Below are 71,236 nucleotides of genomic sequence, written 5' to 3' on the forward strand. Positions count from 1 at the left end.
AAGAATCTGACCCCTAGTAATTTATTTTAGTCATATTTAAGCACAGCACAATTTGGTAAAAACTTATTCTGCTGATAATCAACTCAATCCCATGTTCACAACAAAACATACATAAAGCTCTTTGAGGAACAAATTAAACTAAATACAATTGTAGCGACTACATTGAAACCCTTTGTAAAGTCCATAAAGGAAGGTTTATAGATTGACTTGGAAAAACAAATGTATGAGAAGGGTCTTGGAGAGGATCTGGTGTTGGCCAAGTCTCTAGCCACACAGTAGAACGAAGGTCACCAGGCCACATGCCAACCCCCAGCCTTCTGGGTGGGTAACAGGTATTGCATTCCTTCCCTTGAAGAAACAACCCTGTGTGATTAACATTATAGGTTCCCCTAGGGCACTGTACCTTTTCCAGATTGTGAAGGCCACTTCAGGGATGGTGCCATATTGTCCTGGCCTCAGAAGATGCCGTCTGATAAAGCCATAACCACACTTGTTTTGGCAGGAATCGGTAGTCCTTTGTTTCGTGTTCTGTCTGTCCATTTTGTCCTGTTGATACGAGGATACTTTGTTGTCCAGTGGCTAACTTTTGCCACAATGAAAGTTAACTCCATATGCAGTTTCTTCAATGCCCATATTTTCTCTGAAGTAGATTGGTACTGCCAGGAGCCGACATGTCTCAAAAAAGAAAAATTTCTAAGTTATTAAAACATTTTAAATGCCATATTCTGTAGATCTCTGAAGGGTTTGAAGATGACCTGTCTAAAATATATCTGCTCAATTTTTTAAAACATATCTAATATGACTACAATTTCTATTGTAATGTCTAAGTACTAACTTTCATTTCTTTATATCCTAATAGTTGGTAATAATGTAAAGTATTTAAAACTAGTAATTGTCTTTTTCTTTTCTTTTCTTTCTTTCTTTTTTTTTTTTTTAAAACAAGAACCTTAAATCTAATCTCCTTTGCTTAGCCTTTTTCCTAACCCTTGACAACTTGTAACCTACCCCCCTAAATAATGAAAATTATCCCAGACCCAAAACCCATTAAAAAGAACCAAAAAAAAAACCACCCGCCCCACACCACCTCTTTGGGAATGTGGGCGTCATTCTTAAAATTGCTTCCTGCTGGGTATGGGCGAAGTTATCTTTATCCTGAAAGAAAATTTTAAGTTAATTGTCAAATTCTAGGAAAGGTAACTATATCCTTCATTATTATCCAGTCTGTGTATAATGCCAAAGTTCAGGGTTTATCTCAAGTCCTTATTCAAGTAGTCTTTGAGACTGGATCATCTCAGCTAGTCATCTCAAAATTGCTCTGAGCACCTTGTAGTTCAAAGCTGATCTATAGATGATGTTTGTCAGTTCAGTGATATTATTATTGTCCACGTGGAATTGTTGTTGTTGTTGTTGTGGGGCCCCATTTTCTTCCTGGAGACTTCAGTTGATGTTAGGCCTGGCCATGATTTCCTGCAGAAAACTGATAAGAGACTCGAACACAAAGACATATATGTGTAGCTAATTGAAGCCTTTTCTAGAATTAGTTAGTACTCTATATGACCATTCATATCTTAACAAAGTTTAAAATGTATATATATATATATATATATATATCAATCTTGTAAATTTTGATATAAAATTTATACTTTAAGAAAAGTTTAAAGAATCAGAATAGAATCAAAGAGTTGAGATTAGTAATAGAATAGTCCCTTAATTAATTTTGCTTTTGTCCTGTCCCATAGCAGAAAATGGCTCTTTCTGGCATGATACAGGGAGTTTGCATTTTCCTTTTAACAACATGCTTGAGTTTAAAGAAGGAGAGAGCCATTCTCCAACTCCAAAGTCAGCTTTAAATTTTAATTGAACTGGGACTATTAGAAAACCAATAGTGTTAAATCTTTAGAGAAAAGCAGAAACAAACATTTAAGAAGACATAAATTTTTTTTTTTTTTTAGATTATATACACCCATACGCCGTTTCACTTTGTTTCCTGGGATAGATGATTTGTCCCTTTTCTTCAGTTGTCTCATTTGTCTTGTGTCCTTCAGATTCCTTAACCATCATTCTCCTAAAAGACAAAAACAAAAACCTTCCCCCAAGACTAATTTTGGGGATGTTCCTTTTTGGCAAGTTATTATCTGATTAAATGAAAAGACATGTGTTATAGGTACAAGTTAATTTAAATTGGATGTTCATGCTGGTTGATGAACTATCACCTCCTCTAATTAAGAGGTTTCTCTTGTTCAAATCGAACCTTTATCAATTTTGATGGTACCCACAGCTTATCTTCTCCTGTAGAAACAAAAGCAAAACCTCGTCCCCAACGTAATACATACCCTGGCTTCCATTCTGAGGTCAGCACATCCTTAAAGTATATAGGTTGATTTAATTCTGTAGTTTTTTCTATTACCCAATGTCTCTCTGCAGCTGTTGTTCTTTTCTCATTGGCATTCAGAAAATTCAAAGTTAATAGAGCATTATGCAGTCTATTTCTGGGGGTTTTTGTTACTCCTTTCTGTTTATTTAGCATATCCTTTAGAGTTATGTTTGACCTTTCTATAACTGCTTGACCTGTAGGATTATGTGGTATACCTGTAATATGCTTTATATTGTAATAAGCAAAAAACTGTTTCATTTTAACAGAGACATATGATGGAGCATTGTCAGTTTTAATTTGTGCAGGTATACCCATGATGGCCATAACTTCTAGCAAATGAGTGATTACAGAATCAGCTTTTTCAGAACTCAAAGCAGTTGCCCATTGAAATCCTGAATAAGTATCAATGGTGTGGTGTACATATTTCAATTTTCCAAATTCTGCAAAGTGAAACACATCCATCTGCCAAATTTCATTCCTCTGAGTACCCTTTGGGTTACATCCTGCTGGTAATGGCGTTTGATTATAGAAAGAACAAGTAGGACATTTCTTTACTATTTCTTTGGCTTGTTGCCAGGTTATGGAAAAATCCTTTTTTAAACCTTTACTATTGACGTGATGTTTTTTATGAAATTCTGAGGCCTCCAGCACATTTCCTATCAATAATTTATCAATCTCATCATTGCCTTGTGCTAGAGGGCCTGGCAGACCAGTATGAGATCGGATGTGAGTTATGTATAAAGGATGACTCCTTTTCCTGATTGTATCTTGTAATTGAATAAATAGTGAAGTTAATTCTGAAGCATCAGGGATAAATTCTGCAGTCTCAATATGTAACACCACTCTTTCAGCATACTGAGAGTCAGTTACTATGTTGAGAGGTTCTGAAAAATCCATTAATACCAACAGAATAGCATACAATTCTGATTTTTGCACTGAATTATAAGGACTTTGTACCACTTTACTTAAATTTTCTGATTTGTAACCTGCCTTTCCTTGTTTATTGGCATCTGTATAAAATGTACAAACTCCAGATATGGGTTTTTGCCGTACAATTCGAGGCAAGATCCAATCAGCTCTCTTTATAAAATCAATTCTGTTGCTTTTGGGATATTTGCTGTTAATTTCTCCCAAAAAATTACTGCAAGCTCTTTGCCAAGGTTCACTTTCTGTCCATAATTTTTCAATGTCCTCCTTAGTTAAAGGTACGACAATTTCTGCTGGGTCTATTCCTGCTAATTGACGAAGTCTCAATTTTCCTTTCCAAATCAAGTCAGAGATTTTTTCCCCATAAGTTTTTAATTTTTTATTTGGTTTATTTGGTAAAAATATCCATTCCAATATAATATCTTCCCTCTGCATTAATATTCCAGTAGGGGAATGCCTAGAAGGTAAAATAACCAAAATGCAATCCAGCTTTGGATCAATACGATCCACGTGCCCTTCATGTACTTTCTTTTCTACCAAGGCCAATTCTTTCTCAGCTTCAGGTGATAATTCTCTTGGACTATTTAAGTCCTTGTCACCTTCTAAGGTTTTGAACAAATTAGTCAGTTCATCATTTTTTACCCCAACAATAGTTCGTAGATGAGAAATATCTCCAAATAATCTTTGAAAGTCATTAAGAGTCTGTAGTCTATCTCTCCGAATTTGCACCTTTTGGGGTCTAATTTTTTGTAGCTCTATTTTATATCCTAAATAATTAATAGAATCTCCTCTTTGTATTTTTTCAGGAGCAATTTGTAATCCCCAGCAAGGCAAAATTTTCTTTACTTCTTCAAACATTCTTTCTAAAGTATCTGCATTTGAGTCAGCTAGTAAAATATCATCCATATAATGATAAATTATAGATTTAGGAAATTTTTTACGTATCACTTCCAATGGCTGTTGTACAAAATATTGGCACAGAGTTGGGCTATTTAACATTCCCTGTGGGAGGACCCTCCATTGAAATCTTTTAACCGGTTGAGAATTATTATAAGTAGGCACTGTGAAAGCAAATCTTTCTTTGTCTTTTTCTTGTAAGGGTATTGAAAAGAAACAGTCTTTTAAATCAATAACTATGAGAGGCCATCCTTTTGGTAACAGAGTAGGCAAAGGAATTCCAGATTGTAGAGAGCCCATCGGCTGAATTACTTTGTTAATTGCTCTAAGGTCTGTTACCATTCTCCATTTACCAGATTTCTTTTTAATAACAAATACAGGAGAATTCCAAGGGCTGGTTGACTGTTCAATATGCTGAGCATTTAACTGTTCTTCTACCAGCTCTTCTAAAGCCTGGAGTTTCTCTGTTGTTAAAGGCCATTGCTGAACCCATACAGGCTTGTCTGTTAACCATTTTAAAGGTAGAGCTGTTGGTATTTTTGGAGGATTATCAGTTGTTGTGCCCTGTTCTTGTATAATATGGATGGCTGGTGACCACTCAAAATAATGCCTTCTAATATTTCTCTCAGAAACATGTGCTAGTTTATGATTTGTTTCTGAGATTGGAGGGATTTTAATCTGAGTATTCCATTGTTGCAACAAGTCTCGACCCCACAGGTTCATAGCTATGTTAGCGACATATGGTTTTAATTTTCCTCTCTGTCCTTCTGGACCTATACATTCCAGCCATCTTGCACTCTGTTTCACTCCAGATAATGTCCCAATTCCTAACAGTTGAACGTTTACCTCTTGAAGAGGCCAAGCTGGATGCCAAAATTCTGGTGCAATTATGGTAATGTCCGCACCTGTGTCTACCAGACCAGACAACAAAACACCATTTATTTTTATCGTTAATTTTGGTCTCTGTTCATTAATAGAAGTTTGCCAAAAAATTTTCTTTATGTTTTCTCCTGAATTTTCTATTCTCTCTTTTTCATCATCCTGACCAGCATGATTTATTCCAATAGTCATTTGGTTATTTAATCGCTCAGAGCAGGGATTTCCTCTACAGCTGCAGGAAAGGTTTGAACTGGTTTTGCTATGGGGGCCTGCATGAGGCCCCTCCGGGAGTTTCCCGAAAACTGAGGCAAAGGATTACCCTGTCTGTCCTTTGTTGATCTACATTCATTGGTCCAGTGTTTTCCCTTACCACACCTTCTGCATACTCCAGAAGGAAGGGGCATTCTGTTGCCATTGTTCCTTGAAGAAACATTGCTTCTAGGAATGACCTGTTTACAGTCCCTTTTAAAATGTCCTTGCTTTCCACACCCAAAACATCTAACACTCCTCAAACCTTTTGAAATTACTTCTCCTACCCACGTATCATGCTCATCAACCTCAACATTAATTGTTTCTCTAATCCAATCTTCCAAAGGTGCAGATCTTGCCCTTAACGGCCTGATTATTCTTTTGCATGCTGCATTCGCATTCTCAAATGCCAAAGCTTCAATTATTGCCTTACTAGCTTCTGATCCTGAGACCATTCTGTTTACTGCTGAAGCCAGTCTTTCTAAAAAATCTGTGAAAGATTCTTTTGGGCCTTGCATAACCTTTGTGAATGACTCAGGTTTTTTTCCTGGTTCCTCAACTCTGTCCCATGCATTCAAGGCTGCCATTCGACATAAAATTACGGTTTGAACATCATATAAACATTGTGTTTGTATTGAAGCATATTGGCCTTCTCCAATAAGCTGATCCTGACAAACTTGTATTCCTTTATCCCTCCATTGTGTTTCTACGTTTCTAGCTTCCTCCTTAAACCACGTTAGAAATTGAATTCTCTGGCTGGGTTCCAGAACAGCTTGTGCAAGGTCCCGCCAGTCCTGTGGTATAATCCTATTATATGTTGACCAAGAGTTTAACATTTGCTTTACATATGGGGAATGCATGCCATAAGATACTATTGCCTCCTTAAACCTTTTAAAATCCATCAGTTCAATTGGAGCCCAGATATTTTGTGTAGCCATTTGATCAGGCATCTGCTGTACGGTTACAGGATAAATTAAGGATGACTGTGTGAAAACAGGCTTTCTTTCTGTAACCTTATGATCCAAACTTGAACCAACTTCACTGTTAAAATTAACAGGTTTTTCTAAAGCTGTTATTCTGGCACTTAAATCGACTATCTTTTTAAATACTAAAATGAGAATAAGCATGGTGATAAACTGCATAATTCCCATAATACTAATCTTTTCATATAGTTGTTCCATTGTCAGACTGCCTAAAATTTCAAACAAAACCCAATTTTCTTCCAATGTACACAGAAAACCCATTTTTTTTTAAATGTGGAAAAAATTTGTCGTTTAAATAGTTTCCTTTATGACTTACCAAATCTGCGTAGAACAGTAGAAATCCGAGCGAATTTCAAAAGAGCCACCTAGTGTCCTAGGTGTGAATCCAGAGAGAGAGAGAGAGAGAGACAGAAACAGAGAGACAGAGAGAAAGCAAAAGCGAAAGCGAAAGCGAAAGCGAAAGCGAAAGTGAAAGTGAAAGTGAAAGCGAAGGGGTAGCTGGCTAAAGCTTAAAGCCAGCCACTTGTTCCTTCTTGAGCCGAGTCAAGGCTTGGCTTTACAGGCAGGGGCCCTGTTTAGCAGGGCAGGCCTGAGCTGTTTGTAGCACTGGCTTTAAGCAAGCAGCTCACAGTCCAGCCTGAGCCCAAGCAGACCTGGGCCAGGGCTAGGGAGCCGGCTGTTCCGGCTCGGGAGCCGGCCCCAAGCAGTTTTTAATGGATTCTTGTCACGTTGGGCGCCAGATGTAGATGTAACCAATCGTCTTTTTAAAATAAGAAACACAGAGCCAATGTAAAAGAGAAAGCCGAGAGGTCAGAGCTCAGAGATAAAATCTTACCTCCTGCAGTGCTCCTAGCTTCCCCGAGAGAGGGAGGTACTTCCTGTGTCTCTGTTTAAATAATCTTTCTGTTCTGCCTTCTCATTGGTTGTAAACCCAACCACATGACTGCCTCATCACTGCCTGTAAGTACCGCCCTCCAGGTCTTAAAGGCGTATGTCTCCAATACTGGCTGTATCCCTGAACACACAGAAATCTACCTAGCTCTTCTAACCACCACGCTCTTACTATGGCTCTAATAGCTCTGACCCCAGGGCAACTTTATTTATTAACATAAAATTAAAATAACATTTCAGTACAAATAAAACATCACCACACCCCTGTGTCCCCTACAGGAAATGAAGCAGGAGCCATGCAGGAATGCTGCTTCCTGGCTTGCTCCTCCTGGCTTGCTCAGTCCACTTTCTTAACCACCCAGAACCACCTGCCCAGGAGTGGCACTGCCCACAGTGGGTTGAGACCTCCCTCCTACATCAACCATTAATCAGAAAATGCCCTATACTTTGTCCAGGCAATCGGATGGAGACATTTTCTCAATGAAGGTTCCCCCTCTTCCCAGATACGTCTAGGTTTGTTGTCAGTTGACAAAGGCCAACCAGCAAGTGTCCTTGCAAGAATAACCACCAGCCTCCTGTTTTTCTCTCATGTTGAGAACTCCCCGGGGAAAGGCTAGGACACAGAGAGAAGATAAATCTACAAGCGAGGGAAAGAGCAATCACAGAAACCAGATTTATGAGCATCTTGATTATGGACTTCTGGTCTTCAAAAGTATGAGAACCCAACCTGACCCAGGCTTTTCTGGATGTGTGCCTGTCCTTTCCTCATCCCCTCCCCGCTCCTAGCCAGGGTTCCAGGATCTAAGCCACATGGGATTCTGGCAAGCAGCATAAGCAGAAACAAGACAAGTGTCTGAAAGCTTTATAGGGTACACAGTTTCTAAAGGGTCTGTGGGTAGAACTGTGTTTCAGTAAAACCGTGTTAAGCGTAAACATATGGATGTAGGCATTTAAAAACAGTATTCTTAGAATGACTTCAAAGACATCACCAGACTGCCAACAAGGTCCATGATGCAAACCCAAACAAAAAACCAGACAAAAACAAAACAAACCCCTGCCTCTGACCTCTTTCTGTAGTGCTGGTATGTCTCTCAACTTGTTTTAAACCAAAAACTTAACTAGGGCCCAATATAACCCGTCTATAACTTTAAACTATATTAGAATCTATTGTTTGATACAGTCATATGCAGAAGAACATTATACAGAATCCTCTAAGGCATTGTGATTTTTACCAGGCATTTGTATTGAGTATGAGCCACTAAATACCACCATGTAATCTTATGTATAGACACCATGTTTAGTTTACATGTGCATGTACCATGTGCTGCATTATACCCCGTAAGTCTTTCAAATGAGAGCTAACAGCACAGCAAATTTGACAAGGAAATAAAATATCATTACTGATTGGTCAGGGTCCCTCCTGGGGAGCAGAGCTGCTGATGTCTGAAATGGAAACAACCCACACACTTAGTGACAACGTGTAGAGAAGATGGCCAGTGAGATTCACTAAACTGTTAGTGAAATGGAGAAGTTGGTGTTTCTCCTGTACCAGGCACTGTAAAGGGCAAGCGGTTTCTAAAGCATCCTAAGGAAACCAAGCAGCCTTTCTTGGAGAAAGAATAATTGACAGGCTCCACAGCTGGACCAGCTCACAAGGCCATGGACATCAAACACAAGGCAAGTGTCAGTGAGGATGTGGAGAAACCGGAATCCCAGTCTTGGGGTGAGAATGCAAAAATGATGTAGCCACTTGGGAAGCTGGAGATTCCACAAAAACTTAAATATAGAAACAGCATGTGGTCAAAGGATCTGACTTCTGGGCATTTATCCAAAATAACTGATGTAATATAGAGCTCAGGGAGAGATAACACTCTTTATAATAGTTAGGATGTAACCTAGCCTAAAAGTCACTACTTGCAATAGTTACAATAGTTAGGATGTGGCCTAGCCTAAGCGTTCATTGACAGATGAACACGGTATGTACATATATATCAAAATACTACTTAGTCTTGAAAAGGCAGGACATTCTACAATCTGTGAATCTACACAGTTGAATCTTGAGTGCGAACTATGTGAAATAAAGTCACAATCACAAAAAAAGACAAGTCACAATTCCATTCATAGGAGGTTTTTAAAATAATCAAATTCATAGAGCCAGAGGTTAGCAGGGACCGGGTGAAGGAGAAATGGGCAGTTAGTAATCACAGTTTCAGTCCAGCACGCTGAATAGACTCTGGAGGTCTGCTGCGCACTGTTGTGCACACACTTAAAAACTTTGTTAGTAAGAGTTGATTTCATGTTGTGTTCTAACAAAACAAAAACAACCGCTAAACCCAACCCCGAACAAAACGGGGCTGTACAAAATGCCGAACACTGAGAAATAAGCAGAGGCCAAGTTTGTATGAATGTGTGAGTAAAACAGCTACAGAAATCAGGCCGTGAAATGGTTCGGTGGGTAAAAGTGCTTGGCACCAAGCCTGATCACTCGAGTTCAGCTGCTGGAACGTACACCGTAGGAGGGCAGAACTGAGTCCCGCATGCTGTCCTTTGATCTCACACATGGGCGGTGGCCCTCAAATCCCTACACATATACACATGTAAATAAATAAATCAATAAAAATAACTGTAAACTTTGGTGGGAATTTCCCTTTGTACTGTATTGGCCTATGGAAATAAACTGCAGGAAATAGGCAATATGTAAGAGTAGTATTACCTGCCTCCAATAGGACACACCCACACTAATGAAAGGGGATGAGCGGCAGCAGCAGGTGCATGGCAGACGCCATTTAATGCACCTGAAGAAAAGTGGGCAGCCCAACCAACTCTGCAAGCACATGAAAGGCCGGTGGGTTTAAATTGGGACTTACTTTTGATTATCGGTAGGATTGTTTTAAATTTTGAAAGGCACTTGACCATAGAAACAGGACATTCATAAATATTCTCATCCTTTGGACCCATGATTCTTTTATGGGATTCTGTCCTAAGTCGTAATTCCAAATGAGGAGACTCTGCATAAAGATGCTTCTCACAGCATTGCTTCTAATACAGAAAAAAATAGTTTAATAATCAGGAAACAAGTCATTGCATACACCTTGTGTTATTACCAGGCTGCAGAGACGGCTCAGGGGTCAAGAGCACTTGTTGCTCTTCCAGAGGACCAGAGCACTGCCCTAGCACCCAGTTCCAGATCCCTCCTCTGGCCTCAGGGGGGAACTCGCACCTACGTGGGACACACGCTCACGCTCACAAAGACATGCACATAAAAATAAAATCTTCTTCTTTTTTTTTTTTTTTTTTGGTTTTTCGAGACAGAGTTTCTCTGTGTAGCTTTGCGCCTTTCCTGGAACTCACTCTGTAGCCCAGGCTGGCCTCGAACTCACAGAGATCCGCCTGCCTCTGCCTCCCGAGTGCTGGGATTGAAGGCGTGCGCCACCACCGCCCGGCAAAAATAAAATCTTAAAAAATATGCTGTCACTAAAAGTTAAGGCAAAGTAATAGCGTGGTCTATATAGAGAGTTCTAGTACAGCCAGGAATACACAGAGAGACCCTGTCTCAAGAAAACAAAAGGCAAAAAATAATACAAGAATTTACAGTAGATTTTAAAAAGTTGAAAAATGAACATAGCTATGGTTTTCGTGTATCTGATGTGTGTGTGTATTCTTGTGTGAATTTGAGCATGCACAGGGAGGTCAGAGATCAAGCTAGAGTGTGTGGGTCCTTCCACTTGACCTTGATTTGGAAAAAGGCTGTCTTTGCATTTTCCCTCTGTAGGCCAGGCCAGCCGGCCACTGAGATTCCAGGGGTACCCCTGTCCCCGCCTCTCACCCCCCGCTAGGAGCTTTGGGTTTCCTGTTTGGGCATTGCTTTTCATTTGGGCAGCACATGTTGGACGTCCAGGACTGGAACCACAGAGAGCCTGCCTTCGGGGAACTTAGCGTCTGCGTGGCGGGTGGCAGAAAACGAGATCCACCAACTAAACCCTGCAATAGGTGCCGGGCGCTCGGCAGAAGGAGAAAACGAGGACGGGAGGATCCACCGGGCAGTGCACGCACTCCGCGACGGGAGCGCTGGCTTCGGGAAGGAAGGCGTGGGAATCCCGCGCCGACCTGTCCGTCGGGGCGGGGTCTGGCGGCCAAGGCCGCGCTCGGGACGGGGACGGAGACGCCGCGGGCGGACGGGCGGGTGCAGGTCGGGCACGCGCCTACGAGGGGAAGCGGGTCACGTGACCCGAGGAGGCGGGGTAAGTCAGCGAACGGAGTCTGGACCCGGTGCTCGCCCGACACTGCAAGACGGGCGGGGCCGAGAACCAAACAAACGCAGCGTCTCCCCCGAGCGGCAGGGGGCGGGGCCGACCAGCCGAGCCGAGCCGAGCCGGCCGAGTCCCGAGCGCAGGCCTTCCGCCGCCGGGTTGATCTTACGGTTGCTGGTCGCTGTGGCCGCGCGGTCTGCGGTCGGGCGAGAGAGCCGCGCGCTGCAATGGCGACCTTTGTGAGCGAGCTGGAGGCGGCCAAGAAGAACTTGAGCGAGGCGCTGGGGGACAACGTGAAACAGTAAGAGCCTCTGGGGCCGGCCTCGGGGCCTGTGCGTGGGGCGTGCTCCTGGCCCGGGGCTGCCGTAGTCCCTGGACTCCCTCACCTCCCGGAGGCCTGAGGCGCCTTGCGGCTGCCGCGGCACCCGGCCGGGACTCGAGGCGCTGGAGGACCGCCTCCCGGGTGCCCCGGAGACCGGGGGATGCCCGCGTGGGGCGGGAGCTGCGCCCTGGACCCCGGGGAGCCGGCGGGGCTGGGGTGCGCCGGGGCGCGCCGGGCCGGGGGAGTCGGGAGGGCTTCCTGGAGGCGGAAGCCTGCGGTGCTCCGGGGCCAGCGGGGCGCGTTGAGAAGCGCTTTGAAAGCGGGTTCGGGACAGACCCCAGTTGCAGTCGGTCACCCAGCACCTCAGCATCCCCAGGGACGGCAGCCTAGCCGGCTGTAGGACGCCTTTCCCAGCTCTCGAAACGTAGTATCTAGTCCTGCAAACCGGTGTGCGATCTGCACGGTTACGACTCCCATCTGATAGACAGGACACCGACCCCAGAGAGGTTAGTTGTTCCCCAAAAGCCAGCGGCCAAGGATGGGACCAAAGCTGTGTGTGATGCTGCGCACGGGTTGTAAAGGACCCCCGGGCGCCCAGCCAGACTGTCAGCGGTGACTGGAACCGAGTGACAGCTCCGTAAGCTGCAGCCTGCCGCAGCCCGAGGAAGTGCCTCCGTCCTTTGGGGAACCTCAACTCCGGCAAACCGGGCGTTGATGCAGAAAATTGTCTAGAGCAGGCGTGAAGCAGAGCTGGCGTCTGTTAATAGAAAGGCTCTTAAGGAAGCGCACTCAAGAGCGTGGGCGCGGGCTTCTCACCAGAGCCCCGCTTTAGTAGAAGGCTTTAAAAAAATCATTATTATTACTTGTAGATTGTAAGCACCAGAGTTAAAGGAGATGCTCAGGGAAAGGATATGGTGTGGGTGTAGGCTTCTCAAGGGAGAGTCACAGCTAAGTGTCTTAGCATATGCATTTTGGCGGTTGTCTTTTTCTTTTTTTGTTACAATTTTCTTTCTCTTGGCTGGTGAGTTGGACAGGCTTATATCTGATAAAGTAAAAAACCAGGAGCCATTAAAGTTGCACAAGGGGAAGCCGGGCGGTGGTGGCGCACGCCTTTAATCCCAGCACTCGGGAGGCAGAGCCAGGCGGATCTCTGTGAGTCCGAGGCCAGCCTGGGCTACCAAGTGAGTTCCAGGAAAAGGCGCAAAGCTACACAGAGAAACCCTGTCTCGAAAAACAAAAAAACAAAACAAAAAAAAACAAAGTTGCACAAGGGGTTTCTGTTGGGATGCCTAGAGAATTGCAGGTTTTCAGCCTGGAAGGGAGAAAGAGGTCTTAAGGCAGATATTGTTGTGTTGGAATTTTTGATTTCAGCTGGCTGGGGTGAGGGGCTCTTTTTCCTTTTCATGTTTTCAGTCTGCTCATCCTGCCTCAAAACCTTCACACCAAGCTCCATGGGCAGCCAAATTGTATCACAGAAGGACTCTCTGAGATGCAAGGAGGAAATTAAATTAAAAAAATATTTTAATAGGTAAAAATGACAGGTTTTTTTGGCCTTCATTAGAACGGCTTTATGCTTTTGTAATGCTGAGTGGTAAAACTCACATTTAAAAAGCACACCAGGGGGATTGTCTCTTAGCCATACACAGTGCTCACAGGATTTTGCAAGTGAATGGTCTTACATGGTGCTTAATTTGAAGGACATGGCTTGTGTATATGATTGCCTTTCACTCTGGCTAGCTACTGTACCTTCCAGAATCACACATGCATCAGTCACACGGTAAATTCAGGGCCGACAGAAATAGTTTTGAAGTTAGCAGCTTTCCCCTGTTCCATTTGTAAAGACCAGCTCTCCACGTGCTGTTAGTCAAATATGGGTGCTGAATCTAAATTGTATTGCTTTGTAATGTGAAATCCACAGGTCTTTGTGCCAGGGATACAGTTCATGATGAGGTATGGGATTGTATGGGATTGTTCTACATTTCTGTCTCCAGTCTTTGTTCATTTTTAAAAACCGGCTTCTTGGTTAAGCTTGTTTTAAAAGCTTGTCTCTTATATTTCCTCCTAAGCAGTTTGCTTTGCACTGAACGGTGTGACCATTTAAATGTGTGACCATTGTTTAAATGTGGTCCTTGGTAGTGGGTAAATGAAGCTTATACAGAGTGCATGGAGGTGAACTGTTTACTATTTATCCAGCAGTCCAAATGTTAAACCAAGGACTTCCTGTTTCTCATATCCAGGAACATTTTCTTTTTGGTGGTGTTAGGAACTCAGTTTGTCTGCCGATTAGATTAGAACTTGAGCTTATCTGAAGGGGAGCATGGCACCCAGAGTAATAAAGAGCACCGGTGACCACTCTCCTCCCTGGAAAAGTGCAGTTAGGAACGAAGACCCCATGTAGGGTTCTGGAGGGCAGCCTCTAAAGAGATGACCATGAGAAGGGAAAGGCGCAGCTGGGCCTGTTTGGAGTCAGCCCTGAGTCCACACCAGCCTCCTTTAGGGAGAAAGGATGTTTGTTGGTCTTCTGCCTCTTGGGTGTGTTCATTTGCTAGGCCTGCTGTGACAAAATGCTGCCAGCTTGTTGCCTAAACCACAGAGATTGATTTTCTCACAGCTCTGGAGGTTGTAAATCCAAGGCCAGCATGTCCAAGAAGGGGGGTGGGGTCCTTCTGAGACTTCTGCGGCCTCTCTGCAGGAGTCTGGACTGTCTGCCCCCTTCTACAGTGCTGACTAGACAGACAAGCTACGTGCCAAGATACTGGGTCTTCCCCGAGGAACTCTGGGAGGCTTCCCACAGCTCAGCCACTGACACTGGGGTTTATAAACTTTTCTTCCCTGGGGGTTTGGACAGCTCGAGTGAACCCGGGGGCAGAGGCAGAAGTGTGCGGTTTTTAATAATAGTCTTTCCTTCTGCAGATACTGGGCCAACTTAAAGCTGTGGTTCAAGCAGAAGATCAGCAAAGAAGAGTTCGATCTAGAAGCCCACAGACTCCTCACACAGGACAATGGTAGGTCTTCATTTCTCCAAGTTTCCCCAGGTTTACAATAAGGACTTCTGGTTTTGATGGTGGATCATCACATAATCTTAATATTGGTTTAAAAAGTTAACTGTAAAGAATGGGAGAGAGAGGGGGAACATTTAAAGTATTCACAAGCTAGGCCAATGTTTTCCTTGTGTTGAAAATACTGTCTCACTTGTGACAACCTTCCTTTTTTCAGTTCATTCTCACAACGATTTCCTCCTGGCCATCCTCACACGTTGTCAGATTTTGGTTTCTACACCAGGTAAGGGAGTGGGAATGTTTCCAGTGTGGATCACTTGGCAAAGCAGGGCAGCATTGGGACTTGGCCTCCTTGTCAGACGCTGCTCAGGTTTGCAAAGGAAATGGTCTCTGAATTACCCAGAACCAAAAAAAAAAAAGTTATGTAGGTGACAGTTACTGTACACACGTGCACATGCGCGCACCCTTAACCAATGATTTCCTCATATTTAGTCCTTTTGCTCCCCACTCAGCTTGCTGCATTATAGGTGAGGTAACGAGAGGGTGGAGTCAGGCTTCAGAAGATGAAGGCAGGGAGGAGGAGCATGGGCAGCAGGAGGGGACCTTCCGGAGGCTGGGGATGAAATCTGTAGAAACCTGGGCTTCTGCTGGGCTTCCGCAGAACAGCTCTGGGAGGGAAGAGCTCACCTCGGCAAGTCATCAGTAGGAAGGCTGGCGAGGACTGAGTGTGACCGGTTAGGTAGAACTTGTGGGTGCTAAAGAGCACATCACTTGTTTATACACTTGTCCTTCAGCCAGTTTTAGTAAGGCAAAGGTTAAGTGAGTGCTTTGAAAACTTCCCTTGTGAGAAAGCTGTCTGGGACCTTGTTAAAAACTGAGGTTCAGGGGCACTTCCTGCCTCTGTAGATTGTCAACTTTTTTTTTTTGATGATTCTGGATATCCTAAATTAATATTATTTATTGAGTTTGGCATGTTAGGTAACTTAATCTAAACAGCCAAACTTCAGGGTGTTGTTAGCCTTTTTTTGTTTTTTTGTTTTTTTGAGACAGGGTTTCTCTGTGTAGCTTTGCGCCTTTCCTGGAACTCGCTTTGGAGACCAGGCTGGCCTCGAACTCACAGAGATCCGCCTGGCTCTGCCTCCCGAGTGCTGGGATTGAAGGCGTGCGCCACCACCGCCTGGCTGTTAGCCTCTTTAATAGATACGAAAACAGACATCAGAACAAAACAAAAACTTACAAATTTGCCCACGGCCAGTCTACTTAAATGGTAGCCTTGGCTCAGAAGCGGTCTTCAGTGCTGCGGGAACGTCTTTCTCTGGGTCATCTTCCTCGCTGGGTGCCCTTGCTCCATTTGCCGTCTCCACAGCAGCTTGCTCCTGAGTTCTCTGTCTGTTCTGCTTCCTCAGGTCCCTACAGTCAGCCCTTCTGCTGGCGGGGGCAGCACCTAGGGTCCAGTTTGAATTGCAGGAGTAGGTTTCTTTAGGGAATCACTTAACTGTAGGACCCAGGTTATTCTCCTACCCAGGGCATTACTAACCACCCCCCAACACCAAAACAGAACAAAACAAAGACTCTTAACCCGTTAAATGGTTACATCTGAGGCTGGGGAGATGGCTCAGTGGTTAAGTGCACTGGGTGCTCTTGCAGAGGACCAGTTCAGTTCCCAATACCCACACATGGCAGCTCACAGTCATCTGTCACTACAGTTTCAGGGGATCTGATGCCCTCTCCTGGGCTCTGAGGGCATCGGGCATATTTGTGAGACACATATGAACATGCGGGCAAGCACTCATACTCATAAAATTAAGAATAAATAAACCTTAAAAACATGGCCGGGCGGCAGTGGCGCACGCCTTTAATCCCAGCACTCGGGAGGCAGAGCCAGGCAGATCTCTGTGAGTTCGAGGCCAGCCTGGTCTATAGAGCAAGATCCAGGATAGGCACCAAAACTATATAGAGAAACCCTGTCTTGAAAAAACAAGAAACAAACCTTGGTGTAACCTGTTACTACAATTATGAGTATTATTTTTTCTTTTAAGATGATTTTGGTGGTGGGGCTGGAGAAATGGCTTGTCAGATAAAAACACATAATGCTCTTGAAGAGGACCCAAGTTTGGTTCCCAGCACCCATGTCAGATGGCCAGATGGCTTACAGCTTCCTGTAACACCAGTTCCAGGGAATCGAAAGCCCCCAGCCTCCTCAGGCACCTATAATCATGTACACATTACCTCCCCTTCCCTCCACCCTGTCACACATACACACAGAAGTACATATTTAAAAAAACTTTAAAAACTGTTTTGGAGGAGTACTTCTTTGAAATTACTATTTTGTGAGTTGCCTTCCTTTACTTTTACTTTTAGCCAGGTTTTGAAAAAGAGATACATACATGTGTCCAGTTCACCACCTGGGCTACAACTCCCCCTAAAAACATTAACTAAAAATATGGGGCTGGGGAGATGGAAGCAGAAAGACCTGAACTTGGTCCTCTGCGGTCCATGTCAAAGCCAGGCCTGGCAGCATCTGCCTGTAATCCTCTGCCCATCATCTCCATTGGGAAGGCAAAGAAGAGAGGAGCTTGCTGGCCAGCTGGTTCAGCCGGCATCCAGCTCTAGGTTCAGTGAGAGACCCTGCCGTAAAAATAAGGTGGAGAATTGACTGAGGAAAATACTGGACATTCACCTCTGGACTCGAGTGCACACAAAACACCCAAACCCAAACACACACACACATGCTTGAACATATTAAAGGAAAAAGTAAAAAGTTTGCTTTCCTCAAAAAAAATAATTTTAGTTATAATTAGAAAAGCAATGATTTGAGAGCAATAATTTCTTTCTTCTTCTTCTTCTTCTTCTTCTTCTTCTTCTTCTTCTTCTTCTTCTTCTTCTTCTTCTTCTTCTTCTTCTTCTTCTTCTTCTTCTTCTTCTTTTTTTTTTTTTTTTTTTTTTTTTTCCCAAGACAGGGTTTCTCTTTGTAGTTTTGGTGCCTGTCCTGGATCACTCTGTAGCCCATGCTGGCCTTGAACTCACAGAGCTCCTCCTGGCTCTGCCTCCTGAGTGCTGGGATTAAAGGCATGTGCCACCACCGCCCTGCTGAGAGTTATAATTTCGTTTACAGAGTAGAGAAGATTCAGATTTGAGTTTCATTATTTAAATTTCATTACCTGACTAGTCCATGCTTTTAATCCCCAAATGAAAAAAAAACAATAGCTGTTGTCATTTTCCACTCAGGTTATTGTCTTTTTCACTGGGCTGTTGTTTTTCTGTCTTGTAGAAGGTGCTGGATCTTTGCCCTGGACGGGGGGCTCTGCAGCCAAGCCTGGAAAACCCAAGGGCAAGAAAAAGCTGTCTTCTGTTCGTCAGAAATTTGATGTAAGTAATTCTTCAATAGAGCTAGCAACTATGGGGTACTAGTGTGATAAAGTAGCTGTAATTTTTTTGAGGTGGGGAGTGTTAAGAGAAGGCTTCTGTGTGTAGCCCTGGCTGTCCTTGAACTTGCTTTATAGACCAGGCTGGCTGTGAACTCAGAGATCTGCCTGCCTCTGCCTCCCAAATGCTGGGACTAAAGGCATGTGCCACCATATGTGGTTAAGTAGCTGTGATTTTAAGTATCACCAGCAGAGTTGAAAAACATGATTTAGGAAGAAAAAGTACTGGGAGATTGTAAATACATCTTCCAATGTATTCTTGTCAGCGTTTGCATGGACGTGTTGTGATTAGCACTTCAGAGTCCCCAATGATTGGAAGCTGGGCTTGTGTTCTCTCCCGGTCAGGGGTCAGCCTGGAGCCTCTGGTAGGCTTCTGTTGATAAAGGCTGTGCTCTGAGCCTTTAGAGATCAGTATGGAGACGATGAAGCATATGGTTATAAACTTGTAAACCTGTTGGAATATATGTTTTCAGGTAGGAAGAGATGTTTCCTAAGGTTTGTCATCCTAGGCTTGCCTGTTCTATGCTCTGTGTCAATAACATTACTCAACCTGGGGGTTCTTCACTGTCTCTAAGACATACCTGGTTTGAAATATGTTGGGTATGGGACAGCTTTATACTTAGGAAATGGAAAAATGCCAGTATTATTTTAAAATACATACATGGAGACTGTCTCCACTGCAAATTCAAAGGTACCAGGAACAACTCCAGTGATGGTAGGGTATATAGATTTCATAGGAATGCTGAATTGTTTACAAATTGAACAAAGGCTGTGTGTTAGGAATGTAAGCAAACAGTCACAATAAAGAGCTGCTTCTGTCCTATAGCATTAGCTCAAATACTTGTCAGAACTATCATTTGATTAGTTAGGCTTTGTAAATCCTAACTGAAGCATTAATTATATGTCTATACTTTCAGAATCTGCTTACAATTAAACTTCTGTGACTTTTCTATGTAGTCTCTCCCGATTGTTATTTTTAGCATTAGGCCACACATTTTGTGAGCACTAAGGTATTAATTGAATATAATAAATGGCTGTAGGCACCCAGCTGTAATCCCAGCTTTTGGGAGTCTGAGGCAGGTGTATTGTGAGTTTGAGGCCTGTCTAGGTTATTAGGTATAGCAAGACTGTTTGAAAAAGCCAAACAACAGTCTGCTGTGTGTACAGCCATTGCCTCTTAACTCACCATGTAACAGGTGTGAAGTTATCATCATTTGTGCTGGACTTACTTTTTGTAGTTTTGGTTGTGAGCCTAGCCTTTCATGGCCGAGCCATCTCTCCAGCCCACGATTTACTTTTTACTTTGAAAATTTTAATACCCTTTGGTAAATTGTGGTGGTCTTGATTTGTAGGTCCCAATTTTCGGTAGATTTTTTTTTCTGTTTGTCTTGTCATTTGCTATTGGAGTGAATAATTCTGAAGTTTTCTTACTTAGCATAGATTCCAGCCTCAGAACCCCCTCTCTGGAGCTCAGCAGTTTGTGGCAAAGGATCCCCAGGATGATGAGGATTTGAAACTCTGTTCACACACAATGATGCTTCCCACACGAGGTCAGCTTGAGGGGAGAATGATCGTAACTGCCTATGAGCATGGGCTGGACAATGTCACCGAGGAAGCGGTTTCTGCTGTTGTCTATGCTGTGGAGGTGGGTTTGCTTCTGGTAGAATTAACGACAGATAATGATTGTTAGGAGCTTGGGTGTGTTTAAAGCTGATATTGACAGAAAGGAACTGAATGTCACTCACGTTTCATATCTGTCATCATTAAGAGAAATACTTCATACTTCACAACCAAAGAATTTGCCTTTGGTTGACTGGTTTTTCCAGACAGGTTCCTTGCAGCATCCATACTTCTGCTTATCTCTTGTTTTGTCAACACAGGAACAGTTTTTAAGCAAAAACAGAAATCAGAAATTCTAGTGGTTCAAGTCACTTGTGTTTGAGGTAGTGCTGCATTTAAAGAGTGTCAGGTAGGCATCTGACCAGTGACACTGTTTGACCCACTATTTCACTTAGTTATTTGATAAAATATACATTGCACTGATGCCAGACAGTACTCAAATAACTATAGATGATTTTCTGGGTCTCATTTTCCTCATAGTCATTTCTGAGATAGTAGCTGCACTAGAAACATTGAATGAGTTCTGCATGAAAACCCATATTAAATTGCACAAGGGTGACTTGATAGAAGAAAGTCATATTCGTGTAAGTGAAATGCCTGGCCTGATCCTGGCTCCCCCATGCTGACATATACTGGGAGTGTTGGATTTTCATGTTTCCCCACCAGTTCTAATGTGCGTGGCTCTTCTAAAGGTGAAGAGAATTGAATAGACATGTACAATTCTCTGTTTGTAGGGCTTTTGAGAACAAAAGCTCTTGCAATGGTTTTGGTAACCAGTGAATACCAGATCTTAAAACTTTTGTCTCATTTTAAGTCACATTTCAAAGTCTTAATTTGCCTTAAAAAAAAAAACAAAAAAAAACAAAAAACTTACTTTACCGGAAAATCATTTCTGAGAAGCGTCAACCTAAGGGAAACGAAGTGCAGCGCGTGTGGAGTGGTGGAGCACTCGCCTCCCACGTGAGGCCCATGTGATGCTCGGACCCAGCACTGCACACTGAACTCAGACCCACTTCCAAGAGCAACAGTGCCTGGAGAACAGCCTCTTTACAGAGCGGGGTGAAGAGAGCACCTCCTCTCACCCGCCTCCCCCACCCCCTCCTCCACCTCCTCCTCCACCCCTCCCCCATGCCCGCTGCATTGGCTTGGGCTCTTTCCACGAGTATTTCTGTCATTCTCCATCATCAAATGCCAGGACCATTGGAATGGAAGGACATTTGACAATGGAAGTTTTATAGTTGGCTTTTGAGGATCTCTTGCTATTTTTCTTTTGTTTTCAGAATCACCTCAAAGATATCCTGACCTCAGTTGTTTCGAGAAGGAAAGCTTACCGGGTACGAGATGGCCATTTTAAATACGCCTTTGGTAGTAACGTGACCCCACAACCGTACCTGAAGAATAGTGTGGTGGCTTACAACAACCTGGTTGAAGGGTGAGTGGCTTCTTGTACCCTTGCATGGGTCCTTGGCTGCTTGGTCACTGACCTTATGTGAGAGGCCACTGTTAAAGAATTGGCTATTGTGTTTCTGCAAGACTTGACATCAACACAGTTATTTCTTAAGTTGCATGCTTTAGAGTGAATTATTTTGGTACTTTTTTAAAACTGGAGGTGATTGATTGCTTCTCCCTTTCTGATGTGGGATGGGGTAGCTCCTCAGGTAGCGATTCCTGATGGTGGCCTCTGCCTGGTGAGGAGGTGGCTTGCCCATGGTGGGAAGAGGAGGAAGAGTGGTAGATGTTTGTTGTCCATGGCCTCATCTGATGCTCATGGCTGTAGCACAAAGTCATGACCTGCGCCCATGTCTTTTGAGTGTTCTCGGCATCGTGTTGTACAGATCTATGTCCTCAATCCACTCAGGGCTCCCAAGACCATCTTCAGTTCTAAGCCACCCTTTCATGAGTTGGTTCAGGTTACCTTTATCCTTTCTGCTTTCCCCACAAAACTTTGTGTTAATTTTAACCGTTTGGAAAAGAAATAGCAGTGGTCTTCCTCGTGGCTAGTGCCGTGGCTGCACTTCAATAAAGACTGGGTTTCACCTGTCCAGTTATCTGGCTAGTGGAGGACGGGAGGAAAGAGGAGACATACGGGATCAAGGAAACCGTTGAGGACTAGGAGGCTGGCAGGGTGGCTTTGGTGAAAGTGACCGGAAGGGGGCAGATGTAAGGGCACTGGCAGCGTGTGGAGGAGGTGGGATGGTGGCCATCCCAGGGCTCTATAGAGACATTGTGACGAGTGAGGGTCATCTCAAATTGGGGTCCCTGTTTAGGTTTCCATCCGTGGTGAGTTACTACCCGATCCTCATTCAGACATACCTGTTTGGGATTGTTTCATATTGAAGTCCTTCTCCAGGGAAAAAGGGAAACAGTGCTTCCTTGTAGTGGGGTGTGGGGAGTTGTCTCTGATGTGGCATTGCCCTGGAGCCCTCCACTCCTGTCCCCGTCCCCAGGGAGCCATTACTCTAGCGGAGCGGCTTCCACCTGATGCTTTAACCCCCAGATGCTGCCCCACTCTGCTCTACCTCCTTGTGTACTGCTGGCCACTGTGTGGGTGTCTGTACTGCTGGGAAAGCCTCGCCCGACTTCTCAGCTTGTCCCTGTTTGGCCTGTTTGGGGAAGTTAGCAAGGTCTGGGTGACGTTTTTCCTGTGCTCCCATTTTGCTGCTACTTTTCTTGGTGTTTATTTTTTAAGCTTGCTTTCAGTACAATTTGTCTTCATAGTTTTTCCATTTCATATACCTTTAGTTACACCGCTTTTTGTTTTGTTTATATGTATGTGTGGTTTTTCCAAACTAGAAACTCTTTAGGGGCAGGAAACAGTTTGGTTCACTATCCTGAGCTAAGTAAATATATTAGTATTGTGGGAGGAGGGAGTAAATATGGCTACATTACATTGTTTCCAGCCTGACAGATACACGGAGCCTTTTGGAAATGAAAATCATGGACTCTTTATGTTTATGGTGGTAGGTTTCTGATTCATTTAGAGATATTCAGAATGGGGTGTGTTCCAGCAAGCCTCTCTATTCTAGGTGTTCACTGGTCTCCATTCTAGGTACTGAGAGTATTTCCTTAAACTCTTCTTTTGCAGCCCTCCAGCCTTTTCTGCTCCCTGTGCCAGTCAGAATCCAGCTTCTCAGCCACACCCTGACGATGCTGAACAGCAGGCCGCATTCCTGTTGGCATGCTCTGGGGACACTCTACCTGCGGCTTTGCCTCCGGTGAACATGTATGACCTTTTTGAAGCCCTGCAGGTATTGGCTCCTGCTTTACCCAGATTTATTGACCCATTAATTAATATGAATCTACAAAGATACTAGCTTTTCCACTTTTTGACTTGTTTTTACAGTCAACAGTAGTAGGCTCATTTTTAAATCCCAAACCCTGTAGTTCCTTTAAAATTCTCTCATACTCTACCTCTCATTAAAACAAACAAATATCACACTCCAAATAATCCCATAGTTCCTTATTATTTTCAGGGTTTTTTTTTTTTTTTAAATTTTAAAATTTAAATTGCCATTGTGTGTATGCATGTGGGTGCGATGTGCCATGGCTTGTGTGTGGTCAGAGGACAACTTTGTGGGGTTATTTCTTTCCTTCTACTTCTACTTTATCTGAGTTCCAGAAATTGGAATCATGTCATCAGGCTTGCATGGCAATTATCTTTTAACTGCTGAGCAGCCCACAGAACCATTTAGTTTTCTTATTATCTGACTTGGGATTCACTATGTTCTGATTTAAAGTTTATAGGGTACCTAAGTCATGAGATGTTTTTAAAAATATAGTTTTGAATGCTGGAAAAATAAGTCTACTGAAGCATAATAGAAAACATGTCATTTTAAAATCACAGGTACACAGGGAAGTCATTCCTACACATACTGTGTATGCCCTTAACATTGAAAGGATCATCATGAAGCTTTGGCACCCTAATCACGAAGAGCTACAACAAGACAAAGTCCACCGCCAGCGCCTGGCGGGGAAAGAAGGACTTTTGCTCTGCTAAATTAGGATGAGAAGATTTGGGACCATCACCAAATTCATTGGTTGCTGAAAATGGAATGCTTTTGAGTCCACATTTCAAAACTGAAGTGTATAATGTATGTATAACCTTTCCTATGGAAATGTGACATTGAGTGCATTTTGTGTTGCTACTGTGAAGCCATTAATATGTGTCTGACTGGTGATGACCTGTGTGTCTGTGTCCCCAGGTGTAGGAGCAGGCATTGTTCTGTGCCTGAGTAGGGGTAAGGCATATACCGAGGTGTAGTATCTCTGGTCTGTTGGTAAGATAGGTGACATCCTAGAATAATGATGCTGTTGTAGCTTAGTCCCCATGATTAGCAGGACTACTGTGTGTTCAATGGTGTATGTTCTGTATCTGACAGTAACAAATCTGCTTTCCCTGAAGAACTAGACTCTGCATATTGGTGGAATAACCTAGTGTTAGTCAGAATCTCCTTTAGTGACCAGGTAGCAGCTAGACAAGTTCCCAGACAACCCACTGTTTTCACTCCGGAGAACAGGACTTGGATATGTGGTTCTGTTTTTGCATTTAATATTCTAGCCCAGTTCTTAGAATGCAGTTATCCTTATAGTGTTTTCTTGTAATTCAGTTGCTTTAGCATTAGTGTGTCTAAAGGCTGATGGACAAGCTTGTTAATCCTATAGAAATGTTTTCTTGAAATCTTACAAACTGCTAATTTTCGTATTTCTACAAAATGTTTTATTCTTTCAAGTGGTACTATGAACTTACATTTGACAGTGTTACTGGTAACCAACTTGTTTTAAAGCTATGTTGCTTTTCATTCATGTAGTATTGATGGATAAATTAGATGTACAGATGGGTTTTCATAGGCCTAAACAGTAGATACATGTGAATATTTTTGTGTGTTCCTATATCTGGATCTGTGGATTTTGTTTTGTATTTTAAATGTAACAAATAAACATTTTGGGAGAAAACCTTTGTCTGTTTATTCAAATAAGAGATAAGGAATTACATATGTATGTTTTTATATATGTTTATATAATGTATATATTGGGTTTTTTGAGACAGGGTTTCAATGTAGCCTTTGTTGTCCTGAAACACTCTGTAGACCAGGCTAGATTCAATCTGCCTGTCTGCTTCCAGAGTGCCTGGATTAAAGGCTTGTGCCACCACTGCCCAGCTAGATGAGGAATATTGTCTTCCATAGAAACAGGAAAAGTCTAGCCATATGAGATCTTGGCTCAAACTTCAAAAGAATGTACTAGGCAAGTGACAAGGTGTCCTGTTAAGGTATACATTTAGTAGTGTGTGGCCTAAAATTTAAAAAAACAAAACAAAAAAAAAAAAAAAAACAGCTTAAGCTGTTCTTGGCACAAACTTTTTCAAGTGTTGGGTGATACTGAAGAACTTTTAGGGGTTGAAAGGGTTTGGAGTGATAGGTCTTATTTTGGACTGCTGCTATATGAAGGGCTTGTGCTGCCCAAGTGATGGTGTGTGTGTGTGTGTGTGTGTGTGTGTCTGGCAATGGAGAATTCCTATGGGTTCTGTGTAGCAGAGGAAGTGTGTTTGTGCGTGTGTCCCCAGCAATGGAGAATTCCTATACTTCGTCACCTCTCTAGTAGGACCACAAACTCCAGATTCATAGCAATCACTTTAACTATTTTGAGGTCTATACTCAGGTCTGTCTTCCATGCCAGTTATCAAGAGATTTTCTGAAGTGGGGAGATGGGGTTGAGGGTAAGGCAGGGACATAATAATGATTAGGATATTCAAGAGTTCCTGCACAAGATTTCAATTTTTGTGTCCCACCAAAGGCCGACTCCATTTCTGATACCTCTGCCAGTCACGAGTCTATGTGCAGTCTCCTATAATTAAGAAATTATAAACACACATATTGCCAAGGATCACTTAGGAAAAATACGTGGAAGAAGAAAGCTGTTAGAAACTGGGTAATTTCAGAGTTACTTCCAAGCTGTTTCTACCCTAAGGTTTTTAGTCATGGGTTTAGCCACAGGTGACTGCAACAGGTCTGCTCTGCTTTACTAGGCACACCAGGATTCAGCACTTAGTAGTTCTCTCTGCACTTCTGTCATCCCCTGCTGTGACCAAGTCCACCCAACACTTCTCCATGTCTAACAGCACACAAGAAAGGCCTGTGAATATGATGCTTTCACTTGAGAAGTTTATGAAAAAAGGAACGATTTCTGTTTATCAACTTGTTAGGACATTCTGACTCATCCTTAACTTTTAGGATGTCCTTTTATGACTGTGACACCGCTATGTCCTTCCTAAGACTAACACTGCTAAAACATGACTTACTGGGGAAACCCCTCCAACTTTTAAGAACTAGTTTAAAACCTCACATTCCCCTCAATTAAAAAAAAAATGCTTGTAACAGTACACCCCATGAAGACTTTGCTTCAAAGGTGTAATACAGTGCTACCAAATCTGATGAATAAAGTATAGGCAATAGCTTCAATTTTTTTAACTTAAAAATTTAAAAACTTTTGACAATATGGGTAGATAAATAAAACCACCAGAGCCTATTGTCTTTGTTATCAAAGTTTATTACTGGGATCAGTTTCTATCTAGTAGGGAGTACAGTCTCAATGTGCTATGGTAATTCTTGGTAACCGTTATTCTGCTAAACAGCTGTACTGGGCTCTGTTAGGCATAGATCATCTGAACTCAGTGGAAGAAAGCACCCAGAAGACCCTGACAGCAGAACCACCACGCTAGGAAAGTTCCAGTGCTATGTAACCTGTAAGGCATCTCAGCTGATGGTGGTGTTATGGAATGAAACAGAAGTTGTCTGTTTTCTACTCTTTGTCAAGATACCTGGCTTGTGTGGAAACCCCAACATGGCATCGTTTAAGCTCGAAAGCAAGAGAAACAGAGTTGGGAAAGAGGACAGTGGAAGGAAGAAACCACCACCACCACCACCGATGGTATGGAGCGTAACACGCCATGTGGGGATGACAAGACAGTGCAGACAAAGCTGACGGCAAACAAAATGTCAGTCCATTCAGATCTCAGAAGTCAGGGTCATGTGTTTGGAACTCTGACAAACAGGGCAGCTGTAATGACTGGTTAAAACAGATCAGAAAAGTGGACGGCAAACACAAGAATGAGTACCTGAGTAGAAACTGGTAAAGATGCCCAGAAGCGTACAGCGTCCACATGAGCTGATTGGAGGAAGAAGTGGTCACAGCAACCTGTTGGCCAGATTGAGTATTTGGAATGACAGATCTAGCAATGGCTTTGCCTACGAGGTTCTGGTAGAACTTTTGCAGCACAGATAGCTTTGAAGGAATGTTTTTCGTAACAGTTGACTTAGGCAGGAATGCAAATTACTATTGTGGAAACACTAGTCGGTGACTCACACCTGGTCTTGTCGAGTTGAAGTCTAAAAGCAGCTGTAGCTCAAGGCCCAAACCCTCCCACTGCCCTTTTGATAAAAATATTAAAGAAATTAACCAAGTAAGTACGGGTCAGTGGGCCCTGTTCTGTGTAGACAGCAGATGACTTAGAGACTTGGCTTGTGTACCAAAGGGTCGCCTCATTAAAGAGGGTTGTTCTGTGTAGACAGCAGATGACTTAGAGACTTGGCTTGTGTACCAAAGGGTTGCCTCATTCAAGAGGGTAACGGGGAAAGCAGGGCCATTCAATAAGACCCGAAAAAGATCTAGCTGCCAACCAGATTAAGAAGGTCAAGTGTAACAGCATCATTTGTCTTAAAACGCTTATCTTCCATACTAACCTAGATTACCTACAGAAAAGCCATCTTCTGGCACTATGCCAGTGTCTCGATTTTCCTGTTATTAATCTCATTGGCTCAGTGAGATGTATAAGTAACAGGAGTACACGAGTGACGGGTTTCTCCAAAAGCTTTTCTGTAGTCCTGACCTGCGTGGAAACAGGTTCTACTGAAGCATGTGCAAAGGTATCCTCTCCAGGTTTTGCTCCACGGAATAGACACAAGAGCTGCAGTGACAGTGCATCCTGGTGCTGAACAATGTTCTCTTCTCCAGGAGGTATCTGTCCATTCGTGTTTACAGGCTTCTATGATGGGCAGGGAAGACAGCTGCAAAAGGAGAAATGGGGTGGAATGGTTCTTTTCTAAGCTTGTGGCTAAACCTAAGGGTCTTAGGCTTGGCTGACACCATATGGGGTGGATGGGTGGGGCTGTCTTGAGATGGGGTACTCTGGCTGCGTCCAGACCTGGGATGCTCACAGCCTCATTGCCCTTTTTGATCTCTCTGCAGCCATCTTCTTACAAGTTTTTTCCTCCCACATGTTTCAATCATAGTTAGCTTGGATTTCTGGCTATCTTCTAACTTTTAACAAAAACAGTATTCTATTCCATGTCAGGAGGTGGTTTAATGGCTGCCTTGTGGATCTTGTTTGCTGTGAATCCCTGTCTTTTTCCATCACTCCCCAGCAGCTGTAGAGTGAGGGCGGCATCTGGAGGAGAAGCTCAAGCTGATGTGGGATGCGAGTACCTGTGTGCACAGCTGTGCCTTAGCATGGTTTTCTGCCCTCTCCTCTTCTGACAGTTTTTGATTGGATTCCTGGAGTGGTAAATTGCTTAGAAAATTGAAAATGTTTTCTAACAGAGAGGGGAAAAGCAAGAATGAGAAAAGACTCATTCTGCAACTCAAAGTCTGGAGCTTATTGGGGCAGCAGTGGTCAACAGAAAGGGGCCTGAATCCACAGGCCTTTATACAGAGTGGGGACACGGAATGCAGTAAGAAGAACCGCTTGCTCTACCCTAAGTTTAGAGCTCAGTGTCAAGGGTAGGAGATGAGAGCAGGAAGGAGGTGTATGTCACCAAGAGCCTGTGATTATACAGCACAAAATGGGCGGGCAAGTAAAATGTCCACTAGTAGACTTTTTTTCTTTTTTAAAGGGGAAGATATGTTAAGATAGTTCTAGGTCTTCTGTTAAAGACAGGCCACTTTCCTTTTCAAAGGCTGCAGGTGGACTGAAAAAGAGAATGAGAATGGGTGACTTGTCTGTGCTTCCCATGTGTTCCCTACTCTGGCATTCTCCTGCTTGTTCAAGGTGTGTGTGGGGGGCCCCAGGCTTTTGCTAGGTGGACTCTGCTGGGCTCCCATTCCTGCTTCCTTCCAAAGTTTCTCCTCTTCTGCACACAACCCCCCACCCCCACTTGATGATCTTAGGGCCTTAAATTTTACTCATTGTACTACTATTTCCAGTGCAGATTAACTTTTAAAAAAGGTTTGTTTTTCTGTATATACATGTGAGCTGGCATGAGGCTGTGTGCACCACATTCGTGCAGGAACTGACAGAGGACAGAAGAGGGCACTATATCCCCTGGAACTGGAATTACAGCTGGTTGTGAGCTGTCATGTGGGTGCTGGGAACTGAACCCTAGTCCTCTGTAAGAAGGAACAGTAAGCACTCTTGACTGCTGAGCCATCTCTCTAGCCCAAGATTTACTTTTAATTACATATATACTGTGTTTCTGTGTGTGGAACTGTGCATGTGACTGCAGGTGCCTAGGAGGCTAAGAGGTCACTGGGTCCCCTGAAGCTGGAGTTACAGGTGGTTATGAGCAGCATGACATGGGTGCTGGGAACCACACTGTGGTTCTCTGCAAGAACAGATGTTCTCCTAACTGCTGAAGCAGCTCTGCACAACTTCCAAGATTCAACTTAAAATGCCCTTCAGACATCTGGTGACAACAGGAACTGACTGTAATAGCTCACCCCATCTGAAGTTCCATGAGACTAGGATGTTTTCAGACTCTCAACCCTCATAGAGGAAAGCAAGCACTACATATTATCATCTCCCTGGTGGGCATGGCATGACCACCCTAGGACGCAGACCTGAGGCTCAGAGGTACTAAAGGCAGACTTCATTCTCTCCCTGGGTCATGGTCCTGCAGATGAGCAAAAGGCAGTGCAACTGTGTGAAGTAATGCAAGTAAAGAGACCAGCCCTGAAAGTCCAGCATGTGTAAGAGAAGGAGCTGTCTTTTCAGATAAGCTTTTGTGAACAGACAATGTCGGACTATGCTTTTATGCCCAAGTAACCTTTAGCTGTGGTACTGCTCTCATGTGAAGTGCGCTGGCAGCTCCTTGCTCATCTCACCCACTACACTGGCGCTCTTGGATCCAGGCCACAGAATGAAATACGAGAGAGAGAGAGAGAGAGAGAGAGAGAGAGAGAGAGAGAGAGAGAGAGAGAGAGAGAGAGAAAGAGAGAGAGAATGAATGAGAATGCTGCTGGCCTGCTGTCTACTCTGGCACGGCAGGCTTATTTAAAGAGAACTTGAAAAGAGAAACCAACGGCCAGAAAAGAAGTGAGTGCTAGCCATGACCAGAGCAACGGTGATGAGAGATCCACTCCTGACCTCAACTCTTCCTTCAGTTACCCTCAGCCACACTTTCAGGATCACAGTCTTTTGGTGCTTCTCTGGTCAAGTCGCTATCAATTTCCCATAGGACGTCATCTTCCTCCTCCTCTAAGTTGCTGGAGATGTGGCACTTTCTGAACCCCTGGACAATCGATTCACTTGAGATGCTGTTCCATGCAACCATGACCCACTCCAGGAAGAGCCCCAGGGGTGGCTTCTTAGCATTTCCAGTGGGGCTCAGTGCCAAGTTCCCCGCCAGAAGCCAGTTGGAATACTGGGCCCGGACACTGTCATTCAGAGGCTTGTAGACCACCATGTCCAGCACCTGCAGCTGGGAGGTCAGGCCCCCCGGGATGATCACCATGTCTGTATTCATGCTTTCCATGGAGCTCTTCACGGAGTCAGTGGCATGACACCGGAAGCCATTCAGGATCAGCATTCCTCGTTGTCTGGGCACAGCTCCAGTTCTACGTCTCCACACAACTTCTAACCAGTCTTGCATCAAGTCCTCAGTCATCCACCCATATCGGTGGCAGCGGATTTCCATGCCACTGGGGAACTTCCCAGGGGGGATGTATGTCCCCCTCAAAATGATATATGGGGGTAACTTCCTCCCATCAGCCAAGACACCCAGCATGGCTGTGATCTTCAATTTCTCCCTACCTGGTGTCTTAACCAAGACAGGCTTTTCACCCTGGTTGTCAACAGTCACTCTAGAGGGCACTTCTAAGCAGATGGGTGTCTCATCCGCATTGCCCATCTGGGCCACTTCGTAGTCATGTGTCCGGCGCAGAGTCAGCACACTCTGCTGGTAAGTGAAGAGCTTCTCAGTCAGGTCCTCGGCCAGGTGCTGGGGAACTGGCACTTTATGCCTCAGCGATAGGTCATACCTTCTCATCATTCTTCTACACCAGCCCAGACTTGCCTTGAACCCTTTCTCTGGAATGTTCATTTCCTGGGCAATTTCAAGAGCTTTCAACTGCATTGCCTCCCTGGTGATGGGATCCCCTTTGGCCTGCATGTATCTGACGTACTCGGCCACACGCTGGTCCACCAGAGCAAACCTCCCATTCTTGGGGCCTCGGAATGCCCGCCGCATGGCATGGGCATTTTGGAGCTGTGGCTTCACTTTTCGCCAGTCTCGAACGTTTTTTTCTAATACTCCAAACTGCTTGGCAGCCTGACAGTTGTTAGTGCTCTCAGCATACTCTACCACCATCAACTTGAACCCTGCATCATAACTGCGACGCATGCCCCGACTGAACTGAAACCGGCTAGCTAAGTCATCAGCCGAGAGGTCATATCCTGGGAAGCCCAGGGCCATGTAGAAGGGGTACCCCTCACTCCACTCAGACAGTTCAGTGATGTCCCGAGTCAGATGCCAAAAGCTGGTGAAGTGCTGAGGTTGAGGGAAATAGGTGGTGGTATTCACTGGGCTTGCCCATTGTGGAGTCGTAAAGTCAGATTCTTCATTTTCTAGAAGACAAATAAGGAGGGACAAAAATAGTACCAGTATGTAAAATGGTTTATTCATAGATTTGGGGAGGTCATAATGTTTAATCTGGAGCTCATCAAAAGTGAACCCAAAGTTTAATAAATAATACAGCCTAAGTCCTTATCTCTGTCCCATTACCATGGATACTGTGTGTAGCAGAGGACCTTTGCAGTTGAGCAAAAAGACCACAGATACTATGAAATATCAAGGTCACCAAGCTAGGCAGTGACAAGAGAAATGAATACAGGTACTAAGCCTGGAGCAAATAATATCAGGGCCATGTCTAGATGAAAACAATGTTTATGTGTGGGCCTGGTGGTGTAGATCTGTAATCCCAGCTATTTGGGAGGCAAAGGCAGGAGGATCACAAGCTCAATGCTACACTGGGCTACACTGTCTCAAAATATAAAGGGGAAAAAAAAGACAACTGGGGTAGAGTTTGCTTAGCATGTCATGGCCCTAGGTCGATCCCCACTCCCATACCACCAGCATCACCCAATGTTTATGTGGATGGGAAACCAAATGTATCCATACTACTACCTAATATTATAAAAATCTGGAAGCACTGTGCAAGCGCTAAGTCATAGCCCTTTAACTGAACTGAACCAGACCAAAATAAAACAATAAAAACAAATCTATGGCAAAACCCGTGTCAGCAAAATTAAGCCTATAATGCAGACACCTGGTTCCTGCACAGCAAAGATGAAGCTGTTTCATCGTACATTTGCATCTGGAAGGCAGTCACAGGAAACATGGTTTATGGTGATTACTGCATCTTCCAAACAGAAAGGCCACTGGCTATAAAATGCACTATTATGTATCATGAAAAAAATAGCTCTCACATGCCATTCATTTTAAGAGGCATTCTTAATTGCAATGTTAGTAAAACAAAAAGGAAAGCATGTTGTGGAATCTGTGAAATATAGCATTTTAAACCCAACCATAGAGAACAGCAAATATATTTTGGTAGTCTCAAAACTATGATACACATATACATGTAAGTGTAAGTATGTAGGTGTATGTGGGTGCACTTACACACATACTTTTTTTTTTCCTTCAAGATAGTCTCATGTGGCTCAGGCTGGCTAAGGATGACCTTGAACTTCAGATCCTCCTGCCTCTACCTCCCAAGTGTTGGGATTAAATGTGTTTTTCCAACCATTTCTTTTGATAAATTAGGTACTTCTTAGAAATAACTATTCAAATGTATACTATAGCTGTTAGTGCCTTTCCTACCCAGAATGGAAGAGAAAGCCCAGAGTAAATCAATCTACACATGTGCTTGGCCTTTCCTCTCATTATGCCTAATTTGTAGAGGCATGTGGCATGGCACCCAAGTAGCCATGCTCTTTCAGGTGTGGACCAAATGCTGTATCAGCCTCAGTTCACTTCATCCACACACCAGGTTGCACATCAAAGTGTAAACTCACGACCAATAATGAAGAAATGGAGGCCTAGGAGAAAGACGTTACCCCAAGTCAATACAGTACTAGAAAGGGGGATCTTTACATTCCAAAGCCTACACATAATCTTTGTGCCTCACTCCTAAATAATCTACAGAATACACATGGAAACTGAAAACCCAGCTTGTTATCCTTGGGTGTATGCTGAACTGGTTCACTCATTACCTGTCAAGGTTACTCCCTGGAGCCGCCACTCATCAGAATTAGGATACTCCTCTTCCCTTTCCAACCGACTGATCAGGTCTGGCTTAGGGAATGGGAATTCTGTTCATAAGAAATAAAGCAGGGAAACAGCTGTGTTTTACCGAGTAAGAAACACCTTCACCCCCCACTGTAGAAGATGGGAACAGAGCGTGGTGATACTTAAAAGACATTAAGGATGAAAGCAGTCTGTCCGGGCATTCCTGGATCTCTGCTAATGGAGCTGGACTAGCAACAGCCATGCAGTGACTAGCAGAGAGGTAGATGGATAAAGCCATTGAAACAATCAGTAGTATTTCAGAACCCAACTGATCAAAACTGGAAAAGTCTCCAAAATGGTTATACTCTGAGAAAAAGGGATGATGTCAGTGTGTGTATTTTGGGGAGTACTGTTGGATGTATGCCCAAGTGTCTGAGGCTGGTAGGACAACAAAGCTTTCCTTCTCAAGGATCAAGAAAACAAAGGCCTAGATCTATGATGGCATTTTGAAGGCTACACTTTTTTTTAAGTAATGGGAACACTGGGTCTAATGAGGACTGTTCTAAGAGGTAATACAAGTTTCCAAATAGAAGGGCGTAATCTGTATGTTTTGTCCAAATCAAAACCAGGAAATGAAGCTGGCACAGGCACAGGGAGGGAAGTCCCATTCAGATGAGACTGGACGTAGCCAAGAAGACAGAGACAGTGATACAGTTCTCTGAGCCCAGAGCTTCCCAGAGACAAAGGAAAACAAAGCATTACCCAGGGACAAGACAGTCTCATAATTCATTTTCATGACTTCCCGGTAGAGGGCTTTTTGTTGCTCTGTCAAAACTTCCCACTCCTCATCCGAAAAATATATGGCCACCTCCTCAAATAGGGCTGGTACCTGGAACACAAAGAGTACTTTCTCAATGACTGGTATGTACATGCACACAGATGTTCACATCTGCTGAGCTTTGACAGACAAGTGGGTAGAGCACAGCTGTGGGCCCCGTGGGCCCTGGCCCCCAACTGTGAGTGGCTTGCTCACAGATTCCCTGTGGCAGATTCCCTGCCAGTATCCACCATTCTGAATGCTTAAGGGAAGTTCCTTGTTTGTGTATCCTGCACATTGGGCGTTAACAACTTAGATGCAAGAATGTAGAACATTGGGTCTGGAATGTAGACCATTGGTAGCGAACTTCTGCCCTCCGGGGGTTCCTCCATTTGTGTTGTAAGCCTGTATTTAAGGTTTCTTCCCTTTCAATAAACGGCATTCGGCATTCAGTCGTGGCGAATGACTCGCTGTCTCGTCTCTATTTTTAATCCGCAGCCCTTCGCTCGGACATGGTGAACGGGTATCGGTAATGCAGGCGTACCGCTACACACAGCCTTTACTCTCACAGGTCAGGTCAGGGCTCTCACCCAGGGGGAATGGTCTGTCTATTCTCATTGCTCTTGGGAACGGGGTGTGTGCAGGCCCTCCTGAGTTCCACCACAGCAGCTGTCATCCTCAGGCTGGGGGACCCTGGGCATCATCTCCTCAGGTACTGCATGTTATCTGCTCACAGTTCACTTGGGACTTGAAAGTCAAGAACCAGCCACACCCCAAATAAGTACCCCCACGAAGATGTCATCCCAACCTACACCTCCCTATTTCCCAGCCAGAGCCCCTAAGCACAGGTGGCTGGATTTCAAGCTGAACAGGATTACTGCTTTCCATGGTATCTTTGTGGATCACACACTTTCCTCTTCTATCAGAGTCAACACTTCCTACTGCTGACTCAAGACCAAAGCTATCCTGAGGAGAGCCAGGCAGAGAAGGCACTTTATTAGGCCCTTCCAATCTATAGGAGCATAAGTAGCAGAGAAGGGCTAATTCGGGCTTCACTTACAGAATGAGATCCCAGCAAAATGGTGGGCATGTCTGCCAGGCTAGGCTCTCTGTTTCCTCCCCCACTCATCCATCCTTTTTCTGGATTCCAAAAGGAGGGAGTGCCTTCCTAGCTAAAGATGGCCAGCAACCAAAATCTTTTACTGCTCCAATGGATTTGCTTTTCTTTCTTCTGCATTTTCTTTTGTGGCCATTAAAAGTCCTACTCCAAAGCTCAAATTTAGTGTTAAGAAATCTCTAGTGAACTTATTTCAGGCTGCCCACTTTGCACTCTCCTTCAAACTTCTCAAAACTGTATCTGGGCTTGGGTGATCATACTGTCTCTCCTTAGCTTAGAAAAACCAGTATATGTATGGCCTGCAGCCTCTTCAGAGTCAAGCCGTCAATCACTCACACATCCTGGCCTTTCTTCCCTTGTTAACTAGGCCTACTTCCTATACTGCCACCTCCAAACTCTCTTCTATATGGGAACATTTACTAGGATAGGCCCTATACTGATTCCTGATCTCCCCCAATGATCTCACAGGAGAGCAAAGATATCCAGTTTAGCAAGGGCTGGGGGAATGGGCTCAGAGGATCCTCACATACACAAAAGACACACAGGCAACAGGGGCAAGGTTGAGATGTGGACCCAGCACTGTGTGAGTCCAAGGCTCTCACTAGAGAGGAGCAAGCTCTGTCCCGAGTGACTTTCCACCGATGCTGCCGCTGTATTAACTGCTCATCGTTCCCTGATGCCTATATCCCTCTGCCCACTCTTCTTCCCCTTGGCCCGAGGTCCTCTTCTTTCACACCCACCTGTCTGCCAAGACCCAGGCCAGGCAACACGAGTCTCCAGGCTGGATGCACACCTACACAACACCTTGATGTGTCATGCTCAACACTCTGGTGCCTTGTCACACCGTGCATTTGGTTTCATGGCTCTGCTCATCACTTTGATCTGACTTTGCTGAAAAGAGACTGTGCTGACTTTGTTTCCCTGAGCCTAGGATGCTCCTACAGCTCAGTGGTTCTCAACCTTCCTAACGCTGTGACCCTTTAATACAGTTCCCCATGCTGTGGTGACCACCAATGGTAAAATTATTTCATTGCTACTTCCTAACTGTTATTTTGCTATTGTTATGAACTGTAAATTTCTGATATGCAGGATGTCTGCAACCCCTGTGAAGGTTGACAACTACTGCTATAGCTGGTAGGCACATACCATGCATTACTGAATGAGCTATTGAGACAAATATATCACCTCTGGATTTCTCTTCTCTTGTCATACTTGGAACAGTTTTAAACGATTAAAATTTTATTTGCCAAAAAACCAAGTCAACTCTTTGGAGTAAAATTGAATAAAAATTCTTTACATGTGGAAGAGAAGGAGATAAAAATGGTGTGGTCCCTAGGTATTCCTCAGACTTCCTCATTCTGGAAACCAGGCAACTTAGAGAATTTCCAGTGTTTTCTATTCCTACTACCCAAGATTTTAAACAACTCTCTCTTTGGCCTTTCACTCACTTACAAGTTCCAGATCTAGGCCATAACTATTTATAATCTCCTTCTGTTCACTGACAGAAGAATGCAGGCCTAGTTATTTCAATCCCTGCAGAGCAGGTAACACATTCTAGACCTGGATAAATGTTGACTTTCAAGAGCTGGCGGGGGGGGGGGGGGGGGACACGACTCATCCTCTCCTAATTATCACGTGGCTAGAGGATCTTCAAACAAGTCCACAACATGCACCCCACCCCAGGCACAACAGAGAGGCTTAGAAAGTCTTCCCAGAGCCCTGTGAAGACGGGCAAGACTTTGAGCCCTGCTAAGCAGACCTTTGATTTGATCTAAGACAACAGAAGGTAAACAGTGCTGGCTCTAGTTAAAACTGAGAAGCCAGGCAGTCAGTCTGCAGGCAGTTCAAGCTTCAGTCATCCTTCCTTGGCCTAACAGGTAAGAACCTGCAATTCCTGTCCTTCCTCTCTCACATGATTAAGGGCTCATCGGAGAAGTGTTCTTTAGCTTGTGTGCACTGCCTAGTTCATCTGGGAAGCTGGCATTCCCATACTTACCTCCAAGGGTAACTGTTTTGTAAAGCACTTCACACTTGGAGGCCTACTACATAATAGGCATCTGAGGGGAGTTGGAATCTCTGCATCAATGGAGCCCCTGCTGGGTCAGGCACTGCCTGGGGTATTTCCATGCACATAAACATATTATCTCTTTGAATTATTTAAGCTATGGATATGGGGATTGCTACTCAACTTTTATGGTTAAGGAAATAGTGGCTAAGTAGCTTGGCTGAATTCATACAGCTACAGTCTGATTCCAAAGCTAGTGTTGTCTCAGGCTACTCTGGCCTTACCAAGGTGACTATAGTATGTAATCCTTCCAGCTCTGCTCTACAGAGCCCTGTTAATGTAGGCTGACATAAGATTCATTCCTCAACGGGCTGTGGTGGTGCATGCCTTTAATCCCAGCACTCAGGAGGCTGAGGCAGGCAGATCTCTGTGAGTTCGAGGCCAGCCTGGGCTACAGAGTGAGTTCCAGGACAGGCTCCAAAGCTACACAGAGAAACCTTACCTCGAAAAAACCCAAACCAAACCAAACCAAACCAGACTCATTCCCTAGAGTTACTCAGGCCAGCTCTAACCGCGCAGTGCAGCACACCATGTCCCCTGACTTACCTTTTGCTATTGCCTGTCTCACACTTAAGGTTCCAGCTTCACGGGTATCTCAGCTCCACCCACAGCCTCTCTCTCCCAAGCCTTTGATCACGCTGTTCTCTTGCCTGGAGTGGAAGCTCTCTCCCTTCCCTTTCTTCATCCACTCAATATAAGACTCAGTTCAAAGTATATTTTTCTTTCTATTGAAACTGTATTTCTACTCCAATTCTACTAGAGAGCAAGCTTACATGTGAGTAGTTCTTATGAACCATCTTAATTATTATCAAAATATGCATTTAAAATACAGATTCTACGTTGTTCCTCTCCTAATTTAATGTGCTAGATCAGTGTCTCAACCACACACTACTGACACTGTGGACTACCCAGTTCCTTGTCGTATGCGCAGGGTACCTTCAACTGTACTGTAGATGCATTGGCTCGAACAGAGGATGCTAGCAGGGCCTCACACCCAACCTCTACTTTGGGTCATCTCCGTATACTGTCCATGTTCCAGGGTAGGGAGGGGGCAGAACTGTCCACTGCTCAAGAGCAGGCTTTCTCCAGGAAGCACACTCTCAGGCCTGAATGAGATTCCCCGCTTTTGCATGTGAACTGACCCCCACTGCCCTGTCAGGCTCCTTTCCCTTCTGAGACTGGGGGCTCCATGAAGGCAGGGACTTGTCTTATAACATAGGGCAGTAGCTGTCAATGGGCAGCAGACTTCCTAGAGGTTACAGATGCCCAAATCCCAGTCCCACCTCTCAAGGGGCCAGGCTCCCTTCTCCAGCCTCCGGCCACTCTACTTACTCCCTTCTTTCTTTCCTGGGCCAGGCATGCTCCTCACCTGGCTTTTCTCATTTGCTCAACACAATCAGATATCTACTCTGACTGCACCCCATTTCCATACTGCTCCAGTCCATTTAGATATGCTGGGTTGTTCAACTTAGCCTCAGAATCCTGCTGCTTTGAGGTCTTCAAGCTGCCAGAACTGATCACTGCATGAGTCAGAACTGGGGAGGGACAGGGTGGACAAACATGAACGGGTAAAAGGCAGCACAGCTCCAGACCAGTAAGTCCAGAGCCTGGTGGTACATGGACAGTTTACACTGAGACACAACACGCTCCACCTGGTAGGGCTGCAGCTCAGGAAGTCAGTGTACACAAGGATCCGGGCAGCAAAGCAGACATCTTTTAGTACCTGAGGTTCTGCATTTGGAAGAAGGGTCTTTCTAGTTCTTTGCCTGCAGCTCTGTGTTCTACGATGAAGGGCTTCCCTTTTTATTGGGCACAAAGAATACTACGTACTGATGATACTGATAATGTTTATATGCAATTAAAAAAAACTAAGCAATGTCAATTTATTGCTTATCTAAAATGTTTACAGCTCATACTCAAATTTCCATGACTCCAGTAACTACTGCAAATAAATGTATGTATTAAGTACTGTTGCACTTACACTTGTGTGTCCCTTGGAGCTTAGCATTTCCACTTACACCTGGGGGACATGGAGCACTGGGTGTCACCTGTTATGCCTGAATTCTCCTCATGGTAACTCAATGACCCAAGTCTTACATACACTTGGTGCCTACAATATCTATGATGATATTTCGTCAGGCACATGGGAAACGGGTGAATGAGAGTGACGAGAAGTCAAGGTCTCAGTTTCTGAGACTTGTAGTCAGCTCGGCGGCCCGCTGTTTCCACCTCCACCTCCTCCCTCTGTTACTTGCACGGCCTTTTGAAGCCACAGGGCTGTTTTCTCAGGAATGTGAGCACATGAGACTGGGCTATTTTTACTTCCCAAGTCTGCCCCAGGAGGAGGCCTAGAGCAAGCCCGGCTCTCAGGCTGGATCCCACACCCTCTTACTTACCCATGCGCCTTTTGAATAAATTTGTACTTTCTGCATATCTAAGAGGGGGCCATCCTCCAATTCTCGGATCCGAATCTCCTTTGCTTCCTCTTCTTTCAGAGTCAAATTTAGAGGGTAGGCTGGGGACTCCATCTCTGCATGCAAGATTTAGCAGACATGTCAGGTGTCAGTGTGAACTCTCAGACCGTGAGAGGGTGCCTGGGGCGCACACAAACCTGCCAAGCATTACCTGCTTCCAGCCAGAAGGAAGGGATTCAGGGAAAGTGGCCTATTTCATTATTATTAGAGGGGCTGTGGGCAGATAATATACCTGGCTAGCTTCAAATATTTAAAAAGCTTTCTGTGGTTCAGAAACCAGGCTAGTTTTCAGAAACCATTTGTACAGATGGACGGAACCGAGAACAGCGGATGAGTATTCCAGCAAGAGGTTTCAAACAGTGCACTGACATTCGTAAGTTTCCCACTGCCAGTACCAACCGAACACCGAATCAGCGCCAGAGGAGAGCAGTGCTGATGTGCTACCAGGTCAAAGAGTCTGAGCCTAGACAGGACATTTGAATAGTTAGCAAAAGAAATACTTATCACCTGGATTTTTCAGATTCACAGGCGCTGTCCACACGCCAGTTCACAAACTTAACAGTCTTTCTTCCTTAGAGGACCTGCCAAAGCCAAGTCCGTGATACAGAGGGGTGTGCCTGGGTGGCGGAGGCCAACCCAGACCTGGCAGGATTCCTCCCCCCTCTGGGTCGCAAATTCTCTGTATATGAAGCCGCCTCAGGCCGGTACAAAGAGCTTCCCCTTAAAAGACTGCCGGCAACTGCTGGGTGTGTAGTGAGTGTGCATCTTGTGCGTCCCATTTTGCGGGACTTCCAAAGCAAAGATCTTCCTTCCCTCCCGGGAGTTCGGAGTCAGCTTCTCCAATGTTTCCGGGGTGTGGGGTGTGGAGAGCGGCCTGGGGAAGTGGGAATGCCCGTGAGGTCCCAGGAGCCGGGGCCTGAAGTTGGCCGCGGCCTGCGCCCGGCGGCCGGGCGGGAGGTGGGAGGGGCCGGCGCGAAGGTGCCCGCCGCCGCCGCCGCCAACCCCGGCTCACTCCAGCCATCTTGCCCGACCCTGCCCGGACGCCCCCGGCACACGCCCCCCCAGCTCCGGTTCCCGGTGCACCTGCGGGGCGGCCACAGCTCGCGCCGCCCTCCTCTCCGGCCGGCCCGCAACAAAGGCGGCGGCGGCGGCGACAGCTGCCATCGGCGGCGGCCCCCGCCCCGCCGCGGCCCAGACTCCCCCCCACCTCCCGCTCCCCCGCCAGCCCCGAGAAGGAGCCGCTCCAGCCCCGCGGCCCGCGCGCACTCACCGGGGCCGAGCGGACGGCGTCGCCGCAGGGGGGCGACGAGGACAGCGGCCCGGCCCTTCACCGCGCCATCGGCTCCGCCGCTCCAGCCGCCCCAGCGCGGCCTCTGGCGACCGAGCGAGGACACGTGGTGGGAGGGGAGGGGAGGGCGGGGCCGAGGGTGTTAGGGGGCGGGCTAAGAGCGGCTGACGTCAGCAGGCCTCGGCGGTGCTTCCGGCGACGTCGGCGCCGCGGGCCCCCTCCCGGAGAACTCGGGAGCGGTGCCCCGCGGTGGTTGGCTCGCTGGCCGCCGCCGAGGTGGGCGTTTGCTCGGCGGAGCACCGGTGAGCGCGGCGCTCAGGCGTCCAGACATGCACTGGGACTCTAGCCCGCCGAGGAGGCGGAGGGGTGACGGGGCTCAGCGTTTTTATTCCGGCCAGAACGCTGTTCCTTGGCATTCCAGAGACGCGAACTTGAAGATGTTTGTAGGGTTGCCCATTAACTCCCAAGCATGTCATCCCCTGGATGTCTACAGCAGTGTAGACGGTCTTTCGAGTTGTTTGCCTGCAGCTCTGTGGAGAATATTCCAAGAGACCTCGGAACCCTCATTATTCCAGGAAATTATACAGTTAAAAGATTTCTGTTGGGCGCTTGTTTAAAACAAACAAACAAACAAACAAAAACCCACTTGATACTTATTGAAACACTAAGAGAGATTGAGTTCTACTTGGGGGCTGATGATTTATAGCCAAGAGGAAGGGGTGTGGATGTCAGGGGATGGAAAAAGACTGAGAGGAATTAACAAAGGTTGAGGGAGTCTTTGCTAAACTCACTGAACAGGATTCTTGTTGAAAGCAGGCCAGGGTGATCAGATACCAAGAGTGCTAAACTAACTTTGGGGGATTCTTGCTAAAACTAGGCTGGGCAAGCAGAGGATGGGGCGGGCACCTAGGCAGAGCTGCCTCACCCAGGAGAGGACTTGAGAGCTTAACTGATCAAGGAAAGAATTTTTTTTTAAAGATTTATTTTTATTATTTTAAATGACATGTGCATGAGTATATGTTTATTCCTGAAGGGTAAGCGTGGTATACCTCTGGAGTTGAAGTTACAGGTTAGTTGTGAGCTGCCTGATGTGGATGCTGGGAACCAAACTCTGGTCCTAAGAGCAGTGCCCCTGAGCTGTCTCCACAGCCCCATGCTGTGGAATAATCCTTCTGTGCACGGTGAAAATGTGTTGCTCTCATTGTTATTAAAAAGCTGATTGGCTCGGCCTGGAGAGATGGCTCAGAGGTTCAGAGCACTGACTGTTCTTCCAGAGGTCCTGAGTGCAATTCCCAGCAGCCACATAATGGTTTACAACCATCTGTAATGAGATCTGGCGCCCTCTTCTGGCCTGCAGGGATGCAGGCAGAACACTGTAAAATAAATAAAAATTTAAAAGATTGGCTGATAGCTAGGCAGGATTTTGGGGACAGAGAGAATGCTGGGAAGAAGGATGAAGTCTGAGGAGGCTGGAGCTGCTGAAGAAGCAACACAGGAAGTTCATAGATGAGGTTAATGAGCCTTGCGGCAGCACAAAGATGAACAGAAATGGGCTGATTTAAGTTGTAAGAGATAGTAACAATCCCGAGCTATCGGCTGAGCATTTATAATTAATATTAAGTCTCTGTGTGGTTATGTGGGAGTGACTGCTGGGACATAGAAAAACTCTGCCTACAGCCCCAAGCTTTCTTTAAATCTATATTTTAAATGTATTGTTTCTGTATGTGTGTGCATGCCCATCATGTGTGTATAAGCACAAATGCCATGGCATAGATGTGCCCTGCTTTTAATTCATAAGCTACAGCATGACAGACACATCTTTGCAATGTTAACACCTGACAAGAACAAAGAAGGCTTAACCATCAGACAGGAATTAAAATGTTGAGAGGGGAGGTTAGAAATTCTTTGTTGTTGTCTTAATGGACAGCTCTTTTGATGTGTAAGTTTAATCTTTTAAAAACAGGAGTGACAGCTTAAGTTGATTGACAGTCCCATTTTAACTTTTCTGAGGGGAATGGCAGTTTCCAACAGAAAAGTGAGAAGGTTGTCAGGAAGAGACAAGGGTTCTGGGTGATTGTTGGCACCTCAACTTCTTTCATAAGTGACTGTGTGTTCTGATGTAAGAAAAAAAGCAATACTAAGTTCTAGTCATTGAAAGCTCCAATATATTTAAGTACCTGTAAGAAGAAGCTATTCAGTGACCCATTTGAATCTTTTAATGTTTTTCAAAAAGATTTATTTATGTGTATGAGTGTTTGCACGTATGTCTTAGTATTGCTGTGATAAAAGACCATGGCCAAAAGCATCTTGGGGAGGAAGGGATTTATTTAAGCTTAACAGTGGAAGTCCATCATGAAGACAAGTTGGGGCAGGATCTCAAGGCAGGAACCTGGCGGCAGGAACTGAAACAGAGACAGGAAGGAGTGCTGCTTACTGGTTGGTTCCTTAGATCGTTTTCTTATACCACCCAGGACCACCTGCCAGGGATATCACCTGGTAGGCTAGCCCCTCTCACATCAATCATTAATCAAGAAGATGGTTCACAGAATTGCCTATAAGCCAGTCTAAAGAAGGCAATTCCTCAAGTGACATTCCTTCTTCCCAAATATGTCTAAGTTTACGTCTAGTTGACAAAACCCAACTAGCACACTGTATGTATGTACACTACATGCCCATGGAGGTCTGAAAGAGGACATTGGATCCCTTGGAACTCTAGTTACAGGTGGTTTCTGAACCACCATGTGAGTCCTGGGAACTGAACCCAGGTCCTCTGCAAGAGCAATAAGTACCCTTAACCACTGAGCCATCTCTCCAGCCCCTTGAATTCTTATTTTGAAACAACAGTTCCATGCTTTCAGTTACTGCCATGGGACCCACGTTTTAGGGACTTACTTGCTAAGAAGGCTTACTCTCTGAAGAGGTGCAGGGACCTTTTTGGAACAATGCACTGCAGACATGAATGTTCAAGTCGTTCTCTAAGTCAAGCCATTTCTGTCTGCTTGGCTTTCCTCAACTGCTGAAGGGGGAAGAATCGTACACTGCATGGGCTTTCCCTCAGTTATTCAGTGATTTGCTTCTCAGTACAACTTCATCTGAATGGGGAGTGGCTGAAGCAAATCCCTGAGATAGTGCCTGGCTGCAGTAATTTGACAGCATGGATTGCTGCTAGGAATTGCTTTATTTATCAGCAGAACGCCTAGGTAATCAATGTAATGAGTCTTTTTAGTGTTGCTGCTGTTGGTCTAATGTCTTCTTACTCCTGTTGAAGTATAGCTGCACCATACTATAAGGTTCCGAAAGGTGTGGCTGGAGAAATGGTTCAGTGCTTAAGAGCAAGTGTGAAGACATGTAACAAGCCGGGCATGGTTCTGTGCAGGCCTATAATCCCAGCACTTAGGAGAGTGGAAACAGGAAGGCCACTGAGGCTCACCGCCTGCCAGGGGTAAGACACACACACACACACACACACACACACACACACACACACACACACCCCTCTACACACCTACCTGAGTTCCAGATCCAGGGAGAAACTCTACTTTAAAAAGAGTGGTACAGGAGGACAGTGGACCTCCTCCTCTACACCCAGCTTTCAAAGATTCCACAAAGCTTCAAATTCCACAAAATACTCACTTTTGACTGAAGTGTCTCTGATGAGCATGCCTTTCTGACCTTGTCCAGTGGAGGCTCCATAGTCTTTAGATCAGCATGGCTTCTGGCCCACTTTCTTCTGTTCTCTGGTACTTCTGCAGATTGAATCAATAGACTGTCCTTTGTGACCCTGGGGTACTGTTATACATTGTGCTATTGCTGGGATGTTGTGTGCAGGATGAACTTCAGTGCCCCATTCACTTGGCATGGCCATGTGATATACTTTGGCCAATAGAATGTGAGTAGAAAGGACCCTGTGTGACTTCAAAGCAGAAGTTCTAAGAGGCTTGGTCTGCTTCCACGTGAACCTCTGAGAGCTGATGACTTCTGCCATGACAAAAACATTGAACTTCACTCTCTTTCATTCTTGGTGTCTTAGTTACTTTTCTGTTGCTGTAGAGAGATTCCATGACTAAGGTGACTTATAGAAGAGACAGTTTATTGGGTTTACAGTTTCAGAGGCTGAGTCCATGACCATCATGGTGGGGGGTATGGCAGCAGGCAGGCAGGAATGGTGCTATGTGGTGGCTAAAAGCTTACATTCTTATCCTCAACTAGGAGGCAGAGAGCCAACTGGAATTTCATGGGCTTTTGAAACCACAAAACCTGCCCCTAGTGACAGACAGACTACCTCCAACAAAACCATACCTGTTAATCCTTCCCAAACAGTTCCACCAACTGGGGACCAAGAATTCAAATATTTAAGCCTATGGGAACCATTCTCATTCACTGGGTATAGAATGAGATGTGTAATGAATGCTTCCTGGATGGCCCAAAGGCAAATAACTATATGTAGGAATCATCACTATTTTCAAGGAACTGAGTGCTGGTAGGTCATGTTTCAGAGCATGTTTGTCATGATAGCCAATTAAGACAATGACAGAAGATCACTTTGGGCTTAGAGCTCTCAATATCAGCTCTCATAGTCATACTCTGGGGGAGGGGAATGGAGAATTCCAATTTCATGGTAGATATCCCCAGGTACCCTTGATGGGCAGGGAAAAAGGGTAAGAAAAGTGTCACTGATGACCATATCCTTTCTGCTGAGATTCTGGCATTTCAGAGGGAGAGTAAAGTATGATTCTCCCTGAGAAATCACTTAGAAATTACATAGTAAAGCTTTAAGGTATATATGGGAGATAACGAACAAACCAAGCCATAAAGCTTTGTTAGTGTGGTAAGATGTGCCCCTGCAAGTATGCCTTATGAATACCTCTGTTTTCTGCAATAATTCCTCACAGGACATGGTTTCCAGTTTCTCATCCATCAAGGTAACTTAACTTATGCATGACTACTTATTAATGCCATAGTGTTCCAAGCATTCTTGCATAGATCTGACATGCATTTATCACTGTCTTTTCCTACCAAAAAGTCTTTAAAAGGAAAAAGCAAACTAGTTCTTCAGTGGAAAACCAAGTGTTTCTTGGCAATGGATGATGGGACAAGTTTTTCATACATCTCTTATAAGGAACTTTAAATGGTATGATAGAGAATATCCTCAAAGTATTGATAAAATGCATCCTTAAGTTCAAACAGAGAAGCATAGCATACTGTGGGTGGAGAGCTGACCTGCGCTTGTGCAGGGGGCTTGCCTGGGACAGTTCAGTGAAAAGCAATGAAAGATTTCTCATGGGTTGGCTATTCCTTCAGAAACCAATCCAATCCAGCTCCACCTAGAACCAAGTCCAGTCAGTCTGTCTAGCTGCCAATAGAGTCAGCTTTAGTTGTGGTATCTGACCCACAATTAGATGAAAGATTCTCCCTTAGAAATCACTTACGTGAAATTTATATTTCCCTCATTTTACAACTGGATCCAGGTTTCAGTTTTTTAAGAGCAAACAAGTTTTTTTTTTCCAAACAAAGGGCCGTTAGTCAACACCACCCCTGATGGCAGAGATGAGGAGGGAAGGACGCATGAGACCTGAGCCAGTCCCCACAAGACAGTGACCAAAAAAGGACAGTTCCTGTAACCCCCTGAAACAGTCCCAGACTTGCCCCAGTATGCCCAAAGATAGAAAAACTAAAACCTCAGCCAATCAACAATATATTAATGTAGCTGCTGCTTGTTTAACCAATCATGCTTTATATGACCTAACTGTTCCTGAAATTCCCCTAGCTATGGTTAAAAGGACCTATGCACCTTTGTCCCGGGTCATTGCCATATTATACAGATGAACGACCCCGCATATGCTGGTAAATAAACACTCTTTGCTCTTGCATACTATTTGAGTCTGGGGTCTTCCTTCCACAGTTTCTTGGACTCCTATACTTAGAAATCACCAAGTAAAACTTTAAGGTATTCCTGGGAGATGTCAAACAAACCAAGCCTGAAAGCTTTGTTAGTATGGTAAGATTCAAGTCCCTTCTGAATACCTCTGTTTTCTGCAATAATTCCTCACAGGACATGGTTTCCAGTTTCATGTCCATTGAGATAACTTGAAAATAATATTTTCCAGTGAACGTGAAAATAAATATTATTATAAACCATTGGGTTTTGGGGGGATTAGTTACCTAGTGGAAGCTTCTTGCTGCAGATTGCTAGAGCCCCCAGATGTAAACCCGTTGTGTGGTAGTTTCTGATGAGCTTGAAATATTGTATCCTGCAGGGAAGCACTTTAAACGGGATATAGCTTCAGGAAGTTCCTGAAACTGACCAGATTCACTACGCCCCTCACTGCCAGAGAAAGCAGAATCAAGATGCAAAGAAGACTCCCAGGCCTCTAAACTGTCAAGAAGATTCAATAGCTCAGCAGCATAGAAGCAGAAACCAGCTGAGCTGCCTAGGAGAGGTTTAGACAAGGGTCATTAGGAAAGGACACTCTCCAACCTATTGAGCTGTCTACTGTTAGGGTCCTGGTGAAGTCTCACAAAAGACCACCATCCAAGTATGCAAATAGCAAGAGCATTTGTTATCTGGAGAAAGCTTCCAGCATGCTAGGGCCTGCCATCCCATGCAAAGGCAAGATGGTGAAGACCCACAAGAGGGAAGTGTGAGCTCCTTTTAAGCATAGCCAAGGGGAGATCCTAAGACAGTTAGGTCATTTTAGATATGATTGACCCAAGCAAGTGACAACCATATCAGTATGTTCCAACTGGCCAGGGCTAGTTAAAGGCTGGTCAGGGTACAGTTTTCCCTTTTGGGGCAGGCCTGGACAAGTCCCTGGGTTTGTCCTTGAGCTACTGTGGAGGCTGGCTGGCCTAGCACACACTGACTGTGGGGGCTGACTCAGTGGCCCAGGCTTGGAGTGTCCTATCTCCCTTGTCTCTGCTGTCAGGGGCATCAGTGATTAATTGTCTTTTGTTCATGGCTTTCCCAGAAACTTCTTGCTCAGTCTCAGGAAACTGAAATTGAGGTATGATCTCTGAGAAAAGACTGAGTAGCCTATTATGGCATCTGCTCAGTCTTCTCATCTGCATGTTGTGCAGTGTGCTCCAGGTTTCCCAACTTTTGTGAGCTGTCACCCATGCTGGGGTGGGCCATGGTGATGCAGCTGTCTTTGAGTAATTTCCTGTAAGTAACTCCAATAAAACTCATGGTTCACCAAGTTGGACTTTGGTGGTATCTGAAAGGAATCCCCTTCTAGACCCTGGATTAGGCACCAGCTGTAGTGGGTAGCCATTCCAGCTTGGATCTGGAAGTTCCAACCCCCACAGAGACTCTGGCAACTGTCACGCCTACGGGGCGGGGCCAGGGGAGGCACCTAGAGACCGGAGAGCTGTATGGGCAAGCGCTCTCTCTGTGCCGGGACCCTGAACTGTAGAGGTGGACCGAGCAGAGCTCCAGAGAACACCGCTGGACTTCGATACACCTTCCCCAGACCCTGCGACCTACCTATTTCTTAATTTGTGAATTACGCCATTAAATAAATATCCTTTTAACTACGTGGAGTGGTCTTAATAATTTCACCAATAACCAGCCACACTCAAACACTCGTTTTCATGGAGACATCCTTTATTAAGGAGGGAAAAAAGTTAAAGTGGCTGCTCACTGACTTAGGCAGAAAAACAGCAGCAAATGGCCTTGCAGATATAATTTTAAGAGGATAAAATGGGGAGGTCTGTGTTAGAATGGACTAGGATGCAGCGGTAAAGTAGGTAGGGAAATGAGGGAGAAGGGGAAGGGGACAAAGGAAAGGGGGCAGGGGTGTTTGTCCCAGAGGGGAGACAGACGTGTCACATAAGCAAATGGCAGTTTATAAATGTAAAGGGGGAAACCCTGTGTTAGGATGAGGTATTTAATTTTAATTGGGTATGTTAATTAGGTGAACAAAAGGGGGCTTCTGATTGCAGGACTTTGGAAGTCAGCCTCAAGAGGAAGAAGTGGCCAAATAAGGGAATGTAATCTAATGGTTTTTAGCAAACAGAGGGAATGGGGAGAAGGGCAAGACCTGCCAGAGCCACATGCTCTTGTTAGGGTCCACAAGAAGTTCCATAAAAGACCACCAGTCATGTATGCAATCAACAAGAGTGTTTAATAAGAAATTCCAGCATGCAGGGGTCAACCATCTGACACAATGGCAAATGGCGACCCTGAGAGAAGCTCGCAGGCTCCTTTTAAGCAGGATTAGGGGGAATTCCAGCTGTGGCTAAGTGCACTTTGAAGTGATTGGGTGTAGACCCTTATTGGTATAGGGATCATTTTATGATTGGCTCATGACATCTGGTCAGCAACCGTGTTTGCAGTGTCAGGGGTCTGTTTGACTGAAATTAACAAGGAAAGTTCTGGCTTGTGGCTGGGGAGCACCCTGATTGGCTATCAAACTGGATGTACTTCCTGAGGGTCTGATTGAAGCCAGACATGAGTCAGTGTAGGATGGTGGGGTAATATGGGGCAGAGGTCTTAGCAAACTGGCCCCTGGAAAACAACAACAACAACAAAAGACAACTGGCCCTGTTAGGATCAGTCCTGTTATAAAGGGGACAACGGTTTCATTCTAGTGGGCTAACATCTCTTCAGTATCTGCACTTTGGTCTTTCAGAGTTTCTCTGTCGGGGTGAGTAGACCTGTTTGTTGTGTCTCCCTAGGAAAAGTTTTGCCGTGTAACAAAAAAACCTCACTGTACAAAGGAACCAGTCCTTAGTTTTTACATATCTGATGTAGGGAAAAAAAAGTTCTCATGAAAAAGCTGTACCTTCAAACTGAACCTTCTGCAAGGCTGACTCATCGATTAGAACTTCAGTGACTATGGATTGGGGTGTTGCCGATCCAGAGTCTCATGCCAAGACCTTTGCACATTTTTAGCCCTTCTACAGACATTCGTTGCTGTCTTCTGTGCCTGATTTTACAGCTTTGTGTCTATCAGGAAAGTCATCTGGAATGTACAGACAGAGCACCGGTTTTGCAACCAACCAAAAGCTCCATATGCTGTCAGACAGCCCCTGAGACCTGTGACAGTCTTTCCCTTTGCTCTCACCCTCCACGATGCTTTCACCAGGGCATTTGAAACATGTCCTGATCTATGACTTATGTTCAGTTACTATGAAACTTCCCAGAACTGTGGCCATGTTGGAACATGGACTCTGGAGTGACCCAAATCTGTTTTTTCCAGGGTATAGTGACTCATATTAGAATTCAGAATAAACTATCTCTTATCCCTTTGAAGGTGAGAGTTGCATTTTTGTTTTGATGTTACTGATATCCCACTGGTCAAAATACTTTCGGGGCCAGGCTTGAGGTCAACAGACATAGAAATGCATTATGTCTCCTATAAGGCCACAACAAAGGTGCCAACAAATAATACTGCCACAAGGAAATGGAAAAGTAAGACCAAAAATTTGGTTTAAACATTGTATCTAAGCTCCTTCATGCAAAAAAAGTACCCATACCCATTCTAATATCTCCCAAAGCCGCATCTAATCATACCATCAACACAAAGTCCAAATTTTAATGGCTTTTATTAGGTTTACTTGATTAGATTTATGGATTAAGAAAATGGCTTATAGATAGGATAAGAGAAATAATGATTTCATTTGAAAAATGCGAGATGGTAAATAGTCATAATCATAACAATGCTGAATTACCAGTGGACAAATGGTGGATCGCCTTGCCCTGGGAGTATAGACTGCCCTGTGGGCCCTGGTTTCAGATCCGTTATGAGTGACTCCAAAGTCTGTGATTCTTCAGCACTTGGCTTTTGTGTTCTGGGAGGTCCTTTACCATCATTCTCCTCAGCCCTTCTGAAGAGGTCAATGGGGGAATGCATTGTTTTGTTGACAGAATAATCTCTTAGCTTGCTTCCAAGTTCAAAGCTTGCAAAACCTTTTAAATATTGAACAGAAGTCTATTTTAAATGTTTCTTTTTATTTTTGTGTGTATGGGTATTTTGCCTGCATGTATGTCTGTATACCACATGTGTGCAGAGGTCAGAAGAGGGCATCAGATCTCTGTGACTGGAATTTCAGACTATTGTGAGCCACTCTGTGGGTTCTGGGAACTGATCCTTGGTTCTCTGGAAGAACATTTAGTGCTCTTAGATACTGAGACAGCTCTCTAGCTCTTCAGTTCATTTTTGTACTGTGTCTGTACAGCATTCTTTTCTGGCATAAAACTCTTAAGAAATGCTTGAGTTTCTAAGTATTTGATTCCAATTGGCATTATTAGCCAAAGCCACACCTACTGTTCTTTTGGGGATATGCTTCTCTCTCTTAACCCAAGCAAGAATATTTTAGTCACTTCAGGCTTCTGAGACGAGACATTTAATGTTCCCATCAACCCTTGAGTGCAGCTGAAAGGATATATATATATATATATATATATATATATATATATATATATATATATATATGATTTATTTATTTACTTATTACATACACAGAAGAGGGCAGCAGATCTCATTACAGATGGTTGTGAGCCACCAATGTGGGTGCTGGGAATTGAACTCAGGACCTCTGGAAGAGCAGTCAGTGCTCTTAACCTCTGAGCCATCTCTCCAGCCCTCTTGAGTCCTTTCTAAGGTCTCATCAAAGAGCATATTTTGATCTTTATCTCTAGAAAGTGCCTAAAGTGGCTGAGCCTTTGTGTTGGTCTTTTTTTTTTTTCTTCCTTTTTTGAGCTAGGTTTTTTTTGGGGGGGGGAGTGGGTAGAGGAGAGTGCAAAGGGGTACAGAAGGTACTGGAACCCAGGTCCTTGAACATGCTAGGCTGGTGCTCTGTCACAGCTCAAGTCTTGGCTTTCCAGGTGCTGAATTACAGGTGTGTCTTACCATGCCAGGTTGGAGCCAGGTTTCACTGACCCTTCTCACAGTTTGATGTGAAATGGCTTCCTTTTTCTAACTCAGCACTTTCTCTACACTCTCTCATTCTTGATGTTTTCCCTCTAACTCTATCTTTTTGATGTTTTTCTTCTAATTCCTTCTAACTCTATCATTCTTGATGTTTTCCTTCTAAGCCATTTCAACTCTATTCTTTCCCTTACAGCTTATATACCCCAGCAAAATCTTTCAGGTAATATAAAAATTGCAATGTGGTTACATTCTGTTATTCAGATGAATGATTACAATGAATACAAGTTAAAAAACAATGTGTTTTCCATATCCCTTACATGATTAAACATTTTATGTATTACAAGTGAAAAACAAACCATCCCAAGAACCCACACACATTCATACCCAAGTTACTTGTTATAGGTTAACAGTGTGTAAGCAAGCAAGGTATTCTTTTCCTGGCAAGTTGTGTTTTACAGTTGCAAAGAAAGGACCAATCACTTTATTGCTTATCTCAAAAGGTAATCTTATAAGAATTACAAATCTAAACTTTTAAGTATGAAAAAGAACCAGACAGCTCTACTTTAAATCTTTAGGGTGCATACCCACTCATCAATAGTTTCTTATATCAGGAGATTGTGGGCAGAAATGGGTATAAGGAATTAAGCATAGCCTTTAGTCATCAACCAATTCTAGCAAGAAAGGTATGTCAGCTAATGATAATTGGGCTGCTTTGTTCTTGTTTCCTGACCTAAGAGTTCCTCATTCAGCTATGTGCTAAAACTTTAGATTATCTTTGTGGGTTTTTCACCTCAAAGCTATTTGACAAAAACATCTAGTCTAACCTTAAGTTATTTTCAAAGCTTTGTTTCAGTTATGATGCATTCCAAAACCTGTGAACATACCTCCCAAAATAAAGTTTAGAAGAATTTAAACTATATGGGCTACTGCAACTCATTTTTTTTTTTCTTAATCATTAACCTATGCCACGGTCTATGTGGCTCCTCAATAGAAACTCATGTGTTCTAGCTGTGTGACGCTTCCTTGTTTTATTTTTTTATCATCAAAACTCTGTTTAAACTAACATTATTATTATCAACCAGACAGTACAGCTTAGGAAGGAATCATCTTTATAATAATCTATAGGTAAAAGTGCCCAGTAAAGTGGGATGTTTCCATGAGATAATCATGCTATATTAAAGGCAGTGGGGATCTCCCCACATCCATTCACACCATGTCAAATACCAGAGAAAGATAGCAGCAGCAAACATGTAAAGGCACAGCAGAAACAAAAGACATTCCCCTACAGGCCTTGACTACCTGAGATTCACCCATCAGGGGTTTTCCTCCTGGTGGGCTGACACACCTTGAACTTCAATTGCCACCTGCTGCTCCTCTGACAAGGCCACCAGCATCTCTGTGGTGCTGGCTGCAATATCTACATTTTCATTTCTGACCTTTATGGATTTGAGTCTTCTACCTTTTCTGCTTGGTCTTGCTAAGGGCTTGTCCATTTCTTTCTCTCTCTTTCTGACAGAATCAAGTCTTTGGTTCATTGGTTTTTTGTACTTTGTTCTCACCTTACTAGTTCCTGCTCTGATCTTTATTATTTCTTCTACCAGTTTTGGGTTTGGTTTGTTCTTGGTTTTTAGTTCCTTGTGGTGAAACGATAAATTGTTCATTCGAGAACTTTCTTTTTTTTAATTTTTATTTTTTTAAATTTATTTTTTAAATTACACTCATGATATTTATTACTTACACTCATGATATTAATCACATTTGTGATATTCATAGATTACATTCGAAGTATTCATTCAATTATATATATATATATATATATATATATATTTAAATTTTAAATGTCGAATGTCATTTCTTGAAGAGGGTAGGAGGTCTTAAATACAGGCTTACAGCACAATGGGAGGACCCCGGAGGGTAGAAGTTCGATACTGATGTTTTACAATCTTGCATCTAAGCTGTTAATGCCCATTATTCAGGATACACAGACAAGGAACTTCCCTTAAGCATTCAGAAGGGTGGAAACTGGCAGGGAATTAGCATTGGGAGGATATCAAGGTCAAGGTCCGCAAGCAAGGCAACAGTTACCCAAAATGGGGGCTAGGACCCTGCAGGTCCCCCTTTTATTAAAAAATGAGCTTCTGACTTGGATTGCGTGGGACGTCAGCAGGTCACCTTACCTGTCATGGAGATGCCTGCCCAGGCCACACAGGTGCTCTGTCTTAGGTTGGTGAATGCCCCCAAGAACTTTTTTTTTTTTAATGCTTTCATTTCTATGAACTTCTCCCTTAGTTTGACTTTTTTTGTTGTGTACCATAGTTTGGTATGTGATATCTTCATTATCATTTATCCCAAGAAATTAAAGCCATCTTTATTAGTTTCTTTATTGAGTCACTTAGTTATTTAGAAGTTGTTTAGTTTACACATATTTGTATAGCTTACAAAAATTTCTTGCTATTCATTTTTAGGTTTATTGTCTTTTAGTTAGAAAAATTAATATGATTTCAATTTTAAAAATGTTAGAAGCTGTTGTTTTGGCACTTCCTGGAGAAAAGTAAACATGTTTAGAAGAATACATGTTTGCAGCTGTTGGGCAGAATCCTTGTAGATGTCTCTTAGGTCCATTTTACCTAGATGCAATTACCTCTGGTGTATTGATTTTCTGCTGGAATGATCCATCCATAATGAAGGTGATGTGTTTAAGTCCTATATTGTTACTGAATTGGAGTTTATCTTTCCCTTCAGAGTTATTAAAATTTGCTTAGATATTTAATATTGGGTTGATGTTTATAATTGTTCTTCTCTCTGGCTAAAGCAACACCTCCATCATTAGATAAAGATATTTCTATGTCCTCTTTATACTTTTGGTTTAAAGTCTTTTATTTTATGTAAGTGTGGTTGCTCCTGCTTCGTTTTGGATTCCATCTATATAGAGTATGCTTTTATATCTCTTTAATTTTCAGCTTTTATCCTTAGAGATCATGTCTCTCATGAGCAGATATTTGTTGGTTTGTTTTTTAAATCCGTTTGATCACTCTACATCTTTTAATTGGAGATTTCAATACCTATTTATAACATAACTATTGATAGGTTGTGTGTTATGCGCCAGTCTATTGTTGCTTTCAGGTACATCTGTAGTTATTTTCTTTCCCTTTTTGTACACTTTTCCTTTTTGTCTAAGTAATTTTTCTCCAGTCATATTTTTATTTTTATTAAGAAAATTGTATGCATGTGCATGTGTTTGCTTGCATGCATGTTAGTGTAATGTGTATGTGCCCAAACATGTCCACAGGGTCCGGAAGAGAGAGTCAAATACCCTGGAACTGTAGTTACATGTGGTTGTGAGCTGCCATGCAGGTTTTGAGAATTGAACCCAGGTCCTCTGGAAGAGCAGCCAGTGCTCTTAACCCCTGAGTCACCTCTCCAGCTCCTAGTCGTATGTTTTGATTGCAAGGTTTTATCTTGTAGATTTTTAATGTTGATTATATACGTGTTTTTATGTTTTAAACATATTGCATTATTTTTCCTTTTGATCTTTATTTTAAAGATATAATTCTTCTGTGCACTGTGTTTGTTATTAGGGCATTCTGAATCCGCCTGCACAGTTACTTCTACCAGCCAGCTTTACACCTTTCCCCCCCACAAAAAGTGTCAGCTTTATAATATTCAAAACAGATAATGATAATTGGTCAATGAATGAGTAAACAGATCAATGAAGCCAAGCAGAGCTCAGAACTAGGTATTCACTTTTGTCAAATGATTTCACACACACAGTGTTGTTAAAGTTTTTAAAAATGATGTGGAAGAGCTGCCTGGTCACAGGAAAATGATGTCTTCATTACTATGCACGTGAAGTGAAGTTAAAATGGGTCATCTATCTAAATATAAAATGCGTATTTATTTAAATATATTTATATAAGTATATAAAGAATAAATATATTGAGATAAAATATTTTCAAAGTAAGAAAGCTTACTTCTTTGCATACAAAATTAAATTTTATTTTAAATAATAATAATAATTCAAGGCCTATAGTCCTCTCTGAAAGCTTACTTTTTCAACCATGACGTAGGCAAAATTTTTTCTTAACTAGGATGTAGAAATCATTAACAACCAAGTAAATAAAAACTAAAGAAATAAGTTGGTCTCCATCTAAATTACAACTTTTTTATTCATTTTTCTTTATTAAGAAATTTTCTACTCACTCCACATGCTATGCACAGACCCCTCTCCTCCATCCTCCCACTCCCAGCCCTCTTTCCCAAGCCACCCCACATCCCCACATGCCTCAAACTGAGGTCTCCCATGGGGAGTCAGCAAAGCGCAGCACACTGAGCCTAGGCAGGTCCAAGCCCCATTCCCAAGGCTGTGCAAGGTGTCACACCACAGGCACCGGATTCCAGAAACCTATCCATAGACCAGGGACAGATCCCGATTTCCCTGCTGGGTGCCCCCCTCCCCCAAACAGTTCGAGCCAAACAACCGTCTTCCGTATCCAGAGGGCTTAGTTATACCACTCTTGGGCATGTACCCAAGGAATGCTCAATCTTACCACAAGAACACATGCTCAGCTATGTTCATATCAGCAATATTCGTAATAGCAAGAACCTGAAAACAACCTAGATGTCCCTCAACTGAAGAATGGATAAAGAAAATATGGCACATATACACAATGGAATACTACTCAGCAGTAATATACAATGATATGAAATTTGCAGGTAAATGGATGGATCTAGAAAATATCGTCTTGAGTGAGGTAATCCAGACTCAGAAGGACAAACAGTATGTACTCACTCATAAGTGGATACTAAATGGGAGGGACGGGATGGCCAACCCACAACTCCAGAGAGGCTAGCTAACAGGAAAAGACCCTAGGAGGGACACATGGATGACCCTGTGAAGAAGTGGATGAGATCTACATGAGTGAACTGGGTGTGTGTGTGTGGGTGGCAGAGGGTGAGGAGTGGGGGATGAGAACATAGGGAAATGGGAGGGTCAAGCTGGAACAAGGACAGAGTGGGGGGGGGCAGGGAGGAAGATACCATGATAGATGAGGACATCATAGGAATAGGAAGAGGCAGGGTGCTGGGGAGGCTCCCAGGAATCCACAAGGACAACCCCACCTTTGACTGCTGGCAGTGGTCTAGAGGGTGCCTGGACTGGTCTACTCGGGTGACCAGCCTAGCAAACAACCTAACTGTCATCATAGAGCCTTTGTCCAGTGACTGATGGAGGCAGATGCAGAGATCCACGGCCAGGCACCAGGCTGAGCTCCAGGAATCCAATTGATGAGAAAGAGGAGAGATACTGCAGGCGAGGGATGTCGAGATCATGATGGGAGGATGTGCAGAGATGACTGGCCACACTAGTGGAAGCCCGTGAACTGTGGACTGGTGGCTGTGGAGCTTTACACCTTTCAATCCCCCTGCCCCGACCCCTGTGCCGGTTACTGTTTCTGTCTTTCAGTGAGACGATTCCCAATAGCATTTCTCAGAAGACTGAGTGTGGATAAATCCTCTCAGCTTTGTTTGTCTAGGGATGCCTTTGCCTCTCTTTCATTTCCAATGGATCACTTTCTGGGTAGCTTTTGTCTCTCCTTACACTATGAATGTCTCATTCCATTCCTTGCTATTCGGTAGGGTATCTGCTGAGAAGTCTGATGTCAGGTGAATTGGAACACACTTGTAGTATTAGTATTCTTTCTTATTTGTGTTTGTGCTTGTGTATGCACATGTGACCATACAGGAATGCATGTGTGTGCACGTTTGAGTGTGTGTGTGTGTGTGTGTGTGTGTGTGTGTGTGTGTGTGTGTGTGTAGACCAGAGGATGACATTGAGTATCCTCAGATGCTTTCCAGGTTTTTTGAGACAAGGTCTCACTGGCCTGTAATTCCTCATGTAGGCTGGGCTGACTGGCCAGTAAGCACCAGGGAATTGTCTCCTCCAGGCTGGGATGAAAAGCATCTCCCACCATGCCAGGCATTTCTTTGCATGGGTTCTGAAGATTGAATTCAGGTCTTTGTGCTTAAAGGCAACCGGCCGCTTTACCAAGTGAGCCACCTCCTGTGCCTGAATTGAACTGGTTACCGGTACTCTTTCATGTCTGGATGTTGGCATTTTCCTCTACACTTGGGACATTTTCTGCCATCTCTTTGCATGAGCTTTCCACCCTCTGGCATTCCCAAAGCCCTCTTGAGCTCCAGCAATTGGAATATTTGTTCTTGTATTTCTGTCCTGTAATTTCCATAGGATTTATTCAGCCCACCTCCTTCATTTCTCTCTCTCAATTACGTATTGTCAATTAGCCTGCCTTTGAGCTCACTGGCTGGCCTTCTGTTTGTTTGAGCCTGATAATGACGTCTTATGTAATAGTTCCCATTCAATTTTGAGCACTTATCTGCTTGAAGATTTGATTTTTAAAATTGTTCTCTGCCATCTCTGACGAATTAATGAATTTTCTTTCTGGTTTCCTTCTTAAACTTTATTTTATTTTATACATATGAGTGTTTTATCTGCATGTATCTATGTGCACCACATGTGTGCGGAGGTCAAAAGAGGGCATCAGATCCCCTGGAGCTGCAGTTACAGATGCCTGTGAGCTGTCGTGTGGGTGCTGGGAACTGAACCTAGACCCTCTGCAAGAGCAACAGCTCTTAACCCCTGAGCCACGCGTTTACTTAACATTTGTTGAGTTTAGTATAAAATAGCCACTCGAATCCTGTCAGAGTTTGCACATATCCATTGCTTTCTGATCTGTGTTTGATGCCTCACCTGTTAGGTAAGTCTTCTGAGAGTTCTTGATGCTTTGTGCTGGACCTGTTCTTGGAGAGATTAGGAGTTTATTCCAGACTTCACAGAATGGATTCATTTGTGCCTCTATTCATCCAGAAATTCTGCACAGACTGCACCCCCTCCCCACCCCGCATATTGTCACGCTTCCACTCCAACACTAGATGGTAGGATCAGTACAGAGTTCCTAAAGCCATGGTTGGTGTAGTATCAACATTTCAACACTAGAGGGCACCCCAAACCCATATTTGTAGCAATCAGCAGTTGAAGTCAGGTTTCAGGATAGACTGGGTACTCGGGTGATTTCTGCTTATTAATTTAGAAAATTTTAAAGAGGGTATTCCTGGGCTGGCAGGATGGCTCAGTTGGTGGAGGCTCTTGCTGCCGAACCTGACCACCTGAGTTCCATCCTGAGACCTATATGATGAAAGGAAAGAACCTACTCCCCAAGGTTGTCCTCTGACCTACACACTCACACAGGCACGCGTGCACGAGTGTACACACACACACACACACACACACACACACACACACATACACACACACATACACACACACACACACACACGCATGCACGCTCGCACAATAAGTGATTGTAAAAGAAATTGAAGACAGGATTTTCAAATATTAAAAGTGATGACTTTATTTTTAATCCAAATGTCAGCTTACTCAATGTGAGAAACTGATGAGGGCAGCTGATCACTAAGGCAGCTTATCTGCAAGAAGATCTTCGGATGATTGTGGATAGCTCCCGGTCTAAGAATACAGACCCTTTTCTCTTAATCTTTCATTTTTGCATTAAAACTTTTTCCTAGTCGAGCTGTGTTGTTTTGAGGTGTTCACAACATACTGTCATTCTTCAAAATTCTTGTAAATAGCAAAAAAAAAAAAAAAACCAAAAAAAAATCACATCACCATGGAGCTCTGTTGGACTCACACGTGGCTGTGGCTCTTGCAGAGGCCAAGGCTCCGGCCACTGTGTTCTGTCCAGAGTAACAAACCGCCAGAGAAGGTGGGAGAATTGAGAAAGGAACGATAGCATCTCACTGACCACGTTTCACAGGGCTATCATTATCACCGTTTTTTTTTTCACTGACAGGAAACGGAAACAGAAACAGGAAGTCACGGATCTGGGGCACTGATGGTAAGATTAGATTTATTCATTTTTCAAAGGAAGTTTTTAAATTTTTTTTTCATTTCCCTTTTTAGTTGGAACTGGCACATCACTGCTTGCATTTGGGGTGACTCAGTAGGTGGTTCTTAAATCCTCCTTGTTTCAGGTCCTTGTATTATCCTCTTAAGTTTGTCAAGACATTTTAGGCTCTTGAAACATTGCCCAGCAATGTAAAATACCGACTATATGTAGAATATGACATCCCTATTTCCCCTGCACAAGGCTTCCCCCACACTGATCCTGGTGAGTCAGACATACAGAGGCTTTGATGTCTCGGGACACTTCAATATCCAGGATCTTTTTTTTTTTTTGACTGCTACAACAATCTTATGAGCAGGTGTTATTTTTGCTGCTTGATGGATAAGAAGTCTGACATGTAGGTAGATTAAGTGGACTCCCCATGGTAACACCAAAGAGTAAGAGGCCAATGTGGAGGTGAGATCCAGCCCCCTGGCTCCACTGCCTCTTTAACAGCCCGCTGCTCTCGCTGGCTGGTGATGCATTCTGCCCCATTGTGTCTATGCAGCCCCTCCCGTGCCCGTTTCTCCCCTTTTCTAAGTTTATCCATCTGAGAAAGGTGCCTTGGGAAACAAAGAAGACACAGCACCGTGTCCTGAACACATGCCCTGCAGAGCAAGGAAGGGCTGAGGGCTGAGAGATTTCCTCTGCGCTGCAAGCAAAGGCTGGGTATGGGAGGTAGATGGGAAATTCACAGGGAAAGGGAAGGAAGCAAGCAATAGAGAGACTCTATTCCTACTTGTTTTTGTAACCCTCCCACCTCCAAATACTGTGAAAATTAAAAGTGGGATTATTAAAAGTAATAAGGATATTATTCATAAAATGCATAGTATTTATGTTAAAAGGCTCCGGGTTTTAGAATCAGGTACATCACAGGTCTAATTCCCACTCTGCTCTTTGGTTTGTGGGGAAGATTACCAATCACCTTCCTAACCCCACTCTCTCTGTGTGAAAACTGAACAAGCCAATGTGTCCAGTGTGGTATGTTTCTCCCATAGTGTCTGTAACCCATGGATACTCCCTGGAAAAACACAGGAGCAAATCAAGAGGGAACAAGACACAGGGAGACATTAAAATGTCCAACGAGATTCTGCCTCAATGGAAAACTATGTCCACGCTATAGTGTGTGATTTCGTAACCATTTTACATGTTTTCTTGGATTTTGCTGCTTTTACATTTTTTTTGGATGCATCTCAGTGATATAAATTAGTGAATTTTACCTTAAAAGTAATAGCTTGCGAAATTCTGTAGTCATCAAGAGGAAAGACATCTTCCCCACAGAAGAGGAGCCCACCCTGCCCGGTGTGTGAGCCCCACACCGAAGAACACTGTCTGTCCTTAGTACTCTTGGTCTGTCTGCAGACAGCTCAGCAGAACCAGGCAAGGAGGAGAGGCTCTTGATACAGGGGGCGTTTGGTATGGATTTGAGTGCAGAGTGTCAATAAGTAGAAATAAGAGAAGGAGTTGATGAATACATCTCTGTTTATCCTTCAATCAGTTCTGTGCAAAGGTCTGTGGCTACAGGAGCCTAAGACAGAACATAGGGTTGCCGAGCCCCAGGGGTATTTCAAGAGACGTTCAGAAAAAGAAGCCATTCAGTGTGAGAAATTACCATTGCAACTTATAGAAACTTCGGTACATTGGAAAGCTTAATTAATACAAGTAGCCTGGTGTTGTCGCAATCTGTCCTCTGGGGATGATGTGGCCACGCTCCTGAGGTCAGACCAGCTTTGATTACTATGATAGACCCTCATAAGACTGGACTCACTAACCTTTCATTTTGGAAGGGCCACATGAGGCCCTGCAGCTCTCAAGATATATAAATAGTTAACAATTGTGGGAGGACGGAGTGGCTGTTCCTTGGTGATGTCAACCTACTAATGGCTCATGATTTCTGAAGAAACCCTAATAGACTCATCAAGCTAGACTTGCATGAAATGATTTCTTTTTAAAAGCTTATTTACTTATATATTTAAGTGTGTGTGTGTGTGTGTGTGTGTGTGTGTGTGTGTGTGTGTGGTGTGCCCATGCTCACGTGTCACGATGGGCATGTAGAGGCCAGAGGACAGCCTACAGGAGTTCGTTTTCTGTTTCTACTATGTGGATCCCTGGTCTTGAACTCAGGTCATCAGGTTTGGCAGCAAGCACTTTCCTCCCCTGAGCCAACTCTCTGGCCCTTGGGTAAAATCGTTTCTTCCGTCTGTTATGGCCCTGTCTGGAGTGAAAAACATTTGTTCATATTGGGTGATGTCATAAGCCTATGATCCATTGTGAAATCCACTAGAAATGCTGGGATAGGAAAATAAGATTTATGATGGGTAGATGCTGCTGCAGCTCAACTGTTCGCAGTGTAGAGAACAGGCATCTATTTGCCATTAATAATGGATGAGTTGGTGAATTCTCAGGAGCTGCACAGCACCATCATTATCTTTGAAAGGAAAAAATGGGAGATAAAGTCAAGCTCCAGAGAGAAACATGCCTTCTGGGAATTCTGAGCACCTTGGTGACTGGGCTCTGCTGGGTGAGTGCTAAGAAGGATGCTAACAGCTACCACCCAGCATCTCGAGGAGTGAACTTGAGGTCACATGCCCCAGGTAGTGACAGCAGCAATGACAATAGCAATGTGGGTAGCTGACAGGAGCAGACAGCCCCCTCCCAGCTCCCCGTTTCTCCGCTTCCACCTCCTGAGATGACTTGCTCTAGCTTGCAGATATAGTAAACTTAAAGGCACAGACAGCCTGACTAGTATAAGAATTATGCTTAATATACTTTACTTAATTTTAATGTTTAAGTAGTTTGACAACTGTAGTCCATCAGTTTGCTTTCATGAGTTGGCAAATCATCAGGGCAAGAATCAGGTGCTAGATGTTTATGGCAAAACACGGGTTTGGTGTTACCCAGTGTGAATAGGTTTGCTAAGAAAGGAAATAAATGTCTTTTATTTAGCCAATTGAAACTGAAGAAAAATTCTACAATCTGGTTTCACTAAACTTGTTAGGTTAGTGGAGGATTTCTTAAAATCTATCACTGTCTTTATTATTTCCCCCACAATGAAGCTGAATAGATGTGTTGGGAAAGACAGTTTTATATGTATAATTTTCCATCAATATATATGTCCCCAGGACAATCAAGAAACACGTATCACTAAGTGGTTTTCTTTAATATTAGCCACAGATTGAAGGTAGAGAGACCCTGACGGAAGAACAGAAGGCAGGTGAAGCTGTGTCTGTGTATTAGTAATCCTTAGTTCACTCTTCCAATAAAATAACTGACGCTCACTGAGTTTCAGGAACTGTCCTTCATCACCTCTGCCCTCGAGCTCGTGCGCAGGGACAGTGAATAAACAGTGAAGGTAGGACACAGCTGAAATTAAGTAGGAATGTATATATATATTAAAAATGTACATATTAATCTCTTTCTGTGCATTACAGTAAAATCATTATTCATTATGGTTTGCATGTAAAATGTCTACAGACTCTTCCTAGATGGTGGCGCTGTTTTGGGAGGTTGCGGAGCCTTTGGAGGAAGTGAATCTCTGGGGGTGGGCATGAAGTGGGAGCATACTGAGGATGGGGGTGGGAGGGAGGCATACCCTCCTCCTTGTCCTCTCTCTGCTCCCTGGTATTTCCAGATGTGATCAAGCAGCCTCCTGCTGCTTCTTCTGGTTTCGTCTTTAATGTTTTAGATTTATTTATTTTTCTTGGTGCTTATGGATGTTTTGACTGTATGCATGTATGTGCATCATATGCATTCTTGTTGGATCCCCTGGGAATGGGGTTACAGGTGGTTCTGAGTCACCAGGTAGGTTCTGGGAATCACACCCAGGTCTTCTGCCAGAGTGCTCTTAACCTCTGAGCCATCTCCCCAGCTCCCAGCCTCGCGCTGGGAGAGCTCTTCTGGCCACCACTACTTCCCCTAAAGTGGGAATGCAAATAAACTGTCTGTCCCTTGAGTTGCCTGTCAGGTCAGAGCAACAAGAACATTAACTTGACAGATCATGAAATCCCTTATTTTAGGGATGAGGCAAATGAGTCTTAGAGTGAGTTTCTCAGTGGTTAGTGGTAAAGTAGGTACCTTGGTGCTCTGGGATGTCCTATATGTTGTGAATAAATAAAACGCCGATTGGCCAGTAGCCAGGCAGGAAGTATGGGATAGGCAGGACAAACAGAGAGTAGAGGCTGGGAGGTGGAAGTCTGGAGGAGACGCCAGTCTGCCGTCCAGGGAGCATGATGTAAAGGCAGCAGGTAAAGCCACGGAACACGTGGCGACATATAGATTAACAGAAATGGGCTGAGTATAAGAGTAAGAGCCAGACAATGGTAGGCCTGAGCTAATGGCCAAGCAGTTTAAGTAATATAAGGTCTGTATGTTTATTTTATAAGTGGGCTATGGGACTGCCAGGGCTTGGAAACTCTCTAGTTACACCTTGGTCTTCAGTGATGCAGTATGTTATCTTATCCTGATCCATCAGGTATCCTCTAAACTCTAGAAGGGATGGTGGGACCCAGACTAATAATTGAGCAAGGATAGACTGCTGCCTCCTCTGCAGACAACAAGGTCTGATGTCATCAACTCGATTATGAAGAGCTTACCCCTCCCTGCCAAGAATGCCATATCAAAGCTCAGAGTCAGCCTCTGTTATTGGCACACTAAGCAGGAACTAGACCTGTGTTTATGAAAGGGATTCCATACTATTAGTTAGGTCTATGCCTAGCACCCAAGCCTGCACCCCATATTGATCACAGATCTATTTATTAACAAAAGGGTGAATGAGGAAAGAGCTTGGCCATTGTGTGTGTGTGGGGGGGGGAGGGGTTTGCACACATACCTAGTTTGTCCACATGGTTGTTAGAACTCAGCTTTTTCATCATGCTGTGGTGTAAAGTGAACATCCACGAGGAGGCAGAGGGGTAGAGGGGCTACAAATGAACATGCCAGACTGGATGGAGAAAAGTCACGAGGCCCCAACACTACACAAAGAAGTAGGCAACTGAAGAAATCTGGGGGCAGGAGAGGTGGCCTTCCCCAGGGAAGAGCACACCACTTGGTTGTTCAGTCCAAAGAGTCAGCTCTGAAGACATACGCACACACAACAGATTGTACTTAGGAATACATATGTATATACATATGTACATGTAATAGCAAATGATGAAAAAGAGGTCATGAACTTGAAGGAGAGTGGGAAGAGGCTATATGACAGGGTTAGGAGGGAGGAAATGGAATACAGAAATGTAATCAAAATATCATCTCAAAAAGAAAAAAACGGGGCCTATAAAACACTCTTACCAGGGGAAAATTAGACAGGTTGTAACAATATTACAACCCCAACATTCCTGAAGCTTTCTTCCACCGCTGTCTTTTTCTACATTACCTCCCTTCTACAATGTACAATTTGCCGCGTAATTATAACGTTTTTATACTATTTGATTTAGGTATATTTCTATCTGAAAATATAATCCTTTTTATATTTCCCTTAAATTTTTAGCACAGGCCTAAAAGTATTTAATAAATGACTAAATGATTGATAGCATTTACATGACATAATAATTACCCACAACTTTCATCTGTAGCTCCATGATGCCTGCAGATGTGGATAGGAAACATTTGCCTATTATTACTTTATTGACATGAGAAACTGCCTTTTTTTTTTTTTTTTTTTTTGAGAATGTTTTACAGCTCAGGCTGTCCTTGAACTCATGGTCTTCCTGATCCCTGCCTCTGAGTGCTGAGATTATGCACAAACATCACCATGCCCTCCTCCCACCCACACCCCCACCAGCCTCCTCAGCTGAGTGAGTGAGTTCAGAGATTAGTCAGTTCTCAGAAGATGGAAGAAGGCTCATTGACGCATTCAGCACATGTCTGTGACAATGTCTACAGACACCCCTCCACAGAGTGTACGCAAATCCTGGGGTGTTTTCTAATGATCAGAGAAAAGACTCAGATATGATCTCACTTTTAGGAAGTTGCATGGTGGGAAGGTTACCACAAGCATATATCATCTTATTCTGTCCTAATATTGGAGTGGAAAGTTGGAAAGTTGGCTTAGATTTAGCCACCCGGTGTCAACATGGTGTGTTCAGACTTTGCATTTGTCAAAACACCCCAGTCAATTGTGAGCAACAGGTGCTTGGCAAATGAGACAAGTCCACCAGGAGATAGTTGCATTGTTTTCAGTTTTTGTAAAGGGCTTTCATGAAAGACTAATTTTTCCGTATAGTTATTAGAACTCAGCTTTCTATTATGCCAGCTTACAAAGCAAACTGTAGCTAGATGCTAATCTTGGGCTGACTTCTGGTCAAGATAGTCGGGGTCAGGAGTACCTGAACTACTCTAGTGTCCTAGGACCACAACAGGTGCTGCACATGCTTTCAGAGAGGATGGAGAGACCTCTGAGGCCATCCAAGAGGATGCTGGAGCTCTCAGATCAGTCAGACTTGCCCACTGTCCTTCAATAGGGACAGAGGAAAAATAATTTCCTTTCTCATGGTCCTGTCTCTAGTTTCATAATTGACAGCCACATTCACTCCCACATACAAAAACATACATTATGAGCTAGGATCAGATGTGAGGAAGTAATGCAATATTTGCCTTTTGGTGTCTGGGTTACATCACTTTATATAGTAATTTCTAGATCTATCGATTTTCTGCACACCTCCTAGTTTTTTTTTTCTCCACGAAAGAATAAAATTTCATTAATCTGAAAACTACAATTTCTGAGGTTTGATCTGGCCATCCCTTCCTCACCTATCCAGGCCATACAGAACACAGGTAATTTAGTAACAAAAGACCTGGGATAGAATCCAGGCCCACTACTTACTAGATGCAGGACTTCAGGCAAATTGCAGTTTTCTGTCTGCAGTATGGGTCAATACTAATTTAACTACAAAAGTCTGGTCAATGGCTTAAGTGAAATGATGTCTATAACTCTGCTTCCATATGCATCCATACCTATGATGATATTACCTTGCAGTGATAGGCAGCTGGTAGTCCCCTTATTTTTCACATGAATCACTTTCCTGGACAGGTCAATCTTCTTGCTGATCTCAAATATGGTTTCCTCATTTACACCCTTAGATAGTGAAGGACTAGGAACACGTCAAGGAGACCAAATGCCCTTTCTTCAGTCTTCATTTGTGATCATTCTTCTCTTGAGATTCTTTTAAACATGCCTTTCTCTTTTTCATTATTGTGCACCTTAGTTTTTTTTTTTGCACCTTAGTTTTTTATTGGCACACACATACACACACACACACACACACACACACACACTCACACACACATATGAAGGCAAGATGAATTCCACAGGATACCAGATTATGTCATGGACTTTAATTGAATATCCCAATGAGTCTAGCACAATACCAGGCATGTGGAGATTTAGAATATTTAAGGACTTGAACTAAGGCTAACTTAGATAATGTATGTGCATGTTTACATGCACGCACTAACACACACACATTGTTTCAGTTAGTTATAAAAGCCTAGAGTTGTCTGAGAGAAAAGCCTTGATTGAGGAATTGTCTAGATCAGATTGGCCTGTGAACATGTCTGTGGAGGGGTTGGCTTATTAAATTTTAAAAAATTTTGTTTTTTTATGTGCATAGATGTTTTGCCTGCATGTATGTCTGTACACCACATGTGTGTCTGATGTCTGCAGGAGCCAGAAAAGGGAATTGGATCTTTTGGGACTGGAATTACAGATAGAAACAGCAGAAGTGGATCAATCTCTCTCTTTATGTGTATATACATGTCTATATAAAACATAAAATGCTTTTATTATATTTGTATGTGGTTTATTTTAACACACACACACACACACACACACACACACACACACACAGAGTGATTTGAATGTATTCTCTTCTCAGCTGTTGCTTAGGTGATAATGTTCAGAACTGAGACTTTTAAGAGTTGATTGAAGCCATGTTGTTTTTTCTCTAGTGAATGAGACTGAAGCCCATGGCAAAGACACTTCATTTAGCATTTGTCTGGTTGGCCCTTCTGCCTACCACCATGTGAAGGCACAACATCAAGGCACCGTCTTGGACATGGGCATGGCCATCTCCAGACAACTGTATCTGTCTGCATCTTACCTTGGACTTCTCAGCGTTCAGAATTGTGAGAAATAAAACTCTACTGTTTGTAAATATTTCAGCCCGGGGTAACTCTGCTCAAGGAGCGTGGGCTAAGACAATATGTGTATGACAGTCTTTAGTCATTATGCTCTATAGCCAGTGAGCTGAGTGAGTCACTGACACTTTACCACGGTGCACATAACTCATCACTTGGAGATGTCATTGTCTGTGGTCTTAGTTTTGCTCATAAATGTAGAGGGATTCATAGAAGGATGCTTAGAGCTTTGTGGTCAGACAGCTCAGTTCATCGTGTTGACTCTGCCTCTCACTAAAAGCCTTGGTTTTCCTGTTAGTAAGAAAATGAATTTCGCAGCCCCTATCTATTGCACTGTTGTGAGGACTAAATGAAATATCCATGCAAAATGTTCTTCACAGGGTCTGTCACCTTTGATAGTAATTATTAGTAGCATTACATCAATATATCTTTGTCTTTCCTTTCAGATAATGTGCCTTTCAATTTGGTAATGCATTTTCTATTCATCTTTCCTATAATCATTTTGCCCTTTCCTGCCTTTTATCCATTAAGCAGTTTTCTGATATTCCATTTTCTCTTCTTTGTCATATTTTGGTCAAATAGGTCTACATTATTATTTTAGCAATTGCAGTTGAGATCACAACTTATATCCTTGAGTTTTACAGTTCATCATTTGTGTGTGCATGTTGTGTACATGTGTATTTATGCAAGTTCTATTGTGTGTGTGTGTGTATGTGTGTGCCTATGTGTGTGTGTACATGTATATATATGCATGTAGAGGTCCAAATTTGATGTTGGATGTCTTTCTATATTGCTTTCTATTTTGTTTATTGAGGCAGTCTCTCACTGCACTGGGAGCTCACCAATTCTGTCGATTCTGGGTAACCAGCTTGCCCAGGTATCCTGTCTCTACCTTCTGAGTGCTGGGATTGTTAGCTACTCTGCCTGACTGGCTTTTACATAGGTCCTGAGGATCCAACCCCTGGTGTACATGCATGCACAACATCATTTTATCCAATGAGCCATCTCCCCAGCTCCATTCTACCTTAAACTAGACATTTACACATTCCAAACAAAGTGATGATCCTATAGTAGTTTAGTCTACTTTCCCTTCCACATTTTGTGTTATTTCCCCCCATCTCACTCCTATCCATTTTATTATTGCCACAAGAAATGGTTATTCTGCTTTCCACAGTATATTAATTACTTCTTTTTTTGAGGCTGTGATTAAACACCATGAGCAAAAGCAACTAATGAAAGAAAGTGTTTATTTTGGTTTACAGTTCCAGAGGATAAGCGTCTGTCATGGTGAGGGGGGATGGCACCAAGCGGCAGGCGTGGCAACAGAAGCAGGGAGCAGAGTGAGCACATCTTCAATCCACAACACGGAGCACAGAGAGAACTGGAAATGGGTCGAGGCTATCAATTCTCAAAGGCCCCCACCAGTAACATAGTAACAAACTGTCCAGCAAGGTGCTGTCTCGAGTTCATAACCTCCACAGACAGCGCCACCTACTGGGGACCAAGTGTTTATATACGCCGCCTGGGGTAGACATTTCTCATTCACACCATCACAGGCTTCAATCAGAATAGCATAACTAAAGTGATTAATGCAGAGCAAATACCAGAATCCAGCTGTTCTTTCATCAAGCCAGACATTGAAGGGGTTTTGCAAAAATGTAAATCAATGCTAATTCTTTTCATTAAAATTTCTTTGTTCTGAGCAGAAAAGTGTTTTTTCTAAAGTATGTTATTCATGCCCACATACATTGTACTATTATTTTTTTAAATGAACAAGTACTGTAAAAAATCTTTAAAATGTCCACTTAATTTCCAATTATAGTAAATATCAATAGGCATAAGTCACATAAAGAATAGTTCTTTTATGGTCTTTGGGTCTTTGATAGCTTCAGGAGCAAGAAGGAGGTGGAGAGAAGTCATTTATTAGATGGCTAGATTGTTTTTATGTGTAGACATAAAAGTTTAGATTGTTTTTATGTCATTTAGACAACATATGTAGTTAGATTATACACACACACACACACACACACACACACGTGCATTTCCTTTATGCAATACATTGCTATATAATTTGTTTTGTAAGAAATATTACTCGTTAGAGATAGCTTCTTAAGAATACGTTTAAATATTAATAGCAAATCACAACACAACAAAACAAATCAAGGCTAGGAAGGAAATAAAGTAATCTTCTACATTTAAAACAAACAAACAAAAAACAAATAGACACACAACATCCATTACCAAATTCCCAAAGGCAGAAACTGGGATTTAGAGTCTGCAAAGCAGGAAATACTAAGATAGGATGTGTGTGTTTTATATAAGGTGAGCCTCTATGCTCATTGAATGGAAGTCTGGGTCATTAACAACAACCGTTTTACTGATTACAATTGCTGCAATGGTAGAAACGAGGCAGAAATTAAGAATTTCCCATCATAAATATTCATGCTGTAGTGTGTTACATGCGGTTCAAACATGCCAACTGCTCTCATCTGAACTGTAAAACTGGTTTCCAGTCAGAGAATGCTAATGTGAGCAACACCTTAAAGTGGATCTCAGTGGGCCCTCTTCTATCCCAGGAGTCCAACCACTGTTGTCACTGTCCCCGTGACTCATTAGTTAATAATAACTAGGTGATGGGGAAGGTTTTAATCTTCCTTTATTGTGATGCCATAAAGTACCAACACATTTATGATGCAGATTCTGAGTTCCACATTTAAAGAGATACGATACTCTTCTCTACTTTTAGATTTTTAACAAGATTTTATTTTTATTTTAATTGTGTGTATGTGTGGGCATGGCTTGTGAGTGCAGGTCCTATGGGGGCCAGGAGAGGGCGTTAGATACCCTGGAGCTGGAGTTAGAGGCAGCTGTGAGTCAGTTGATGTGGGTGCTGGGAACTGAGTTAGGTTCTCTGCAAGAGCAGTATGTAATCTTTACTGCTGAACCACCTGTCTAGCTAGTCTCTACTTTTACATTTTTAAAATCGTGTGTGTGTGTGTGTGTGTGTGTGTGTGTGTGTGTGTGTGTGTGTAAAACAGTGTGAGTGTAGAGGCCAGAGGAAAACTTTTGGGTGTCAGTTCTACCATGTAGGTCCTGGGATGAGACTCGGGTTGTCGGGTTTGGCAGCAGGTGCTTTAACCACGGAATCCTCTTGTTGGCTCTACTTTTACAGTTTCG

At 43.7% G+C, this 71,236-nt stretch overlaps 2 protein-coding genes across 9 annotated transcripts; one reads left to right on the top strand and one right to left on the bottom strand.

Annotated features, from left to right (window-relative positions):
- The first annotated feature begins 11,413 nt into the window (after window positions 1–11,413).
- On the top strand, window positions 11,414–24,769 carry Tada1 (transcriptional adaptor 1). 3 transcript variants are annotated; one of them, XM_006983244.4, is made up of 8 exons: window positions 11,414–11,751; window positions 14,686–14,777; window positions 14,989–15,054; window positions 18,043–18,140; window positions 19,632–19,841; window positions 21,097–21,248; window positions 22,902–23,064; window positions 23,661–24,769. In XM_006983244.4, the coding sequence occupies exons 1-8, from the start codon at window positions 11,678–11,680 to the stop codon at window positions 23,811–23,813; spliced, it is 1,008 nt and encodes a 335-aa protein (XP_006983306.2). In that variant the 5' UTR covers window positions 11,414–11,677; the 3' UTR covers window positions 23,814–24,769. The 3 variants fall into 3 exon arrangements, with proteins under 3 accessions (XP_006983306.2, XP_076404041.1, XP_076404042.1); XM_076547926.1 differs by having other exon boundaries at window positions 11,431–11,751; window positions 19,637–19,841; XM_076547927.1 differs by lacking the exon at window positions 11,414–11,751 and adding an exon at window positions 12,260–12,278 and having other exon boundaries at window positions 19,637–19,841; window positions 23,661–23,959.
- Window positions 24,770–26,341: 1,572 nt separating this feature from the next.
- Window positions 26,342–41,193, bottom strand: Pogk (pogo transposable element derived with KRAB domain). 6 transcript variants are annotated; one of them, XR_013043379.1, is made up of 7 exons: window positions 41,059–41,193; window positions 39,711–39,844; window positions 34,078–34,204; window positions 33,300–33,398; window positions 30,174–31,652; window positions 27,393–27,879; window positions 26,342–27,320 (listed from the first exon to the last, which is right to left on the bottom strand). XR_013043379.1 is itself a non-coding variant. In XM_076547929.1 (5 exons), the coding sequence occupies exons 2-5, from the start codon at window positions 39,840–39,842 to the stop codon at window positions 30,187–30,189; spliced, it is 1,824 nt and encodes a 607-aa protein (XP_076404044.1). In that variant the 5' UTR covers window positions 39,843–39,844; window positions 41,059–41,193; the 3' UTR covers window positions 26,342–30,186. The 6 variants fall into 6 exon arrangements, 3 of the variants coding, with proteins under 3 accessions (XP_076404044.1, XP_042114454.1, XP_076404045.1); XR_013043380.1 differs by lacking the exon at window positions 41,059–41,193 and adding an exon at window positions 40,296–40,705; XR_013043378.1 differs by having other exon boundaries at window positions 26,342–27,353; window positions 27,425–31,652.
- Between the last annotated feature and the right edge of the window lie 30,043 nt (window positions 41,194–71,236).

This window comes from Peromyscus maniculatus, chromosome 11 (assembly GCF_049852395.1).
Source record: "Peromyscus maniculatus bairdii isolate BWxNUB_F1_BW_parent chromosome 11, HU_Pman_BW_mat_3.1, whole genome shotgun sequence".
Lineage (NCBI taxonomy): Eukaryota > Metazoa > Chordata > Mammalia > Rodentia > Cricetidae > Peromyscus > Peromyscus maniculatus.

Bases quoted from the DNA above. Each gene is read 5' to 3' on its own strand.
- Tada1 (XM_006983244.4), top strand. From the start codon at position 11,678: ATGGCGACCTTTGTGAGCGAGCTGGAGGCGGCCAAGAAGAACTTGAGC. The intron at 14,778-14,988 runs GTAGGTCTTCAT...TCCTTTTTTCAG, and splicing joins ACTCCTCACACAGGACAATG to TTCATTCTCACAACGATTTC. The intron at 23,065-23,660 runs GTATTGGCTCCT...TTAAAATCACAG, and splicing joins ACCTTTTTGAAGCCCTGCAG to GTACACAGGGAAGTCATTCC.
- Pogk (XM_076547929.1), bottom strand. From the start codon at position 39,842: ATGGAGTCCCCAGCCTACCCTCTAAATTTGACTCTGAAAGAAGAGGAA. The intron at 34,205-39,710 runs GTAAGTAAGAGG...TTTGTGTTCCAG, and splicing joins TTTATTCAAAAGGCGCATGG to GTACCAGCCCTATTTGAGGA. The intron at 33,399-34,077 runs GTAATGCTTTGT...TCTTATGAACAG, and splicing joins TGAGACTGTCTTGTCCCTGG to AATTCCCATTCCCTAAGCCA.